This window comes from Diplotaxodon limnothrissa, linkage group LG15, assembly GCF_057381915.1.
Source record: "Diplotaxodon limnothrissa isolate DT_005_m linkage group LG15, D_limnothrissa_male_GT1.1, whole genome shotgun sequence".
NCBI lineage: Eukaryota > Metazoa > Chordata > Actinopteri > Cichliformes > Cichlidae > Diplotaxodon > Diplotaxodon limnothrissa.
Window position 1 is genome coordinate 485,006 of NC_140610.1, and position 72,089 is coordinate 557,094.

Sequence of the window (72,089 nt, forward strand, 5' to 3'; positions counted from 1 at the left end):
TTATAGTTTCTCTGGTGCTCTGCATTAGGCTGACTAACGGTGCGTTCACACCGAACGCGATAGACGCCCCTAGCTGATCTCGTGCACATTTGCACCTCGAAGCGCGTCCAGCATGAACTGGTCGAGCTTTATATGCAATTTTCACGCGTAAGAAGAAGAGATCTGGGAGGAAGTAGTGCCAGACGGTATGTTATTAAAATGGCAGCTGTCAATCTAGCGTTTGAAGAAAGAGTCTCCCTTCTCTATTTGCTGTGGAGAGCAGAGCAGTGCCTAAAGGACGTCCTCACTGTACCTGGGTCCATCAGGTCTTCCACAAGCGTGAGCAGTTTGGTGAGTTTCACCACTTGCTCCAGAAGCTCCGTCTGGATGACGGCCGCTTTCAGCTGTACCACCTTCTGTCCCTTGCCGAGTTTGAGAAGCTGCTGTCCCGCAGATTTTACCAACTCGAGCGGTAGACGTGATAAGCGCGAATGCACAAAATGCACCACACAAACTGCAGTGCGTATTTTACTTCGCGCTTCAAAGGCGTCAGTCATGTGAAGTAGGCAGAAAAGCGTTTTCTCAATGCAAATCTGCTTCCGAAGTTTAGCTGGACCCCCAGTCGCGCTTCATCGTGCTCCTCCATTGACTTTACATGTAAACCTGAAGCTCTGGTCGCGTCTATCGCGTTCGGTGTGTACGCACCGTAACAGTCTTCACATTTCACAGTATGTAGATATTAACACAAATTTGTCAGAGTAATAACTTTGTTTTAATTAATTTCTCTCCCCAGAAATACATCACAAAATAAAGCCACATTCCCATGCTCTGAGATTCTTATGCACCTCCTCAACAATACATGGTAAGTTCATGTTTGCCTTATTATTATTATTATTATGTTATTTATTTTTTTTGGATGATGCAGAAGTTTAATCTCCTTGACGTTTTCTAATGCATATTTCATTTTTTATCAGTGACGTGTATGTGGCAGTGCAAGCATTGTGTTACCAGAGAGAGCAGCAGGTACAAATTACTTCAACATTATAAACTACATCATCATTACGGAATAGGTCAACATTATCTGTGCATATATGTTAATTGTCCGTGCACATTTAAGACTTGGAGTGGACTGAACACTCATGTCTATAAAGCTCATTCATCTCAGTTTACACAGACAGCTTCAAGTTCAGTAACTTTTAAATGTGAGTTATGTGACTGCAGTGATGTCTTCTCTGAGAGAGATTTTTTTGTCCATATTGGAACACATCTGCGAAGTAACGAGACAGGTAGTTGTGTGTTTCTTGGTTGCCCTTTCAAGACAAATATTTACAATACATTTTATACACACAAAAAGAGGAAGCATCATCCACACACACTTAAAGATTTTAAAGCCAGTGTAGTTACACGTGTGGACCCAGTTCAAGTGATAGAGTCCTCTGATAATGTAAGGGCTAGCTGTTCTGAAGATGTATCCTATGGTGAATTTGAAAGTGAGTCAGTGACAGAATGTGATAATAGTGCTGTTGAAAATCAGCCCGAACTAATTGAACGGAAATTAGCAGTAATATTGTTGAAATTGGAACACATATTTCATGTTCCAGCAAAAGGATTAGATGAGTTCTTAGAGGAGTTAGTTTTTCTGTTGAGTTCAGCTAGTGTACCTCTGACAAAACGTACAATTACAGAAATTTTTAAGAGCCATAACCTCCATATTAGTCAGGCTGTTATTGAAGAGCTTGCAAATTCTGTATGTGTTTCTAACCCTGTGGCTAAAATATTGGGAAAGTGTGGCCCTCTTGCCACTCCTTATAAAAGAAAACTATACTACATACAAAATTTTAGGGTTGTAGAGCCTGTTGAGTATTTTTTATCGATAGACCAAAGGAAGTCATTTCAGTACATCCCTTTATTACAGTTATTGCAGGAAATATTGAGTCACAATAAATTGCTGGATAGAGTGATTGAAGAACAAATAGCTCAAGAAAATAGAGAGAATCTGAATGGTGATCAGAGGGTTTACAGATCTTTTCGAGATGGGGAGCATTATAAAAGAAATAGCTTTCTAGATGGTGAGAAGTTGAGAATTTCTATTAACCTTTATATTGATGATTTTGAGGTTTGTAATCCTCTTGGGACCTCACGGAAAAAGCACAAGCTTTGTGGTGTATATTGGGTCTTGGGCAATTTACCACCTGGTTCTCATTCAGCCCTTTCATCCATTTATTTGGCAATCCTTTGCAAGAGTGAAGATTTGAGGACATTTGGGTTTGAAAAAGTCTTTGATCCACTTTTGAGAGATCTGGTAACTTTGGAGCAACATGGTGTGTTCATCAGTCAGTTGAACGAGTGTATTAAAGGAACTGTGAGCTGCGTCATAGCTGACAACCTAGGAGCCCATGGGCTGGCAGGTTTTGTGGAAAGTTTTTCTGCTGAATACATATGCAGATTCTGTACAGCTAAAAAATCTGAAATAAAGTCAGTGACTGCTGGTGATTTTGAGCATAGAACACCCGAACTTCATGAATTCCATTTGAAGCGTGCACAAGAAACAGCAAGTGCTTGTTGTGGAGTTAAGCGAGATTGTATTTTGAGTAAGAATCTGAGCCATTTTCATGTCACTGCAGGCTACCCTCCAGATGTAGCACATGATCTGCTAGAGGGCATAATACCAGTGGAGCTTGCGCATTGTTTTTCTTTTTTAATCTCTAAAAAGTATTTCACCTTAGAAAAACTTAACAACTTGATCCAAAATTTTGAGTATAAATGGGCAGATAAAACCAACCGGCCTCATGCAATTCCCCAGACTTTCTCATTAAAAAAAAATATTGGTGGAAATGCACATGAAAATTGGTCTCTGCTTCGTTTGTTGCCTCTAATTATTGGTCCACTTGTTCCAGAGGATGAACCTGCATGGCATATTGTTTTGGATCTGAAGGACATTGTGGAGCTTGTTGTAGCCCCTGTCCAGTCTGATGAGTCGATTTCCTACCTTGAGTGTAAAATCAGTGAACATCGCCAGAGATACCAAGAACTTTTTCCAAACAACAGTCTTCTCCCTAAACATCATTATTTGGAGCACTACCCTGCTCTGATTCGGCATTTTGGGCCTCTTGTCCACAAATGGACAATGAGATTTGAGGCAAAAAATAGTTTTTTTAAACAAATTGCTCGCCATACAAACTGTTTTAAGAACATACCTGTTACACTTGCCAAAAAACATCAGCTCGTGATTGCCTCTGACTTGCACTCTTCTGACCATAAGACACCTTTAATGGTAAATGTTGGCTCATCAGTACCAATTGATGTTCTGAAAAGTGATATCGCAGTAGCTATAAAGCAAAGATTACCAGATGAAACTGATGTCCATATTACAAAAAGCGTGTCATACAATGGCATGAACTACAGCACAGGAATGATAGTTGTTCATGGGCAAATATTTGGTTTGCCAGAGTTTGCAGAAATTCTGCAGATTTTTATTTTGCATGGCAGAATATACTTTTTTGTAAAAAAGTTCTCTGCTTGGTATCGAGAGCACTTCAGAGCTTTTGAGCTTGACATGTCACATGCGAGAGAGGTGTCTCTGATTGAGCATGGGGAACTACTCGATGACTACCCGTTAGCTGCCTATTCAGTGGGAGGCCTGCGTCTGGTTACTCTGAAGAGACACACTAACTTGCAGGGTAAACAGGAGTGATGTTTGTAAGTATTTTCCCCCTATATCACCTGGCACAGTAAATAATACATCATACTTTGCAGACCAATTGCTACTTAATTTAGTGAGAGTAGATTTCTTTTAAGCATCTTATGCAAGAATTGTCATTAATTAGAAGAATGCAAGACAAATCTGGAAAATGCACTATTCACTTCTCCAGTAAAAAAATTCCTCGAGGCCAAGGTGACATCATCAAATTATCGTTGACATTAGAATTTGTTACACACACTCGCACAATAGTCAATGAGTACATCTTTATTTATTTTTTAAATATTTGATATTTGTCCAGGTCAGCATGATGCCCCAGCCCATAAGACTGAGGATCATTCTCGGAGAAGATGATGCCAGGAAACTAATTTTACCAGCTGGGATATCAGACTCCATTGAGGAATTGTGTCAGGAAATAAAGACAAATTTTGGAGTGCAACAGGATTTTCGTCTTCAATATCAAGATCCTGATTTCGGAAATGATTTTGTAAATCTGACTGCGATCTCTGAAATTAATGATAAAGCAACTTTAAAGGTTGTATACTTGGATAGTGTGCAGTTGCAAAGTTTTACAGAAGATGGAGTGACATGTCAACCAGTGCGAAGTCCAACACATTCCTTTTCAAGCTCTTCAGACACAGACAATACAAGGCCCGTTTCATCGTCAGGTTCATCACCGTCTACAAGACTGTCAGTGTGGCCAAGTGTCTTCACAGTCCCTCGTTTCAGCTATGAGGCTGAACTGCAACTTGAAAAGGCCAATGCTGAGTTCATTGCTGGTGGAACTCATTTGACCCCCTCACCAAAACTGAAATCCCACCTTTTAGAAAGGCTGGCTGAAGAAATAATAAAATTTAAAGTCTATCCAACTGACAATGACCTGAATGAAGTTGCAGAAGCCCTTGTCAAACAGCATCCTTGTCTGAGGGAGCAGGGATCCTTTAATGGCTGTTATGGTTGGAAAATTAGCCTCAAGTATAAAATGGCCAATGTCCGGACCAAACTGAGAGGCCTGGGCTGTGCTGAGGTGTTGGTAAATTCACTAAAGAACAAGGCCCAAGACAAAAGTAAGGCAGCATTGAATGTGAAAAAGCCTAGAAGAGCAGAAGTCAATTACTGTCCGCAGTATCCAAAAGGAGAAACCACTGACAGCCTGGAAAAAGAGAGAATTGCACTGCTTTCAGAGGTTCAGAAGAGAAACAATGACAATATAGTGACAATGAAAATGCAGAAGACTTTTTCGTACAGAAGGCAAGAAGTTATTCAAGGACAGCCCTTTATTGCAGATTTTAAAAGCAGATGGCCAGCTCTGTTCACCGAGAAAGAGGTGCATGTCCTATATGTCTAACTTTTAGAGTGTGTTTATGGTTGACCAGTTATTTCTTGCTTCACTAATATTGACATAACATAGTGATAAAACAGCTAATAATTCCTGGTATGTCCTTCCTCTGGTGCATATTATAAGTGCATTGTTCATGTTTTTCAGATTGACAAGGAATTCCTGCGCATATCGACAGTACCGCTGCTATCTAGATTCTTTTATGAGCTAGACTTGTACACTCCACGCATGATGGAGCTCTTTCGAGGCAAAGGTGGGGTGGCTGGCAGAAAAATGAGACACATCATGGTGGCCATCTCTAAGGTGGGTTAGATCTGTGCTTAAGAACTTTTTATGCCCATAATCTGGCAATTTTATGAGCAAAGATATCTATACATATGGTAGGCAAAAGTCCTAAGAGGTTTTCATATCTTATACAAATTATATAAGCATCAGTCTTATATTAATAAGTAATTGATAAAATCGTATGGTTAATTTTGATCAAAATGGGGGGAAAAAACCCCAAAAAAACATTAGTGTTGCCTCATTTTGTGTCTGATTTGGTTTAGACAGATGTTTTGAGGTGGCTGTAGCTCAGGTGGTAGAGCAGGTCAGCTACTAATCAGAAGCTTGGCGGGTTGGTCCCAAGCTCCTCCAGTGTGCATGCCAAATATCCTTGGGTAAGATACTAACCCCAAGTTGCTCACCGATGCATTCATCGGAGTGTGAATGTGTATGAATGTTAGACAGTAAGCACTAAACCCGGTGGCGCCAGTGTTCGACAGCCTCGACCTCTGTCAGTGCGCCCCAGGGTGGCTGTGGCTACAATGTAGCTTACCATCACCAGTGTGTGAATGTGTGTGTGAATGGGTGGATGACTGGATATGTAAAGCGCTTTGGGGTCCTTAGGGACTAGTAAAGTGCTATATAAATACAGGCCATTTAAACAGTTTAGAAAAAGTGATTGGGTGAATGAATTGTTGTATAAAGGCAGCTTTGAGTGCTCTGAGTAGAAAAACGCTATATAAGAACCAGTCTATTTACCATGTGGCCTTTTGGACTCTTCCAAACTAAGTATTCCTTTTTCAAACTGCTGCCTAAAAGTTAAATATTGTCATTATGGATTCCCTTTTTTCTTAGGATGACACAATACATGCAAGACGAGCATGCATCCTGAAGTCCTTGTGTGTCTACCTGAATGAAGACCATGAGAAACTTGTGAAGGAATATACGGTCAGTTATATTCACAAGTTGTTCTGTGTTATGTAATTTGCTCCAGGAGTTATGGGTAATTTCGATATATGAAATGGTAAAATGTGACACCACGTGTGAATAAAAGATATTGCAATTGGTCCTTGTTTTGTTTCATGTCAAATTTCTGAGGTGTGAAACCAGAGACATAGAATTTAGTAAATATATCAGCATATTCACGCTGATTGCTGAATTCCTTTATTTTTTTCATATGTAGACTCAAACAAATGTATTATTATATTTTACGTCACAGAACACTGAGGCCAACACTGAAGCCATGGAACAAACTGTGATGGGAGTGTATGTCATACATCAGGAGGGTGCGGAGCCTGGAGATGACCCAGAGAACATCGGTGTCCTGATTGAAGGCGTGGAGGTTCTCACTGGTTTGAGGGGCATTGCAATTGCTTGTGCTCTGTTATTTGGACTGATATACTGTCTGAACCTAAGCTACCCACCGGAGCTCAAATGCACTTTTGAAGTCTTGCAAAAGATTATCATGAAGCTGGATGGACAGAGGTTGTCATCCAAGGCACAGTTCCTAAAAAACAAGCTAATGGGGTGAATGAGCTTGAAACGGACTCATGCAAGCCAGATATTTTTTTTTCAAGGTTTCTGCAATGCAAATATGTGTTTACTGTTTTAAAGTTTAAAATTGTAAGTTATAAAATGTTCATATAAACTATGTGGTTTGCTCTGCGGCTATTATACAAAGATTGTTTGTTCATAACTTAAAGTCTTATACAGTTTAAGTGTAAACACTGATTTTTGCCAGATGGCAATTGTTACAAAGGCAAATGCACACTGGTTTTCACAAATTGTTTGAGTGGAGCAGTTATGCTCAAAATTGAATGTTTTCTCCACACGTTAAATAGCATAAAGTCACTATTAATGGATACAGCCTGATTAAATGGAGGACTAATGTATGCAAGCAACATAGTAATGTTGAATGTTATGTCTGAGCTTTAAATTGTGTTAAAATTCATATTGTTGTTTGCAATGCATATTTTACTACATTTTACGAAAGTTGCTTTGGGGATAATATTTTTTGTCTGCAAACTATTCAACAGACTTATTTCATTTTTATTATTAGGGTTAGGGTTATTGTATTGTATTTTTTCTTTCAGTCAGCATGTCTTGATCTGGAAGTTCTGTGGTCTTGGTATGAGATGGTTAAAGGGGAGAAAGCTAGGCTGAACTGGGATCCTGCCAACTGTTTTAAGAATGTTCAAGCAAAATAAAAGATGGTTTTGCAAGTTATCATTTATGTATGTTTCATTAATTTAATTAAAAGTAATGTTTACATAAGCAATACAAACACTAACTGAAACATGATTGGTGTAAGTACTACAGACATAAATTACATTTGTTCATTCAACAAGATTAACATTGGTGTAACAAACAAATATTTTACTAGTTCATGTAACAAGACTGACTTTTGATGTGCCAAAGTGTTTAAACAATATAACATGAATTTAAATTAATTTAATTAGACTAACTTGGTACAAACATGTTAACTGAATAAAAATCAAATTAACTGAATGTTAATGTTTAAATTATGTTACACTTACAAACATATTTAGTGTTGAAACAACACAATCAAGATGGATTGATTTAACATGATTTGTTTAGGTGGAATATAGGTGGCAAGATGAAATTAAGTTCATCCAATGAATTATTTTTTTGAGTGTACAAGGCAAGGTTCGTAGCCAAGGGTTACAGCCAACAGTTGGGGATAGATTATGGAGAGACATTCTCACCAACAGCCAACTTAACCAGCATACGAGTTTTGTTACAGAAAGTAGCGCAGGAGAACCTGTTACTCCATCAAATGGATGTGAAGACAGCGTATTTACACGGTCCCATTGATTATGAAATCTACATTGATCAGCCAGAAGGTTATGAAGAGGGAGAAGGTCTGTAGATTACAAAAATCCTTGTATGGGTTAAAACAATCTGGTCGCAACTGGAATAGGATCTTGCATGAATACCTAACAGCGAACAGTTTCAGGCAAAACCCAGCAGACCACTGTGTTTATACCAAAGAGACTAAACATGGCATGGTGATTATGATCATCTGGGTGGACGACCTGATAATTGCTGCTGGCAATGAAAAGGTAATGAAGGATGTGAAAGAAATGCTTTCAGTCAAATTTAAGATGAAAGACTTGGGCAGACTTAAGCATTTTCTGGGTATTGATTTCACTCAGTCTGATGGATGTGTAACAATGTCACAAGAAACATAGAACTGTAAACCCACGTATAAGCTTAAAAACACTACAAAAGACCAAGGATAAAGGAGGACTAGAACTGCCTAACTTTCAGCACTACTTCTTAGCCAACAGGCTTCAGTTTATCTCAGGATGGCTAAAACATACCCTCTTAGATGAACCTTGGCTAGATGTAGAACAAGCACTTTGCAATAGTCTAGAGATCTCAGACCTACCATTTATCAGCTCAAACATCCAACGACATGAATGCTTTAAAAGCATCAACATCAGCTCTTCTCTGATAGCATGGTGGGAGTTTCTAAAATTGACGGCGTCTTCATTAATCCCATGCAAACGTACACCTATCTGGAATAACCCTGACATATTACAAAACAATAATATGATTAATTTCCCAGAATGGAGTTGTAAAGGAATTAAATACTTAGAACATATATTAGAGGGAACAGAATTTATTCCATTTGACAGACTAGTTGCACAATATGGGATCAACAAGAAAAGATTTTTAGAATATCAACAAATTAAATCCATAGTAAAAAAGAAATTTAAACCGGGTCAAGTTGAACTACAAACACCACCAAGTGTGGTTCAATTTCTTACTCTTAAAACCCCCAAATTACTATCCAAAATATACAGAATGCTTTCTAAAACAGATGAATCAATATCACTTCCTATTGCAAAATGGGAAGCGGATTTATCAGTTAACTTAGACCTAAACTTCTGGTCTCAGATTTGCTTAAAAACCTTTCATCTAATTAGAAATCCCAGTCTTCAATTAATTCAATACAAAATATTACATAGAGTGCACTATACAGGTCATCGGATGTTCAAGATGGGCTTTACGTCTACCAACAACTGCTCACACTGCCAAACCAATTCACCGGACAATTATATCCACGCTCTTTGGTTCTGTCCACCAGTTCAGAAGTTTTGGCGCGAGATATGTGAAGACTTATCGAAGTGTCTGAAATGTAACATTCCAACTTCCCCCTTAGTGTGTTTGTTGGGCAGCTTAGATAATGTCACTTCAGAAAAGAATATCGCCCATATGGTCTTCACTGCCCTATGCATAGCCAAGAAAACAGTCCTCATGAACTGGAAAAATAAAAATTATCTTAATTCTAACCAATATAGAAATTATCTATTAGATTACATTAAATAGATAACTATCATATCTGATATCATATCTCACAGTACAATAATATTGAATGGGTTGCATTGTTGTATTTTGTCATGTTTCTCAGGTCTTTGTCTGAATTTCTACGAACATTATTGCTAAGGATTGTCTTATTGCATTGGAGTCACACTGGGTTAAATATGTACACTTGGGTTTTAAGGGGTATTTATTATTTTCTTCTTTTTTTTTGGGTTGTATGGAAGCCCCAAACGCAATTTCATTGTTCTTGACAATGACAATAAATAAATAAATACTAAATACTAAATACTAATTAGTCTTGATACAGCCTCTGCCACCACATCAGATCAATTGCTCTGGGCTCCTTTGATCAGCTCCATCACCTAGTGCGGGTGGGGGGTCATAGTTTGGTCCCGCCTTCACTGTTGTGATTGGTGTGGGGGTAGGGACAGGCTTAGGGCGTCGGGGGGTTCCCCGGAGGCATCTTCCTTAGGGGGCTCAACCCGGGGTAGCGGTCATGTCCGGTTAGGGGCTCTGTTGGCTCTCAGGTGACTGTTTCCTCGCGGCTGCGTGCAGCGGGGCTAGGGGAGGGTCTGTGCTGACGGACGTGGGTTACTGACCTGGTAGCCTGGCTGCCCCTGGGTGGGTCCGGAATGGGTGTGAGGTTCTGGGGGCGCTCCGTCTCTGGGCTGGGACCCTGACCGGGCCTCGGGGCCTTGGGTCCTGGTTGGTGTGTTGCCAGGGTTGTGGGCGGGTGGGTGCATGGGGGCCCAGCCCTGGAGCAGGGTGCCGCCGGTGCATCGAGCCACCTGGGGGGCTCTTCAACTGGTGGGGGAGATTGTCACATCTTGCAGGAGCTTTCCTCTCCTCAGGAGCTCTCTCTGCAGGAGGGGGAGATACAGGAGAGGTGGAGGAAGATCTCAGCCTGGGTGTTTATTGTCTTATGTAGTCTGGAAGAGCCTACAGAAGAACAGTGGGGAACTGTGAAACATGCGTTGAGATATCTCAAAGGGTCCAAAGATAAGAAGTTGTGTTTCAGGAGAAACACAGATAAAAATTTGGGTCTAGTAGTAGTAGTCTACAGTGATGCTGACTGGGCAGGTGACACCGCCGACAGACGCAGCACTAGTGGTTACTGTGTACATCTATGTAACAACAGTTCTTTAGTTTCATGGAAGACCAAGAAACAGCCCACTGTGGCGCTCTCTACCTGTGAAGCAGAGTATATGGCTCTGGCTTCCACAATGCGAGAGTGTATATATTTAGAACAGCTTTTGAAAGGTATAGATGACTACAAATACACTCAAACAATAGTGTACGAGGACAACCAGGGAACAATTGCCCTGGCTAAAAACCCTGTGAGCCGACAGAGGTGCAAACATGTGGACATTAAATATCATTTTGCAAGGTCCATTGTAAATGAAGGGAAAATGTGTCTGTTATAGTGCACTACTGAAGCAATGGTTGCAGATGTCATGACCAAACCTGTTTCTAAGCAAAGTTTGCAAACGTTATGTTTGGTGCTTAAAAGGAAAAAAGAGAGAAAAAGAAAAAAGGAAGTGTGGTAGAGATTGTACAACTGTTTATTGTACAACTTTTCTTTCGATTCCAGCAACCTGAGTACAAGAGGGGGTGTTAAGATATTCATTGTGTGTACTCATGTTGTACAGTGTGTTTAACAGTATTATGGTTTAACAGAGAGAGAGAGTATTTAAGTTGTCACCACAAGGAGGCACTGTTTCATTGTAAGGGCACGTATGCTGCGTCATCACGAGCCTTGCATTTATCTCATAGTGGACAGAAATTATTTTTTGTAGTGGCACAAAAAATTTGTGTGGCATCAGATTTGATGCAGAACAGCTGATTGTTCTGTAAATATTTTGTAATGTTTGTTTTAAAAAATGACTTGGCAGCATTTTAGGTAAACAGCTGCAAAAAACTTTGTTGTTTGTTACTTGTTACAGTTACTTTTTTGAAGAAGTAACTATATAATTAATTGCCCAGCATTGGTCATTATTTACTGTATTTTGCAGACAGAGTTACAGACTCTCTCCCAGACCACAGACTCATAATACAAGTCAGAGCTTTATTTAAAAAAAAATAAAAATTTGTGTTTTCAAAATTGGAGTTCAAGTTATTTTTCCTTCCAATAGTGTTAATATGCTACACAGGTCATGAACAAGATTTTTTTTTAAAATTTCATTGTAAGTGGGCTAAAGCAGTTAATTTAAAGTAGTCTAACATAAATGTAAATGCTGTAATTTAATTATTTTAATAAACCATGTAACTTGGATGGATTCGATACTGGCGTGACCACAGTGCACACGTCTGATGTTGCTCACAGTGGTCCAAGGGACCGCTCAGGGAGTTTGTGCGTTCACTCAGACACATGAAAAATTAGAGGGAACACTGGTTGTAGAGTCTTTACCTTACAATATAAAGCACTTTAAAGCAACTGTTGTTGTCACATTCATAAGTCACGCTTCTGCCGCCGAGCCAAAACTAGAGCTGCAGAGCAGGCCTGACAATTTTCCATCCGTTTCAAGCAACAAATATTTACATCACATCTCAAAGGAAGAAAAACGATGATACATTAATCTCCAAAGGTTGATTCAAAGGTAACTCTCCAAAGGACAATCAACCTTTGGAGATTTACTTACCTGGATGATTGAGAATGCATCAAGACGATATGATATGATACATTAACACTTCCCATTCAAACACAGCAACTGCAGCAGTAAGACTAAACACCCTAACAAGGTCCTTGCCAGAACTCTGACAATTATATGTATTTTCAGTCTGAATGAAACAATTATTGTGCTGTTAATGATATGAAGCGTAAGATATACACTATTGGATGTTTCATGGATTGCTAGTGTAAACTGAAAGCTAAATAAAGGCTGTGAAACGACACAGGTCAAAGGATGAATGTGGCACAAAATGACTAAGAAAGAGATGATTAAACACAATCCAGTTCTACTCATTCTGCAAAGATTTGGATCTAAGTGTGGATATCTCCTCTAGCCATGTTGCAAGCTGTGTTGGGTGCCAGGGTCAAGACATGCAGCTGATGAGAATAAGTGAAAGCAGATGAGGGTGTGCTACTCATGCAAACATGAGTTCGCCTGACACCCCAGCATATCTCTCATGCCAGGAAATGAGAAAATGTGTGTTCATATTTGTGTTTGTGTGTAGGCTTAGATGCTTAGAATTGATCTCATATTTTAGCAAAAATAGTATTATGTGTTGTAGGTAAGATGTTTCCAGTTAAGTCTTTCAGCACTGATATTTATTCCTCTGTAGCGCAGTCATTTTCTGCTTTGAAAACATCCTCACATATCTTCAGTGTTGGTCAAGTTACTTGAAAAAAGTAATTAGTAACTAATTACTGATTACTTCCCAAAAAAGTAATCCCATTACTTTACTGATTACTTATTTTCAAAAGTAATTAATTACTTAGTTACTTTTAAAAACTTTTTAAAAACATGATTTACAATGGACACTAATGTTTTTGTCACTTTTTATGGAATCAAACTCAAAGTAAGGTCAGTACTTCCACGCTTTAAACGCTGCACGCTCATACTCTCCCGCACTTGATATATTATCCATTGTTGATCTGCACACAGCTGTTGTCACAAACGCCGCACTCACAGACGTCACTGTCATGAGACACTCTCGCAAAAAAAAATCATGGTTTGAGTAACGCAGTAACGCAGCGTGCTTACGGGAAATCAACGGTGATCTAATTACCATTTTTGCAATAGTAATCCCTTACTTTACTCGTTACTTGAAAAAAGTAATCGGATTACAGTAACACATTACAAGTAACTGCATACCTTCCTCCAACAGTTTAACTGAGTGTATTTGGGAGTTATTTCCAAACCAGTCCAAGTCAGAAAAAACACAAATTTTATTGAACCTGCAGATTCCTAATACTACTGCCTGTCACGATCCTGGGTCTTATGACCCAGTGTTTTCAGTTTAGTTTATTTGGATGTTTATATGATTAAGCTCATGAGTTTTTCTAGTTCTTTGTTGTTAGATTCCCCTTGTGTCTTCCAACCCCTGTTAAGTCTCCCTTGCCCTTCATGTGTTTCATGTCTGTTATGTTGTCAAGTTCATGTAGTCATGTCTGCGTTTCATTATGTTTCCTATTTTATTTTCTAAGAGGTTCTGTGTTTTGTTTTACTCTTTCCTTGTGGCGTTGTTATGTCCACGTTGTGTCTACTGTGCCTTTCTGTCCCATGTTTCAGGTCCCTATGTTCTGTCTTCTCAGTTGCTGTTAAGTTTGCATGTCTAGAGTTCAGTCAGTGTGTTTCCTGTTTTACTTTGAAGGTCCGTGTCTCATGTCAGTGATTCTAGTTTTGCTTCCCTTGTCTCGTCCAGCCTGATTACTCCCAGCTGTGCTCTCCTTCTGTGTCTCATTCCCTCGTTATCCCTCTGTGTATTTAAGCCCTGTGTTTCTCTTTGTCAGTGTTGTAGTCTCCCTCATAGCTGTGGGGTTTGCCATGTGTTTTCATGTATGAGTTATTTGTAGTTTTCCCCAGTTTGGTTTTGTTCTTTGTTTCCTTTCTGAGCCTGCAATAAAGCAGTGTTTTGAGTTCACTTTTGTCTCGGTGAGTTTTGCGTTTGGGTCCTTCTCTTGCCTGCACACAGCCAAAACATGACACTGCCAAGAATATATTTTTTTTTCTCTTTTTTTTTGCCTGTCCCGTTTGGTTCTTTTGCCATCAGAATTATTGTCTAAAGGCAAAGAAAGATGCCCAACGGATTTACTTTACCAAATTGACCATCCCAGCCTTGCCGTAATGGTCCATTTGATTCACCTTTTATTGTTTATTTTATTTTCACTTGTTGAATACGGGACAGACTTGACAGGAGGAAAGAAGGGGAGAAAGAAAGAGGGAAAGAGAAACAGCTGAGAAGAGGGACGGGGGAGAAGGGCAAAAAACAAAAACCAACAGAACGGGCAGAAAAAAAAATGCATATATCGATCACCTGGATCACCTGTTGAGAAAGAAAAAAGAAAACAAGCAGAAGAGAACAAGAGTAATAGAATAAACAACATCACAATGATATATGGGAATATGACAGTAAATACTAAATGTTAAACATTATTGTGCAGCACATAAGATCAACAGAACACAGTGTGCTTTGAGGTAGGAGCCAAAGAGGGTGTAGTTTGTGGGTGTGATCACCCGTGTGTACACCTGTGAGCATGGACGCGCTTGTTTTTTGTTTTTAAAGGTTCCTTCATGTAATGATCTGCTAGAGGGTGTGGGGGAGCCACAGCCCCGTCCTCCAGGGCATGAAGCAGGTATGGAGGAGATCAAAACTCCAGACATCCAGAAGCCCCCAGAACACAAGAGACCAAGGAAGACCAACAGAGGGGCAGCTGCGCCACTGTCCCAGAAAGAGCTGAGGAGAGTCCCAGATGAGGGCTCACTCAGCAGCCGCGGAGCAGAAGCCAGGGGGAGTTGCAGTGACGCGCCCGTGAGTTCCGCTGGCAGCCAACTGTGCCTGAGTGACCGAGCCCCAGGCCGAGAGGCCGGGGGCACCCCACCTCTGAAATGGCCCGAGCGAGCCCCAGGCTCCAGGCCCCGATAAGCGGCCGCCAAGGAGTGAGCCGGTGTGTACCTGGACGCCCATCCCCAGACACAAAGAACCACCAACGCACCGATGTCTGAGGGAGTCCGCCACTGGCAGGGGAAGTGGTGGTGGGGGGAGATAGACCTCCAAACCTTGGAGGGCCTGAGATGTCCCCAGAGAGGTGGCGCCTGACACCCAACCTGACATATAGACACAGAAATACAGGCACACACAGACACAAACATCCATTCCCACCCTCATGCTCTCATATGCACTTACTCCACACTCAACCAACGTGGAGACAGACATAAAGAGACGCTGTACACACGATCACACTCCCCAAGCGTACTCTACGAACCGGGTCTAGGTGCCCCCGCCCCTGGAGGGGGGAACTGCACCCAGACCCAGGTGGTGTTACCCTTTTCCCTGCGGTGGGGGGAGGCAGACCGCCCCGACTCCGCAGCAGCAGGGAGGCCCCACACACCAGACCGCAGTCGGACGGCCAACTCCTCCTCCTAGCCCCCCCGCTCCAGCAGGTCGCAGAGAATGGGGGTGAGAGAAGACTCCAAACCTCCCTCCACCCGCTCATTGTAGTGTTGATGCATGTGTGTTCTAAGGTGCATTTAAAACTAGAGATGGACCGATCCGATATTACGTATCGGTATCGGTCCGATACTGACCTAAATTACTGGATCGGATATCGGAGAAAAATAAAAAATGTAATCCGATCCATTAAATATCACGAAAGCACCTCACAAAACTTGCAACACGCGTAACTCACCTCAGAACGTTAGCACGTCGGAGCAGTATGCATCACGTGATAGAGCGGCTGTGGCATGCGGGACCTGTCGGTGGTCTGGATAGCATTTGGAGCTTCGCTAGCAACCCGGCATTTCATCTCCGACAAAGTTATCCCCGAGAGAAGTAAAGCAAGTGTGTAAGTCCATCTCTGAATGTTTGTAAAGCATTCCTGCGTTAAGCTTAACGAGCGACTGCCTCTCGGTCTCCGGCTGCTACTTCAATCATGAAACTGCTTAATGATCAGCTGATCGGCTTTTCTGTCAGGAGTCCGTGTCTCTTGTTTGTTTTTGGCCCACTTTGCACCAGAAAGAGGAAACCAGCGGCTGAACAACAGCAGAACGTTTAAGCTTGATCAGCTGTTGTTAGAATTTATTTAATCTTACTTTCTACTCCAGGATCTTTTTCTACGTAGCTGACGGCTGGTAACTGTGCAGGGGCGGATCTAGCAAAGTTTAGCCAGGGGGGCCGATAGGGCATGAACAGGGAAAAGGGGGCACAAAGACATACTTTTCTTTCTTATTCTCATTTAAAATGTCGAGCTTTTAATAAATAATTATCTGACACCCAAAGTTTTAATTTGATGTAAAATGAATAGAAGTCAATTACTGTATATAGTGACTATTAAGTCTAATATATATACCCTAGTAAGCTATAGTACTCTTTACTTTGGGAAGGTACCATCTGTGCAGTCTGCAATTTTGTTGAAGAAAGATGTTGAATCTATTTAATAAGAATTGATTTCTGTGCATTTTTTTTCGCACTGCATCAAATTAAGGTTGATTACGTCGATTAAGCATCATGAGGTGGAGCGTGAGGGGTGGTTCCCTATTTTTTATTTATTTATTTTTGTTGTTGCTGGGAGTTGGAACCCTATTAGTTAGGTTGCTTAATATTTACACTAAGTACTCTTTAAAATACCAGAATAGGGAGGATGGTGTAGGTTTAAGTTTATTAGATTGATCAGTATTGCTGAACTATGAAATATTTTTTTTGTATACAGGTATAACAGAATAGCTTTAGTGTAGTTGTTGTTTTAAACTTGAGTATGAACTTGCAGACTTGCAAAATGCAGCAAGATATTTTAAAAAACAGTTTTGTTGGTTAAAAAACACTATATCGGATTCATATCGGTATCGGCAGATATCCAAATTTATGATATCGGTATCGGTATCGGACATAAAAAAGTGGTATCGTGCCATCTCTATTTAAAACCCAGGAGGGCATGGAGCTACCTGCCAGAGAGCAGCAGGTAAGCGCATGGTCCCTCCTGCTAGCCCTCAATGTCTACGTGTATTTAAAATTGAGAGGTGGGCAACGACGCCAGGGGTGAGGTGTACACCCTGATGGTCTTTTGGAGTCCGTGTAGCGTGCCCATCCCCAAGATCCTATATGTATGTGTAATGAGAGTGTGAGTAATGTGAATGTCTAAGTTGTGGGATAAAATTGAGGCAGAGGCAGCCAGAAGAGGACAGAGGGGGGGGGTAGCCTCCTCTGCACCCTGGTGACATACCCCTACTCCAAGGCCCTGCATGTGTGGGTGGTTGTGGTGGAGCGGGAAGAGGGAGGCAGCTGGAGATGGGGAGGGAAGGAAGGGAGGGGCAAGTGACCCCTCCCTGGGGCCAGCTCCCCCGATGACCCCAGTAGGCACCCCCATACTCCGCGACCCGCCAGGGAAAGGGGGCCCAGGCCCATCCAGACCGGGGCCGAGTGCAGCAGCGCCCCCCGGCCCCACAGAGCCCGGGACAGTCCACCCAACCCCACCACAGAGAAAACTGCACCCACCCCACCATCCACTCATCTTCCAGACTACATAAGACAATAAACACCCAGGCTGAGATCTTCCTCCACCTCTCCTGTATCTCCCCCTCCTGCAGAGGGAGCTCCTGAGGAGAGGAAAGCTCCTGCAAGATGTGACAATCTCCCCCACCAGTTGAAGAGCCCCCCAGGTGGCTCGATGCACCGGCGGCACCCTGCTCCAGGGCTGGGCCCCCATGCACCCACCCGCCCACACAAAAGATGCCTCCGGGGAACCCCCCGACGCCCTAAGCCTGTCCCTACCCCCACACCAATCACAACAGTGAAGGCGGGACCAAACTATGACCCCCCACCCGCACTAGGTGATGGAGCTGATCAAAGGAGCCCAGAGCAATTGATCTGATGTGGTGGCAGAGGCTGTATCAAGACTAATGTAATCTAATAGATAATTTCTATATTGGTTAGAATTAAGATAATTTTTATTTTTCCAGTTCATGAGGACTGTTTTCTTGGCTATGCATAGGGCAGTGAAGACCATATGGGCGATATTCTTTTCTGAAGTGACATTATCTAAGCTGCCCAACAAACACACTAAGGGGGAAGTTGGAATGTTACATTTCAGACACTTCGATAAGTCTTCACATATCTCGCGCCAAAACTTCTGAACTGGTGGACAGAACCAAAGAGCGTGGATATAATTGTCCGGTGAATTGGTTTGGCAGTGTGAGCAGTTGTTGGTAGACGTAAAGCCCATCTTGAACATCCGATGACCTGTATAGTGCACTCTATGTAATATTTTGTATTGAATTAATTGAAGACTGGGATTTCTAATTAGATGAAAGGTTTTTAAGCAAATCTGAGACCAGAAGTTTAGGTCTAAGTTAACTGATAAATCCGCTTCCCATTTTGCAATAGGAAGTGATACTGATTCATCTGTTGCCAAGAATATTTTTGCAAAACTCACTGCTGCGCTGGCACATGAAGGATCAAGAGTCAAAGGCAAAGCCAAATATCTTCCCTTCAAATTGCGCATAATGTAACCACTCCTAATCTGAATTTTTTTTTTTAACTGAACAACTTTAAGTTCTAGGATTAAAGACTGACACGATGACCAAATTCTTGCTACTGAGAAAAAAAATCTGTGTAATCTGTACAGTGCAATCTGAATGGCTTTGGAAAATAAACTAATAAAAACATTATGTTTTATAAATATGGGACGGTGTGGCCCATGAACTCTTTCTGCAATTTGAAACACTTATGTAGAAACACTGAAATATGCTATTGAAATTGCACCTCTTCATCTTCTATTAACATCTCTCAGGATTAGATGTGCAGTTAAACGTCAGTCACTGCCAGAAAGTGAAGCTTCACTCGTCCGAGGGAAGATTACACTCTCTGTGACTCCTGTCTGCTCCCTTGACAGCAGAACTGAACAACATGGTGTAACAAACAAACTTGTGGGTTTTATTCATCTATTCACAAAGCATGCTCTTGATCCACCCTGCTAAACACGCTTGTTCAAAACTAAGTAAGACTCTAACCAAACTCTGCTAAGCCGCTCAGAATTTTCATGAAACAAATCGAGCCTTCGGAATGTGTGTCAATGAAGGAGTTTAAATGTGCAGCTATCACTCAATTGTTGCATCAGCAGCAAATTAAACATTTGGGTTTTGAAGATTTGTATTTGTTGGCACAGCTCATGAGAAAGGACGCCATGAAATGGAAGCTCGACATCTGGTTTCGGGCTTTTTGGATCACACCAAGTGGATATGGGCTCAGTGTCAAGATAGCTTTTGTTGATTTCCATGGGCTGAAGCAATAAGTGCTACACAGAGAGCTGTAAGGGAGATAGATGTTAAGCTGTAAACCAGTGCGAAAAGTCACCGGAGAGTATGATTGATGGGGGTGAAGGAGAAACTGGGAAGTCTTTGTAAGCAGTGATGGAAGTTCAGAGTACTTCAGTGACGGTGATCAACATTAATGGAAACAAGGGGGAAATGGGGCTGTTTGTTTTTAGTCACAGTTACCATAGTTTCCAGCTTCCATTAACATGTAACTGTGAAGTCTACTTCTTATAACACTGGGCTTTATTGTTGTAGTTTGGGCTGACATTATTATTCGTGTACTCAATACCAACCAAGATTAGTTAGAGAGTCAAACAAATAGAGAAAAAATGTTTATACTCACATTTATATTTACTGAGCAACGATTCTTAGCATTTATTACTATCACTACACATGCACTTAACTAGAAAAGGCAAAGAACGGTACGAGTTGAGTCAGCAAATTGCCTTGAATGACATTCAATAAGCATCTGTCTTAATTATGATGTTTCTCTATGAGGAAGAAAAACAGACTGACCTCGGTTCCGTGACATGAATCATTTGTTGGTGAAGTCTTGTTTTGAAGCTTCAACTTTAAGTTTATGGGTGTTGCCATCTTGGTTTGTTACCAGAAGTGACACTGACTGGTCAATAGACTGTGTGGGTGAGACATAAAAAAGCAAACAGACTTTTAATGTAGCTGCCATCACCAGTGTGTGAATGGGTGGATGACTGGATGTGTGAAGCGCTTTGGGGTCCTTAGGAACTAGTAAAGCGCTATACAAATACAGGCCATTTACCATTTTTAGTTGAATTATGAAGAACACCTTATGGCATATTGCATCATGCCATGCATGTGGAAAATCCACAGTATATCACAGAAAGTCCATCCCTATTTAGTACAGGGGTAGGGAACGTTAGTCCTCGAGAGCCGGTGTCCTGCAGGTTTTAGATCTCACTCTGGGTCACCACACCTGAACCACATGATTAGTTCATTACCAGGCCTCTGGAGAACTTCCCCTGATTTAGTAGAATGTAATGAAATCAGCAATAACCTGAAGTTACAATCTTGTAACCATCTTTTATATGACTATTTCACATTGTTGTTGAGGAATTTTGCCCCACTCCTCTTTGCAGCACTGTCTCACTTCATTGAAGTTTGTGGACACTGGTTCATGCACGGCTCTCTTAAGGTCCGATCTGGACCTTGGCTGGGTCAGTATTGCTGTGAATTTAATAAAGGACCCAAGATGCAGACACTGCTGTGAAGTGAGTGAGCTTTATTGAAACGGTGAAGGTACAAACCGCAGTGGAGATGGCGTGTGCAGAACCTCAGATAACCCATACTGGAAAAACTAACAAAAAAAGACCTGAAACCTTTAAACAGAGACGCAGGGAGATGTGGGAAGACAACACAGCCAAACCAGCAACAAGCAGGAGAAAAGCTGGAGTAATTAGGCAGGACAAGACAAGGGAAGTTAAACTAGAAACACTGACAAGAGACATAGACCTTCAAAGTAAAACAGGAAACACACAGACTGAACTCTAGACACATAAACTTAACACAGACTGGGAAGACAGAACGTAGAGACCTGAAACGTGGGACAGGAGAGCACAAAGAACATTAAACACTGGGAATAATCACAAACAACCCAAAATAAACAAAACCACAGAATATTAATAAACTTAAAACACAAACACGGAGTCCACAGACTCCGGACCATGACAATAGCATATTTTGTCTTTTCTTTTTATACCATTCTGTAGATTTGCTGCTGTTCTTGGGATCATTGTCCTGTGCATGACCACATGTGTGCCAAGCTTTACCCCTCCACCACTGTGCTTGACAATTGGTATTTATTGTTGATATGCTGTATGTTTTTGTTTTTTCCCAAATGTACTGCACTGTTTTATGGCCTAACGACATTCTTCACTCTTATTTCTCCAAAGGACATTGTTCTAAAAGTCTTATATTTTATTAGGTGCACCTTGCAAACCTAAGCCATGCTGCTGTGTTCTTTTAGAGAGAACAGACTTCCTGTAAACCCTTACAAACCAGCCATACTTGTTTGGTCTTTTTCTAAATGTACTGTCTGCTGTATGTATGTTATCTGTACACTAACTGTTGCAGTTCTCTGAGCACTGCAGAGTCTGAGCTAGGGGTGACTTTGCTCAGACATCCACTCTACAGAAGACTGGCTCATAACACTTCCCAGAAGCAACTGTTTTCTCTAAGATCATTGCTGTTGTTTTCCCTCCTTGGAGTTGAGTTAACACTCAACTGGATGCTCCAGACCAGCAAACTGCCAAAACGTCTTCTTCATTAAAAAAAACCAAAACCTGTCTGAATTATGATCTAAATGCACTGTTTTGCCAAACACATTTTGCTTTTCTAAAAAAGCTTTGCCTATTCTTTTATGTTATTTTCTTGATCAGCAGGTATATTTTTCATCTTATCTAAGGAAAAAGTATTATTGATTTATTTGGAAAAGTTAAATGGCCAATGGAACAATTAAGTCATTTGAAATTAAAAGCAGACTGAAGAAGTTAATCCTCTTAGCTTCGTACTTTAAACTCCACTCACAAACGTAGAGATCACTTGGTGACCAGCTGGCAAACAGCTTTCACGAGGCAAAATTGTTTAATCTTCAACCAGCTGGAAACTGGTTGCAGGAGTTTGCTGGCACTCACTAGTGTGAAACTGGTCACAAAGAAGTATACACTGGTGCACCAAGAACCTCCTTTGGATTGCTTTCATCACAGGTGGCAGTGAAACTATAAACCATTTATGTGGGAACAGTTCACCTTCAAAGTAAAACACTGCATCCTATTGGCATTTTGTTGGCAACAACTTTTACTTTGAAGGTGTAAAGTGCAGAGTCTTTGCTGACAAGTTGGTTACTTTCATGCAAACTATGAGCAACCGTGGGAATCTGCTAGAAACCAAAGCACAAGAGGATATTTTTTGACTACTTGGCATAAAGATTGAGCATAGTCCTTAGACCTGTGTGACTGAGGCCTTAACTTGTTTGAGTTTCACTTACAGAATTGGCTAGGCTGTACTAGTCATGTAGTTTGGCAATTTATGATTTATGATTGCTTAAATGTTTTTTTTTTTGTTTTTTTTAATAAGACCAAACCGGAGATAGCTGATAGGTACCGACGGGCCATGGCTGAAGCAAAAACTCGGGTGTGAAGGAAGTTCGGAGAGGCCATGGAAAAAGACTTTCGGACTGCCTCGAAGAGATTCTGGCAAACCGTCAGGCGACTCAGCAGGGAAAAGCAGTGTTCTACCTGCACTGTGTGTGTGCGGGTGGAGTGCTGCTGACTTCGACTGAGAAAACTGTCGGGCGGTGGAAGGAATACTTCGAGGACCTCCTCAATCCCACTGGCGGAATATCCCAATCTTCCGTGGTGGAAGCAGAGTCTGGGGATGAAGGGGATGACCCGCCAATCTCTGGGGGCGAGGTCACTGAGGCAGTTAAACAACTCCTTGGTGGCAGAGCCCTGGGTTGGACGAGGTCCGCCCCGAGTTCCTGAAGGCTCTGGATGTTGTAGGGCTGTCTTGGTTGACACGTCTCTACAATGTTGCGTGGAGATCAGGGGTAGAACCCTGGACTGGCAGACCGGGTGGTCGTCCCCATCTTTAACCTCCTAGGACCTGGCGTCCACATATGTGGACATCACATTTTGGGTTATTTAGACCAAAATACTCAATTTTGCTCTACAAGGGCCTGAGATCCACTTACGAGGACATTATACTGCTACTGTTCTACTGAAATTTTAAATTAATATTCTCATATGTGGCTCTCTTTTTCTTAGAAACAAAAATCAGGTAAAAAAAAAAATCTGGTAATTCTTTGTTTTTACATTCATTGTGCCCTAATATGCCCAAATATCAAAGAGAAATCAAAAATGCATGCCGTGGGAGAGTTCGGATCTTAGGAGGTTAAGAAAGGGGACCGGAGGGTGTGTTCAAACTACAGGGGAGTCAAACTCCTCAGCCTCCCTGGGAAAGTCTATGCCAGGGTGCTAGAGAGGAGAGTCTGCCCATTAGTCGAAGCTTGGATACAGGAGGAACAATGCGGTTTTCGTCCTGGTCGTGGAACACTGGATCAGCTCTTTATCCTCTCAAGGATACTTGAGGGTGCATGGGAGTTTGTTGCAAGAGCTTGGTCCGCATAGCCGGCAATAAGTCGGACTCATTCCTGGTGGGTGATGGGCTCCGCCAGGGCTGCCCTTTGTCACCGATTCTGTTCATAAATTTTATGGACAGAATTTCTGGCGGAAGGCTTTCACTTGGGTGGTCTGAGGGAGAGGGAGGAAGAATATTTGACTATAAAACCAAAATACAATGGTCTAAGCATGCTAGAGAGCTTTGCAGCTAACACATGATGATAACATTATCCAATAAGAACTAAAGAAAAAACACATTTTGTCTGAATCAATATTTATTGTGGTAATCCATGCAACAGTCGTCAAGACATCGCACTAAAAGCCACAAATATGTCATAGTGGTCTAGAGTAAGAGTCCTCAGGGGACCATGATTTCCTGTATAAACATTCATAGCAATCCATCAATTTAGACATTTTCATCCAGACCAACGTGGTGACAAAACCATACAACTGACAAATGTTGCTGGTTAGAAAAATCCAACAGGGTGCAGTGTTGCTCCCTTTACCTTCAATAAATCATTTTCATAGAATGAATAATGGCTTCACGTTCATGTACAAAAATCAATGGTTTAGCCCGGAAGAAAAGTTATTCAAGATCCAAAATATGATGTCAGCACATATACATAATTAAACCCATTTTAATTGCAATTTATCTTCTATAGAAAGACAAGAACATAATCTGATACATCAATTTCTCCAGATAATCATTAAACTGTCACTCTGTACAAGCACACCATTCAACGAGCTGACAAATCATGCCATGTGTCTAAGTGGCTTTTTTCACAGGAAAACATGTTCTTTACCGTGATCCGTAACCCTAAACGCTAGAGGTAGAAGTTCAACAAAACTACAACACAACCTTATTTCCTGCTTCCTGCTTCCACACAAATTAAGAGGGTTAGTAGCAATAAGCAAATGCATTAAGTGATAATCAAGCATGACCAGCTCTATGAAAGCAGAAATTTTGGTCATTTGCGGATATGGAGCATTCAGGTGTGGAGTGGTGGTTCCAGCAAATTCACCCTAAGATCAGACCATGCAATGAGAGAAGATAAGAGAAACTGAAAAGACAAGCAAAGAAACAGCTAAAATTCAGACTCTACAGGCCGCAGCATGTGTTAAAGTTCGTGACAGTACCATTAGAGAAAGACAGAACAGTGCTGCAAGAGGAGAAAGTGTCTTTTTCTCAGAAAGAACATGGCTGCAGTGACACCACAAAACATTTTTGGCTAGATGAAACCAACATGGAAAGACTGCAGAGGTTCTTTTTCATCCATTTGTGTCTTCACACGTTGATAATTTTAATGCTCTTCTTTCTGGGTTACCAAAGAAGAATTTTAGAGATTTACAGATGGTACAAAATGCAGCTGCTTGCATACTAACCAAAACTGGGAAATTTGAGCACATTACCCCAGTACTGAAATGTCTTCACTGGTTGCCTTGACAGGACAGGCTGATTTTGATGTCCTGTTGCTCACCTAAGTCTTTAAATGGTTTGGCACCTTCATATCTCTCTGACCTTTTGCACCTCTATGTTCCATCCCATGCTTGCTGATCTCAGGATACTGGCCTTCTAAAAGTTCCTAATCAGAATCAGAATCGCGTTTATTGGCCATGTATATACACAGACACATACAAGGAATTTGGTTCTGATAGTTGGTGACTCTCAAGCACAGCAATGTATATCTCAACAATGTAAGCAACACAATTCACCCACACACATTGTGTGCCACGCACATTTTTAAAATATATTTCTGAAAACTGCTTTGTCCTCTCGTCCAGGAGACCCATTATGCTTCCAGCATTCTTGGACAGCAGTTTTGTGTGATACTCAGTTCAAACTGAGTGCTTTTTGTTCATAGGATAGTTACCCTCATTATTTGAAACACTGGCCATGCTTAATTGATAAATTTTGAAGTGGTGTTCATGTACAGTACATTTGAATTCAAACTAAAATCTTTTACATTTTTTTTTCTTTTTGTCACCTGAGTCTGTGCAAAACATAAACCACTCTTTTTCTTAAACATGAAAATGAAACCCCAAAACACTGACTGGGAAGCAGGGAAGCTGTATACCACGTACAGTATGTTGATCCTGTCTCTGTACTGTTGAAACAAACAACCTCACTCATGATAGATGTTCAGGGAAAATAGGGAGGTTACTAACTGTGAACTAGACCATGGCTCTCTGTGGGCTGGATGAGCTCTGGAGACTCATTTCTGGTCATGCAGGCCATGCCAAAATGAAGGAATGCTCAGTGTGATTACAGGCCTTGGTCGGGGATTAATTATCGCCCCATGAATAACTCCAGTGAATGCAGTGACCCCAGGCCAGAAATGAAAATTGTTGGCTCCGGGGTTGGATGTGATTTATGTAATTATGCTTTATCAGCAGTCTTATTGAGATATAGATATTCTGAAATAAATAACAAAAAGCAGCCTCCCTCTGACAAGTTTAAGAATCTGCTTAAATGTGTGATCTGTCTTTGCAGCAATGAAAACTAAACAAAGGGAGGTATTTGAAAGCTAAACATCATCACCCTGTCTTTGAACCCTAAGGATGGCCTTAAGAATGCTCCCCCCTGCCCTGAATCATCCAGCATATTCAAAGCCAGTCTTCTTTTTTTTTTTTTTCTTTTTTTTTTTTGCCTGTCCCGTTTGGTTCTTTTGCATCAGAATTCTTGTCTAAAGGCAAAGAAAGATGCCCAACGGATTTACTTTACCAAATTGACCATCCCAGCCTTGCCGTAATGGTCCATTTGATTCACCTTTTATTGTTTATTTTATTTTCACTTACTGAATACGGGACAGACTTGACTGGGGGAAAGAAAGAGGGAAAGAGAAACAGCTGAGAAGAGGGATGGGGGAGAAGGGCAAAAGACAAAAACCAACAGAACGGGCAGAGAAAAAAAATGCATATATCAATCACCTGGATCACCTGCTGAGAAAGAAAAAAGAAAACAAGCAGAAGAGAACAAGAGTAATAGAATAAACAACATCACAATGATATATGGGAATATGACAGTAAATACTAAATATTAAATATTATTGTGCAGCACATAAGATCAACAGAACACAGTGTGCTTTGAGGTAGGAGCCAAAAAGGGTGTAGTTTTTGGGTGTGATCACCCGTGTGTACACCTGTGAGCATGGACGCGCTTGTTTTGTTTTTTTTAAAGGTTCCTTCATGTAATGATCTGCTAGAGGGTGTGGGGGGGCCACAGCCCCGTCCTCCAGGGCATGAAGCAGGTATGGAGGAGATCAAAACTCCAGACATCCAGAGGCCCCCAGAACACAAGAGACCAAGGAAGACCAACAGAGGGGCAGCTGCGCCACTGTCCCAGAAAGAGCTGAGGAGAGTCCCAGATGAGGGCTCACTCAGCAGCCGCGGAGCAGAAGCCAGGGGGAGTTGCAGTGACGCGCCCGTGAGTTCCGCCGGCAGCCAGCTGTGCCTGAGTGACCGAGCCCCAGGCCGAGAGGCCGGGGGCACCCCACCTCCGAAGTGGCCCGAGCGAGCCCCAGGCTCCAGGCCCCGATAAGCGGCCGCCAAGGAGTGAGCCAGTATGTACCTGGACGCCCATCCCCGGACACAAAGAACCACCAACGCACCGATGTCTGAGGGAGTCCGCCACTGGCATGGGAAGTGGTGGTGGGGGATAGGCCTCCAAACCTTGGAGGGCCTAAGATGTCCCCAGAGAGGTGGCGTCTGATACCCAACCTGACATATAGACACAGAAATACAGGCACACACAGACACAAACATCCATTCCCACCCTCATGCTCTCATATGCACTTACTCCACACTCAACCAACGTGGAGACAGACATAAAGAGACGCTGTACACACGATCACACTCCCCAAGCGTACTCTACAAACCGGGTCCAGGTACCCTTGCCCCTGGAGGGGGGAACTGCACCCAGACCCAGGTGGTGTTACCCTTTTCCCTGCAGTGGGGGGAGGCAGACCGCCCCGACTCCGCAGCAGCAGGGAGGCCCCACACTCCAGACCGCAGTCGGACGGCCAACTCCTCCTCCTAGCCCCCCCGCTCCAGCAGGTCGCAGAGAATGGGGGTGAGAGAAGACTCCAAACCTCCCTCCACCCGCTCATTGTAGTGTTGATGCATGTGTGTTCTAAGGTGCAATTAAAACCCAGGAGGACATGGAGCTACCTGCCAGAGAGCAGAAGGTAAGCGCATGGTCCCTCCTGCTAGCCCTCAATGTCTACGTGTATTTGACATTGAGAGGTGGGCAACGACGCCAGGGGTGGGGTGTACACCCTGATGGTACTTTGGACTCCGTGTATCGTGCCCACCCCCAAGATCCTATATGTATGTGTAATGAGAGTGTGAGTAATGTGAATGTCTAAGTTGTGGGATAAAATTGAGGCAGAGGCAGCCAGAAGGGGACAGAGGGGGGGGGGGGGTAGCCTCCTCTGCACCCTGGTGACATACCCCTACTCCAAGGTCCTGCATGTGTGGGTGGTTGTGGTGGAGCGGGAAGAAGGAGGCAGCTGGAGATGGGGAGGGAAGGAAGGGAGGGGCATGTGACCCCTCCCTGGGGCCAGCTCCCCCGCTGACCCCAGTAGGCACCCCCATACTCCGCGACCCGCCAGGGAAAGGGGGCCCAGGCCCATCCAGACCGGGGCCCAGCGCAGCAGCGCCTCCCGGCCCCACAGAGCCTGGGACAGTCCACCCAACCCCACCACAGGGAAAACTGCACCCACCCCACCATCCACTCATCTTCCAGACTACATAAGACAATAAACACCCAGGCTGAGATCTTCCTCCACCTCTCCTGTATCTCCCCCTCCTGCAGAGTGAGCCCCTGAGGAGAGGAAAGTTCCTGCAAGATGTGACAATCCTCCCCACCAGTTGAAGAGCCCCCCAGGTGGCTCGATGCACCGGCGGCACCCTGCTCCAGGGCTGGGCCCCCATGCACCCACCCGCCCACAACCCCGCAAAGCCAGAGTCTTCTAATGTTGTTGTACGAGGCACCCTGCTGCAGGGGCCTCTAAATCAAACAAAACAATCTCTGAATGGTCCTTTGCTTGTTGCATGATCCCGGATTACAGGTCAATGAGGTCTTTTTCACATGCATTGTGTCTGTTTTGCTGTTATAAATCTGCTCCTCTGATTATTTCCACTGGCTAGAATACTACAATCCCATGTTAGACCGCCCATATGTTTTCAATGTGCACAGGTTTAAAACTGAGTAATGTTGAATCACAAAGAATTTTACTTTCCCTCAGTCTGAGCAGTTCGCCGTCTCCCAGGGAAACAGAAAACAAAATATCCTACTGATAATTGGAAAGAATTAAGAGAGAATTAAGATGAAACAACAGGCTGGATTTTTCAGAAGGGTGTTTACTGCAGCATAATGCGTAATTGCTTTTTCCCTCTCTCTTTTTTTTTTAAATCTCTGGACCTCATGTGAGAGCCACAGCTGTTGTTAATGCCACGCTAGCACTGAATGTTCAGTATTTAGAAAAACCAATTAATCATTACAAATGGATCTGGGGGAAAAGAGTACCGGCTGGAAAAAATGAAAGATAATTAGAATTTATCTACTGGAAGTTATTTTTAATGTATTTCCATAAGGGATGCGTTCACATGCACACAGTGACCCGTGCTGGCCTCGGTCCAGTCTTATTTGAGTTAGGTTGTTTACATGAACTTGTGAGGACCTGTTGAGTTGAATCATCCTGAGCGCATGTAAATGTGGCTTTTTTATTTAGTCATGTAGCTATGGTCAGGACAACCTGCTGAAGTTCAAACCGAGCATTATAATGGGGACGAAAGGTGATTTGAACATGGTTGTTGAGCCTAGACGGGCCTGTCTTCGTGTTTCAGAAACTGCTGATCTACTGAGATTTTCCCACACAGCCATCTCTAGGGTTTGCAGAGAATGGCCCAGGGGAGAGAATATCCCGTAAGTAGCATTTCTCTGGGCAAAAATGCCTTGTTGATGCCAGAGGTCAGGAGATAATGGCCAGCTGATAGGATAGCAACAGTAATGTACACTCTAAAAAGTAATTCAGAGGCTTAGTAAATATCACTATAAATATAAGTTAGATGAGCCTGATAAAGTCTATGTATATCCTTTTAATAATTATTTGAGTTTGATAAATGAAATAAATGTCTAAAATGTTAACTTATGTGTTTGTGTTAAATTAAGGTATTTATTTACATTTATCTCAGACAAAACATTCAGTATGTGGTTCACAGAATACCTTCTTTGCATGTACTTGGTATTTTTGTTTAAAATTGAATCAAAATATTCGAGAAACAGGTACCTATACTCATCAGCATCTTGTACTAAAATCATTAATTATCCAAATCAATATTATTTATTGTCAGCAACTACAACTGAAAAGTGTAAGTAAAACACGATAACGTAGAGTAATTGAGTACCATGAGCCTTTTTCATTGTATTGTTCATTTTGTTTTTTAAATACTCTGAGTTTTTGTGTTTGCTCTCCTGGTTTGCCATTTATCCTTCAAGTATGTAAGGCTTTGAGCTAAAAGGGAAAATGCTCTTGTCTTTGTAGTGCCTGTTTATTTCGAGTTATTGTCATGTTTATGAAAATACATTTTTCATTTGGAAAAATGTTAACATGTGGTCATTTTTCATACATGTATTATGAAACACACAACTACATATTAGTTTGTTTGGTTTTTTTAGACTTAGACTACCAGTGAAATACAATAACATTCATGTTTGAATGTTAGGGGGCGATCGTGGCTCAAGAGTTGGCAGTTCGTTTTGTAATCAGAAGGTTGCTGGTTCAAGCCCCGGCTCTGACAGCCTTGATCATTGTGTTCTTGGGCAAGACACTTCACCCGTTGCCTACTGGTGGTGGTCAGAGGGCCCGGTGGCGCCAGTGTCTGGTAGCCTTGCCTCTGTCAGTGCGCCCCAGGGTGGCTGTGGCTACAATGTAGCTGCCGTCACCAGTGTGTGAATGGGTGAATGACTGGATGTGTAAAGCACTTTGAGGTCCTTAGGTACTAAGTAAAGTGCTATACAAATACAGGCCATTTACCATATTTAATACTAAGTAAAATTTTGATTACGTTCAGTTTACAATATTAAGTAAATGGGACAAAATTTTGGATTAACTGACCATCTATATTTCAGTTACATTGACCAAGCATGTCAGTGTTATTTACTCAATTTTTTCATGTTTGTGTAATGACTACAATTATTCATTTCAAATTAATATGTTTAAGCTTTAGTTATTCAATTGATCAAGTATATTGTTACACCCCCAGTCTAGGCGGGTAGGGACGCACATAAGGTTGGAGGAGAGAGAGACAAATCCCCGCCCTGGTTCCCAAGCCAAACATCCAAACCAATTGTGAGTAAAAAGGTGTTTTTATTTAAGGAAAAGAAGCATAGCTCCAGGGTGAGCCCAGGCCAAAATAATAAACAAAACCAACTAAGTCCCACCAGAGAAAACTAACTAAACCCTAGGAAAGAAAAACAGAACAAACAAATGACAGAGCTATCCCTCGCTCCCTACCCGGAAAACAGGAGAAAACGATTCCAAAAGAAAAGGCAGCTCACCCCTTCCGCTTCAACCCAAGAGTGCCTAAGCACGCAGCTAATTCACTAGGAGCGGCTTTCACAATTTCACACTCTCACAAATACACAAGATAAGCACGGGCTGGGAACACCAGGGTCAGGGCCGCGACGGCTGTCCGGCTACTCGCTCGTTCCACTCTCTCTCTCCCCCTCTCGGAGCTGTCAGAGCGGCCTTTTGAAGGTAGTCAACCGCTCCATGGTCCAATCAGTCGCTCACGACTCCTCATTAGGGGAGAGACCTGGAAAAGTCTTAAGCACAGTACAGAAAACACAGACAGAAAACAGGCCACACATGGCCACAGCCGTAACACCCCCCTTCCCAAAATCAAAGACATCTCCTTGATAGATGTTTTGAACAGTTACTTTTAAAGGAAAACACGGGATAAGGCGTCGGCTAGCACATTCTCGGTGCCCTTTTTATGACGGATTTCCAAATTGAAGTCCTGCACCAGGAGAGACCACCTCATTAGCCTTTGGTTCGAGTTCTGCATCCGCATGAGGAATACCAAGGGATTGTGGTCGGTATAAACAATCACAGGCGAGGGACTGCCACCAACATACACCTCGAAATGCTGCAATGCGAACAGCAGAGAGAGGGCCTCTTTCTCAGTCGTGCTGTACCCTCGCTGATGGACATTGAACTTCTTTGAGAAATAGCCGATTGGGTGATCCACACCATGATGGTCTTCCTGCAGCAATACGGCACCTGCCCCGTTTGCACTGGCGTCCACTTCCAACTTAAAAGGGCGTGCAAAATCAGGGGCGGCCAGCACTGGCGCACTGCACAGGAGAGTCTTAACAGCCAGGAACGCACTCTGACACGCAGAGGTCCACACAAAAGATTTCAACACACTAGTGAGGCTAGTGAGGGGTGCGACCACTTCCGCGAAGTTTTTTTTTTTTTTATAATTCAAGTATTTATTAGATTTTGCATTTTATAACAGCAAATACAGAGATGCAACAACCAAAAGCAAGAAGCAAACAAACAAAAACAAACAAACAAAATAAATAAATTAAAAAAAAAAAAAAAAAAAAAAAACACAACGAAACAAAACAAAACAAAACAAGTGAGGTTTTAACATATGTTGTATTAAACTCAAATGTCCAAGTCAGGTAGACATGTAGGTGCAAAAGTTGTCCCACTGTTCCAGCGCAGCTTCTGTCACATGATGTATTTTTCCCAGCATCTTTTCGCATGCAACATTCCCAATCATTCTGTCTTTCCACATTTTAAGCGTTGGAATATGAGAGTCCTTCCAGTGTTCCAAAATGACACGGGCACATGTTACCAATGCAGTACTTAACACTCTAAACTGGTGTTTACTTAATTGCGGCACCTCTCCTTTGTCTCCTAGTAAACATAATTTAGGTGATCTGGGTAGGTTACAAAGTGTCCACCCCTGCAAATAATTCAGTACAGTGTTCCAAACTGGAAAAACCAGCGGGCATTCCCAGAGGGCATGTATCAGAGTACCTTTGGCTTTTTGGCATTTCCAACACAAGTCATCTCTACCAATCCCCATTCTATACAGCCTTGAAGGAGTATAATAGTATCTGTTAAGAATTTTGTATTGAATAAATTTTCCCCTGGCTTCCCTAATGTATAATCCATTGTTCGACAATATAGAATCCCATGTATCTTCATCCATTGTACGCCCTAGATCCCTTTCCCATACTTTTTTCAGGCTCTTATTTATATTGTTTTTAATCCATGGGCAAATATTATACCATTTCGCAGCTGTGCACAGAAATGGGGGTAGTAGCATGAAATTCTCTATCGAGTTACTTTCACATGTTATTGTAACTCCTCCTTTTAAACAGTTTCTTATTTGCAAATACTTCCAGAAATGACTGTTACCCTCTAAACAAAACTTTTTTTTAATATCCTCATACGACATGAAAACACCCCCTTCAAATAGGTCACTAACAGTTCTGATACCTCTTCTCAGCCATTGTGTCCAGTAAACAGTCTGCTTACCAATTTTAATTTTAGGATTATACCACAAGGGGGCATACTTCTGTACATATGGCACAAGTTTGTATTTCTTATGCACCTCCAACCATACCATTTTCGAAAATTTCAAAATAGGGTTTTGCGTCTTACTGTGATTATTCACTTTTTGTGATAAAATATCAATTGGTGTGAATGGAGATGCAAGCTCTTGTTCTATTAAAATCCAGTCTACATTATTTTTCCCTGCCCAATGTTTGCCTAATCTAGCCATTTCAAAAGAGATACTATAATACTCTATATTGGGCAGGGCTAGTCCCCCTTCTTTCTTAGATTGGGACAGTCGATTTATGTTAATACGGGGTTTACCACCCTTCCAAAGAAAATCTTTTATCATATTATTGTAGCTTTGCAACATCCGTCGCGGGATACACATAGGCAGCATTCCTGTATAATAGTTGATGAGCGGTGCCACAACCATTTTAACTGTGTTCACTTTTCCCCACAATGTCAAATTTAGTTTACTCCATTTACCCAAGTTTTTATTGATCTTGTTTAATAATTTTCCCATACTGTTAGCCATAATATCCTCAATATTGGGGTCCAATTCAATTCCAAGATATTTCATTCCCTTGTCCACCCACTTAAAGTTAAAGCCCGATATAAAGTTATGACTGCAAGCCTGGGAAACTGGCATCGCCTCTGATTTATGCCAATTAATTTTGTACCCCGAAAACATTGAGTATGTATTAATCACCTCTAATAGTTTTGTGATAGAATTAGTTGGGTCTTGGTTTAATATCAGCACATCATCTGCATACAGGAATAATTTGTGTTCTCTGCCTCCCCCAAATACACCTTTAATCTCTGCATTTTCTCTGATTTGAATAGCTAATGGCTCTAAAAATATTATAAATAGCAATGGGCTTAAATTGCATCCTTGACGTGTTGATCTGGAAATACTAAAAAAAGGAGAAAGTACCCCATTTGTAAATACAGCTGCTTCTGGACCAGAATACATGGTTCTAATCCATCTGCAAAAATTGTCACCTATTCCAAACTTTTCCAGGGCTGTGAACAGAAAGTTCCACTCCACCCTATCAAAAGCTTTCTGTGCATCTAAAGATATAGCCAATACAGGATTTGTGTTATTTCTATTCAGCCACAGCAGGTGTAGTAATCTCCTCATATTATCAGAAGCAGATCTATTCTTGATAAACCCTACTTGATCTTGATGAATAATTTGTGGTATCACAACCTCCAACCTTGTTGCTAAAACTTTGGATAGAATTTTGCAATCCACATTGATTAAACTTATTGGTCTGTAATTACCTGGATCAGTTAAATCCTTGTCGCCTTTTGGAATTAGTGATATTACTGCCTGATTAAAACTTGCAGGGAGTCGTCCAAATTCAAAGGCTTCATGTAATACTTCAGTTAGAAAAGGACATATCAAATCTATAAATTTATGGTAAAATTCTGCTGGGAATCCATCTATTCCTGGTGACTTCCCAGCTTTCATTGCACAGATAGCTTCTTTTACTTCTACCTCAGTTAGTGGAGTTTCCAATTTGTCCCTACCCTCTTGTGAGATTTTTGGTATTTTCATTTTATCAAAGTATGGACTCAGCAGATCCATACTTACTTTGTTATCGGACGTGTATAAATCTTGATAAAATATTTGAAAAATTGTGTTAATCTCTGAAGAAGATGTAACTAATTTATCATCCTTTTTAACTGCCGTAATAACATTCTGATTGTCCATTTGCTTAAGTTGTCTGGCTAATAGCCTGCCTGTCTTTTCACCATTCTCATAGAAATTAGTTTTAAGACGAAAGAGGGCATACTCTGCTTTTTTGTTATAAATTTTATGAAGATCATATTTAAGCTGGCAAATCTCTTTAAATTTATTATCATCAAATTTTCCTGCTAATTGTTTTTCCAATTTACTTATATTTTCCTCCAAAGTTTTTATCTTTTCCTTATCTTCTCTATTTTTCTTAGAACTATAGCCTATGCACTTTCCACGAATAAATGCCTTCAAAGCATCCCATACAATAGCCAGCCTGTCCGTAGATCCAACATTCACCTCTAAAAAATATCTTATATCCTCTTTTAGGGTTGATACAAATTTTTCGTCCTGCAATATGCTTGAGTTTAGTCTCCACCTACCCGTTCTGTTCTTTTCGACATTTAGATTTATGTGCAATTCTACTGGTGCGTGATCTGTTAAAGCAATCACACCAATGTCACAGTTTACTACTAAATTGACACATGATTTAGAAATCAAAAAATAATCTATTCGGGAATATGTCTTATGCGAATGAGAGTAAAAGGTGTATTCTCTTTCCATAGGGTGAACAAGCCTCCAAATATCTACCACACTGAGATCTTCTTTTAAAGCATCTATCGCTGTCCCAGTTCTAGTACTTGAAGTTGCATTAATGGCACTTCTATCAATATATTCATCCATCACATTATTAAAGTCTCCACCTAACAAGATCTGGCCCTTCATGTTCCCTAGCATCTTGTTAACCTCATCCATAAAATTAGGTTCATCCCTATTTGGGGCGTAAATATTGCACAGAACAACCTGAACTCCATTAATGAGAGCCTGCAGAGCCAACACTCGCCCGTCTTCATCCCGGCTTTCCTTCAATAACACAAAGTTTAGTCTTTTATTAATGAGTATCATGACACCACGACTCTTGCTTGATCTTGAGTTATGAAATACTTTCCCAACCCAATCCCTTTTTAATTTCAATGCTTCATTTTCATTCGCAAAATGCGTCCCCTGGATGTATGCAATATCAGCATTATGAGACTTGAGGTAGCTAAGCACTTTTTTTCTTTTGACTGGTGTGCCACAGCCATTTATATTCCATGACACAATATTAACGTCCACATTCCCCATGACTATGCCATGTTAAGGTATCTATAAGCCTTATATCTTCCAACCCATAACCATTTAACCTGTGCTGATAACCCTGCTTGAACCAGAACATAAGTTTAAACAAGAACAGTACCTCACCTATAGAATCTCTACCAAAAAAATAAAAAACAAAAAACAACGAACATAAAAAAAAGAAATAGCGCCGTCCAAAAAAGGAACATGACAGCGCAAAAGCCCCGTGGGCAAAACTGTCTCTGGTCCGTGATGGTCCCGTGGACAGTGAACTGCTGTCCTCCTTCTGTCCCGTCGACACCCCAGGGAGCCCGCCCCCGTCTTATGAAATTATTAACGATGCGCTCCCATGCACGTAATTTAGCTTATTAACCCCTTACTCCACCACTTCCTGAAAGTTCTCACGCACGAATTTCTCTGCCTCCTCAACGCTGTCAAAGCTCTTCTGCTGGCCTTTCCATGTTAATCGAAGTTTTGCTGGATGTGCCAGAGTGTGCTTTATCTGATGCTGCCATAGCTTCTTCATTACTGGGGAGAAAAGCTTCCTCTGCGCCGCTCGCTCCGCGGTCATATCTTCATAAAATGACAAACGACAGTTCTCCCACAGTATTCCTTTCTTCTGTTTAGCGGTCATGATAACTTTTTGTCGTGCAGTGTAACGGAGAAATCTCACCAGCACGATTCGAGGTGGCTGACCAGGTCCCAGGCGTGGTCTCGTACTTCTGTGGCATCTTTCCAGCTCATATTCCTCCCCTCGTAGACCTAGGCCATCCGCGAGTATCTTCATCACATAATCATTTATGCTGCCACCACTTTCGGTCATCCGTATTTGGATTGCACTTGTAGCGTTTTTAAGTTCCACCATATCTGACTTAATGTGAGATACATCAGCCGCAACACTAGTTAGGATAGTTCCAAGCTTAGTCATTTCGGCAAACAGGCCGCTTATATCCATCTTTGGCCCTTCTTCTTGGCTAGCAGGGCTAACCTTGGCACTGCTAGCATTACTTTCCCCCGCTGCCACCGTGGAGATTCGGGTTTGCACGCTCTTCTTCTTAGTTCCTGTGGCCATGTCTCTCAATAAGTTCGAGGACACTGATCTAGCAAGTCACCGCAGTGAGGAAATATATTATTTGGGAGCGTTTACCTTGTTTTAAAACTAATGTAGGGTCGACGGGGGTCAGAGACTCTCTATGGCGCGGCCATTCCCAAACGCTCCATCACGTGACTCACTTCCGCGAAGTTTTGACAGAAACCTCGGTAGTAGCCCACCATGCCGAGGAAACGGCGAAGCTCACGCCTAGTCTGAGGGGCAGGAAAGTCCAGTATGGCCTGGATTTTGGCCAAGATAGGGCGCACTTGCCCCTGACCCACTTGTTTCCCTAAATACGTCACCATGGCTTTACCAAAGTCACACTTGGCAAGGTTGAGGGTGAGGGATGCCTTTTCCAAGCGATGGAACACATCAGCGAGTATCTCCATGTGTTCTGACCAGGTGTCTGAATAGACGACAATATCGTCTAAGTACACTTCACACTTGCAGACGCCGCCCAGCACGATATTCATGAGCCGTTGGAAAGTGGCGGGAGCATTGCGCAACCCGAAAGGCATGACAGTGTACTGGAGAAAATGGTCAGGAGTAACAAAAGCAGAGATTTCGGCCGCACGTGATGTTAGGGGAACCTGCCAGTAGCCCTTTAACAAATCCAGCTTAGTAACAAACGTCGCAGAACCGACCCTGTCAACACAGTCCTCCATCCTGGGAAGAGGATAGGAGTCAGGTTTGGTGACGCTGTTCACCTTCCGAAAATCTGTACAAAACCGTGGGGTCTTGTCCGCTTTAGGCACTAGGAGACACGGGGAACTCCACGCACTAGAGCTAGGGACAGCAAGAAAATTTTCCAACAGATAAGAGACTTCTGTCTGGAAAAGGGCACGCTTAGTGGGATTCACCCGGTAGGCATGCTGTTTGATTGGAGGATGGTCCCCCACATCGATATCATGCTCCAACACGGTGGTACAGGATGGAGTGTCCAAGAAAAGATTAGGATGATTTTCAATCAACCAACACACGTCATTTCGGACATCATCGTCTACCCCAGTTAGATGTGACCTTAAATCACGTAGGATCTCAGAATTCCTAAGTCGTGCGCAGCCCACAGCACCACCGAAAACCAAATCGTCATCCACAGGGTCATACCGAGTTTCAGAAACTGGCACCACAGTCGCAACTGTCGACACACCGCCAGCAAAGTAGGGCTTCATCATATTAATATGACATACACGACACTTTTTCCTTCGTTCTGGGGTGTCGATGACATAATCCGTGTCACTCAATTTCGCCTGCACCGTATACGGACCACTAAACTTGGCCTGAAGGGAAGATCCAGGGACTGGTAAAAGTGTTAAAACTTTATCACCAACCTCAAATTTTCGCTGCACAGCCTTCACATCAAACTTCCTCTTCATCCTACCTTGTGTTGCAATGAGAGCATCACGTGCAATTGCGCATGCTTTATGCAAACGCTCTCTGAAAGAGCTCACATAGTCCAACACATTTTCCTTAGGAGCAACAGTGTCGGACAGGAAGTTCTCCTTAAGCAATCGCAACGGGCCACGCACTGTGTGACTGAACACCAGCTCAGCAGGGCTAAATCCTAACGACTCCTGCACACTTTCTCTCACTGCTAAAAGAAGCAGCGGCAACCCCTCATCCCACTCCTTTTGAGACTCAAGGCAAAATTTCCGCATCATCGATTTCAATGTCTGATGAAACCGCTCGAGTGCACCTTGCGACTCCGGATGACAGGCACTAGATTTCCGATGTTTAATGCCAAGTGACTGCACAACTTGAGCAAAAATCTTAGACATGAAATTAGAGCCTTGGTCAGTTTGAACAGCTTTTGGTAACCCAAAAATAGAGAAGAAGTTCACCAATGCCTTAACAACTGGTTTCACCTTAAGGGTGCGCAATGGAATTGCCTCGGGAAAACGGGTAGCAACACACATCAGAGTCAAGAGGTACTGGTGACCCGATTTTGTTTTAGGGAGTGGACCAACGCAGTCGATGAGGATGTGTTCAAAAGGTTCCCCTAAAACTGGAATAGGGTGTAAGGGAGCGGGTGGAATGACTTGGTTAGGCTTACCACTAATCTGACAGGTGTGACAAGAACGACAATACTTGGCAACGTCATTCTTCAATCCTGGCCAAAAGAAATGACGCAGAATGCGGTGATAGGTTTTCCTAATACCTAAATGTCCAGAAAAACTGTCATGGGCAAGACTAAGAACTTTGGGTCGGTACTGTTGAGGCACCAGAACCTGTTTAAACACATTCCAACCCAAATCACCAGCTGTAGGCGGAGACCAAGTACGCATCAACACATCATCCTCGACACTATAAACACGAGGGTACTGGTCGCTAGAGTTGGCAGCGGAAAAACAACTCACAAGAGTCGGGTCACTCTGCTGTGCCAAAACCAACTCCTTTTTGTTGATTTCCAAAGACAGTTGAGGTGTCACTGATGGGCTAACAGACAGCATCGCCTCAGAGTCGCCCGTCAGTGGAACACGGGTTTCAGATTCAGACTTCGGCCCACCACCAGCACAGAGAAAAGAATCAGATAAATCCACGTCACCGTACTTGCGCCTATGCGCACGAGTTACCGCGCAAGCAGGAAAAACAGAGGAGGAACGCTCCTCAGCGACAGGGTTAGATAACAAAGTATCAGGCACCGGTATCTCAACCACTCTCGGGATAGAAAACACTTTCCCGTTAGCCAAATCATTCCCCAGAATCATCGCAACTCCGGGCACTGGCAACTGGTCGCGCACGCCAACCGGTACCGAACCCGAAACGAGCGGCGATTGAAGAAACACATTGTGCAGTGGCACACGCAGTACATCCATTTTTACACCCCAGACAAGAGCATCCGAACCACAAAAAGAGTCATCAGAAAAAGGTAGAATACCCTTCAAGATAAGAGTCTGCGCGGCCCCAGTGTCACGCAGAATCATGATCGGCACCCGATCCTCCTCTTTTTCATTCAACGAAACAAACCCCTCCGACACAAAAGGACGGTAGCTCTCATCAAAGCCTTCACTTCCCACTTCATTGCTAGGTGAAGTGGAAGCTGACATAGAACGAACGAAACCCACACTTTTCGGCTTCCTCACCGTGTTGGCCTGCTCCCTGCGCTGTAGTGATGGACAAGCAGCAACGAGGTGCCCAATCTCATGACAATAAAAACATTTGCGATCTGACACAGGAATAGCAGCAGAATGTATCTGGCGTTTAGGGGAAAGCCTATAACTTCTGACAGGACGAGTTGAGGAAGTGTACTCACGGCGCTCTGTCGAAAGCGCAGCACGATGAGTTAACACAAACTCGTCGGCAAGGACCGCGGCTTTAGACAGTAACCCCACCTTCTGCTCATTCAGGTACACCACAATGTTTTCAGGGAGACATGTCTTGAACTCTTCCAGCAGGATCAACTCCTTTAGCTGAGTAAAGTCCTCCGCGTGACTGGCAGCCAATCACTTGTCAAATAAGACAGTTTTCTCACGTGCAAATTCCACAAACGTTTGACTGTCAAACTTGCGACAGGCACGGAACTTCTGTCGATACGCCTCCGGGACTAGTTCATAAGCCCGCAAAATAGTGGATTTGACAACCTCATAATCCAAGCTGTCAGCAATAGAAAGACTCGCACAGACCTCCTGCGCTCTTCCTATTAATTTGCATTGCAGCAACAGACTCCAGACATCCTTTGGCCATTTTAAAGTGGTTGCGATGCGCTCAAAAGCAGTGAAATATGAGTGAACCTCTCCCTCCCTAAAAGGAGGTACCAAAACAATCTGTTTGCTAGCGTTAAACTGGTCTATGGTGGGAGTGTCGGAGAGTGTACTTACAGGAATGGGAGCAGCGTCACTCGCTCGAGAACGATCAAGCTCCATAGCTCGAATGCGGAGATGCATGAGCTCGACTTCCTTAGCCTTGGTCGCCAGCTCCACCTCCTTCAAGCGAAGGGCAAGCCTGAGATCCTCCGTCACCAAACCCGCCCCAACCTGGCCACTCGGGTCAAATACAGGAGATTGAACGGCGACAGGAGCTTCCGCCCCCGACGTCATCCGCCCCGTGGAAGGTTTCAGGACGGCCCCAGCAGCCTCCGCCCCCACTGCCGTCTCCAAACTCCCAGACCCACTCGGCGAGGTTTTCTGCCCCCCAAACACTCCCCTGTCCACCAGTCTCTCCACCAAACATTGTTTAATTTCCGCCTTCTTAGCATGCAACGGAACATCCACCCTGAATAAGTTAGCCACTACCAACAAATCTGCTTTGGTGCACCGCTCCAACTTTTCAATGGAGGGATGTTGCGCAAAATCATCCATGTCAAACGACATCACGAGCAAAGCAAAAAAGGAAAACACAACTCTGCAGACAATCAACCACATCCGCGCAACAGAGCCACAAAACTCACGCCTAACGCACAGACAAACGAAACTCTCCGCCGTCCGACACCCACCACGACGTTTCCCCCCCACCGCAAACTCAAAAAGGAAACGAACCAATCACACGAACGAAAAGGGACGAGCCCCCATTTATGTTACGCCCCCAGTCTAGGCGGGTAGGGACGCACATAAGGTTGGAGGAGAGAGAGACAAATCCCCGCCCTGGTTCCCAAGCCAAACATCCAAACCAGTTGTGAGTAAAAAGGTGTTTTTATTTAAGGAAAAGAAGCATAGCTCCAGGGTGAGCCCAGGCCAAAATAATAAACAAAACCAACTAAGTCCCACCAGAGAAAACTAACTAAACCCTAGGAAAGAAAAACAGAACAAACAAATGACAGAGCTATCCCTCGCTCCCTACCCGGAAAACAGGAGAAAACGATTCCAAAAGAAAAGGCAGCTCACCCCTTCCGCTTCAACCCAAGAGTGCCTAAGCGCGCAGCTAATTCACTAGGAGCAGCTTTCACAATTTCACACTCTCACAAATACACAAGATAAGCACGGGCTGGGAACACCAGGGTCAGGGCCGCGACGGCTGTCCGGCTACTCGCTCGTTTGATTTGACTGGTTTCAAATCTACTCAATATTTTTAAGTGTAAAAGTGTTGCCTCGAAAATTTTAAGTAAATGTCAGTTTTAGTTTTTAGAGTGAACCACTCCTTGTAACTAAGGTATGAAGTGAAACATGCTGAACATCTCTCCACCCTCTGCCAGTGGCCAAAACATTAAACTTTCAGAATGTGGACAAAAGCTGACATTATGGTTGCTACCCCCATCTTTCATATGGGGGTAACATAACCATACCATACCATACCAACTTTATTTCTAAAGCACTTTAACATAAAACCAGAGTTTCACAAAGTGCTGTACATGTTAATAGCATACGTAAAGAAAATTAAAATGAGATACGATAAAATAAATAGATACAATAAATTGAAACATGTTAAAACAAATTGAGTCAACCCCTCTAATCAATGCCAAAGGCTTCAGCGAATAAATATGTTTTAAGAAGACTTTTAAATTCAGAGAGAGAAGAGGCCTGCCTAACATGCAAGGGCAGATCATTCCACAACTTTGGAGCAGCTACAGCAAAAGCACGATCACCTTTAAGTTTATACTTAGTTTTCGGTACCTTAAGGAGTTGCTGATTGGCGGACCTAAGGGAACGGGCAGGTGCATATGGTTGTAGTAGCTCCGAGAGGTAGGGGGGGGCCAGGCCATTAAGAGATTTAAAAGCAAATAAGAGAATTTTAAAAACAATCCTAAAATGTACAGGTAGCCAGTGGAGTGAAATTAAAATAGGGGTAATGTGCTCAAACTTTTTTGTTCCAGTTAAAAGACGTGCTGCAGCATTTTGCACAACCTGCAGGCGCCTAATGGACGCATCACTAACCCCAAAATAAAGTGCGTTACAATAATCCAGCCTAGAAGTAACAAAGGCATGGATTACTGTCTGAAAATGCTGTTTCGATAAGATAGGCTTTATTTTGGCTAATTCCCTCAAATGAAAAAAGCTAGATCTTACAACAGCTCTGACCTGGCTTTCAAGTTTAAGATTTGCCTCTATTTTAACTCCCAGATTAGTGATGACTGGTTTAACATACTGTGCCAGTGAACCAAGATCTATAATAGTGGCCTCAGAAGCACCACCAAAAACCATCACTTCTGTTTTCTGTTCATTAAAATGTAAAAAGTTCAAAGCCATCCAAGTCCTTATTTCATCAAGGCATCTGAGCAGCGGGTCTACTGAGAATCCATTTATCTTTTTAAGTGGGAAATAAATCTGGGAGTCATCGGCGTAGCAGTGGAAAGAAATCCCATGTTTCCTGAAAATAGACCCAAGGGGTAGGAGATATAGAGAGAAAAGAAGCGGGCCTAAAACTGAACCCTGTGGAACCCCACATTGAAGAGAAGCAGTAGAGGATACAAACTCCCCTAATTTCACAGAGAAAGTTCGCTCTGCCAAATAGGATCTGAGCCACTGCAGTGCGGTACTCCGCATACCCACCAACTGCTCTAAACGGGAAATTAAAATATTATGATCCACTGTATCAAAAGCAGCAGTTAAATCTAACAGCACAATAATAACACAGTCACCTGAGTCATTTGCCAAAAACACATCATTAAAAACTCTTAAAAGGGCAGATTCAGTACTATGTAAAGCTTTAAAACCAGATTGGAAAACTTCTAAAATACCGTGTTCTTCTAGGAAGGACATTAATTGCTTGTAAACTACCTTTTCAAGAATCTTTGAGATAAAAGGCAGTTTGGAAATAGGTCTGTAATTCGCAATAATATCAGGATCAAGAGCAGGTTTTTTGAGTAGAGGCTGAATCACTGCATGTTTGAGATTGACAGGTACAACACCAGAGGACAGACTACTATTTACAATGGATTGTACAGCTGATGCTATAGTGAGAAAAACCTCTTTGAAAAATCGAGGAGGGAGAGCATCATAAGGGGAACCTGAGGGCTTCATGTGAGCAACCAACTCCTGCAGGCAGAGCATGGAAACTGGCTCGAACCTGTCAAAGACAGCAGAACTAGGGACAGGGGTAGAAGGGTCGGGAACGGACTGGGAAGTCTGTGCTTTGACAGATAGCACTTTATCAATAAAAAAGTGTAGGAAGTTTTCACAAATTTCCTGAGAAGACTCGACAGAAGACTGTGGAGCATGAAGGACCATGTCAATAGTCTTAAATAAGACATGAGGCTTACGACAATTTGCCTGAATAATAGTAGCGAAATGTTTCCTCTTAGCATCTTTTACAGTTTTCTGGTAAGAATTCCAGTAATCTTGTAACATTTGGTATGACACCTGAAGTTGATCCTTCTTCCATTTACGTTCAGCTCTCCTGCACTTTCTTCTGGCAGCCCGGGTGTCTTCATTCAGCCAGGGTTCAGATTTGGCTTTAACTTGCTTAAGCTTAAAGGGGGCCACTGAATCTAAAGCAGTTTGGCAGACAGAATAAAACCACGTACTCAGCTCTTCTGTATCATTGCATATGAAATCAGGAAGGCCGCCGTTCTGATTAAAAACAATAGAAAACTGTCCAGCAGAGAAAGGGTTAAAAATACGACAGCTCCTAGCAGCAACAGGAGGAAGATTAACTTTAGTACAAGGAAGGAAAACCTCAAACAGGACAGGCCTATGGTCTGACCATACAACATCACAAACCTCTAAGTTAGAGACAGGTAAATTGTGAGTTAAAACAAGATCCAACGTGTGCCCATATTTTTGTGTAGGCACAGACACAGGTTGCACAAGATCAAAAGAGTCAATAAGATTTAAAAAGTCCTTTGCCATTGGCTTGTCAGGGCAGCACACATGAATATTGAAGTCCCCAATAATAAGAACATGATCATATTTTGGCATAATTTCAGCCAACAGATCAGAAAAGTCATTTAAGAAGTTCTTATTGTATTTTGGGGGTCTGTAAACCACAGCACAGAGCACTGTGTGAGACCGACCTAGCTCAAACATGCTCAGTTCAAAGCTACTAGGTGAGGTTAATAATGGCAGTGGTTTACATTTATACTGCTTCTTAAAAACAACCGCTAGTCCTCCTCCTCTGCCTGATATTCGAGGAGAGTTTAAGAAGCAGCAGTCATCAGGTAAGAGATCTGTAAAAGCGCTGGACTCACCGGCCCTCAACCATGTCTCAGTTATACAGAGGAAATCCAGTCCTTGGGTCGTAAATAAATCCCTTAAAATAAAAGTTTTATTACTCAGCGATCTAGTGTTCACCAATCCAAACCTGGTGGAGGTCAGCGTGTTCGTGGCTGACAGCGAGACCCGACGCAGCGGCCGCAGGTTCTGTAGGTTCGCACCGTGCTGACGAGGATGGGAAATCTTTCGTGGCTGGGACATCTGATCCGAGCCAACAACGGGCACCAGCCAGGCATCGATGGGCTCCAGAGAGCACGGAGAAAAGGCATGACAAGGTACCGATCCACGTTCGTTCCAAAGAGCCGGAGAAGAGCGCACCAAGTACGCCTTAAGTTTCACGAGTAGACCGCTACGTTTGCCCCGGCGTCTGAAACGCTTTCGCCGTGAGGCTGGGGCCGGGGTCCGACAGAGGCTAGCTGGTATCCCAGACAGGAATGGAGGTAACGCCTTATGTCCATTATAAGTTGTATTGGTAAGATCACTGGCAACTAGTCGGAGGTCCAAAAGTTTTTGGCGATTGTACATTAAAAGAGAGTTGACTCTAGCAATAAAAAACAACATAAGCAAACACAACAGAGGAAGAGCCAGACGGCGAGCCACACACACTGGCGCCATCTTGAAACGAAACACCCTGGACTGAACCACCACTCACAACCACTAGCACTTTATATAGCCTCTGTAGGAATTATATCTCACTTATCTTTTTTTTTTTTTTTTGAAAATATTTTTATTGAAAAAAGAAAACAACAGTACTTGCAGTTACCGAAATACAATCAACCTTTCTTCATTTTCCTAAGTAAACGAACATATATATATATATATATATATATATATATATATATTTAAATATATATATATATATATATATATGGAAAAAAAAACACAACGCCCCCCCCCCCCCCCCCAGTCCCACACAGATCAACACAACCATCAAACATAGAGGAATATAGCAGTAACAAAAGTAGATTTAAACAGGCAATACCTCTAGACTAGCAAAATAAGAGATAAAGGGTTGCCACTTGTGAAAAAATTTGGCTGTGCAACCTCTCGACGTATATTTAATTTTTTCAAGTTTTAAAAAAAACATGACATCTTTAAGCCACCGGGAAATAGTAGGATACTTAACAGACTTCCATTGCAACAATATTAGACGTCTCGCTAATAGGGATGTGAAGGCTATAATATCCTTTTGTGTGGAATCAAGTGTAAGTGAGCGAACAGGAATCCCAAATACAGCAATCAGAGGACAAGGATGAAGAGTTACCCCAAGAACAGTTGACATAATAGCAAAATACCCTGTCCAGAAACCTTGTAGCTCAGGACACAGAAAAAACATGTGGCTAAGGTGACAAGGAGAACCGTGGCATTTATCACATTTATTTTCCACTTCTGGATACAATTCAGAAAGTCTAGACTTAGAGAAATGCACCCTGTGTATGACCTTAAATTGAATAAGTCCAAGACGAGCACAGGAGGTGGAAGATCGTACTCTCGCTATAGCCTGTTCCCAAGACTCCTCATGTATTCGAATTCCCAGTTCTCCTTCCCATGTACACTTAAGCTTAACATTAGAGTGGTTACTAAAAGACAGAATAGCATCATAGAGTTTCAAAATGGTTCCTCTGTGATGAGGAACAAATGATAACGTAGTTTCCCACTGCTGTTCTGGAGGTAAAGAGGGGAAATTTGGGAAACACTTGGCAACAAAATTTCGAATTTGAAAATAGCGAAACAAATGGGTAACAGGGAGATTGTAACGAGAAGACAAGTTGGGAAAACTATCGAAAACACCATCCACATATAAATGTTTGAACTGTTTTATACCCTTGTCACACCACACTGAGAATGTCGAGTCCAAAAGTGAAGGGGGAAACAAATGGTTGTCGCTTAGAGGACCCGAGGAAGACGGCATTACAAAATTAAAGTGACGTCTAAACTGAAACCAGATTTTGAGTGTGTTAAGAACCACCTGATTATCAGTGTACAGAGAGGATCTTACGGGTAAAGAGGAATAGAGCAAAGCCGGTAAAGAAGAGCCCTTACATGATGATAACTCCAATTTACACCAGGAGGAACCAGAAGATTTTAGCCAGTAGCAAAGTTTATGGATGTGAGCGGCCCAGTAGTAGGCTAAAAAATTAGGTAATGCAAGTCCTCCACTAAATCTGCATCGCTGCAGCAAAGTTTTAGAGACCCTAGGTGGCTTCCCTCCCCAAATGAAAGAACCAATAATCTTGTCCAGTGAAACAAAAAAATGTTTCGGCAAAAATAAGGGAATTGACTGAAATAAAAATAAAAATTTTGGTAAGATGTTCATTTTAACAACGTTAATCTTACCGGTTAAAGAAAGGGGGAGATTACCCCATCTTTGAATATCAGATGTGATCCTTGATATAAGAGGAGACAAATTTGCTGATTTAAGGCCAGCTAGAGAGCAAGTCACGTTAATCCCTAAGTATTTAAAGATGTCGGCGATATCTTTCCTCAGCGAAGCCAGCAACTCGACCTTGAGAGCTTCCATATCAGGATTAGCTTGACATGTGGGGGGCTTTGCAGGAGACGACGGCTCACTCGAGGGTGTGGTCGCGGTTTGCAAACTAGGCTTCAGTTGTGTTTGAATAGTGCTGCGGGTTTTAACATTTTTTGCTGCCATTTTACGCCGGCCCGAGTAAAACTTCTCAACAAGACAATCCACAAACCAAAACAGGACTGGAAATATGGCCAAAATGCGCGAATAAATAACAATTTAATCGAAATCGGCGGGAGCTCCCAGACTCGCGTCCTACTCCATCAAAGCTCAACCGGAAGTCATATCTCACTTATCTTAACTGCACTACTGTATAGCTCTGTGTAAATAATCATTCTGTACATTCGATAATTTTTAATCCTACAACTGTTTACAACTTGCATAGTTCCCATTTCTGTATAGCTGTATATCTCAGATTTCTGTAAAGTTATTTATTTCATATTCTGTATAGTTTTTCATATTTATATCCTGTTCATAGCCTGTACATAGCTTGTACTCACTACAGCCTGTACATATTTATAGTTATAGAATATTCACAACATACTTCATACCGTGTACATTATAACATACCATAATAGACCCATTTCTGTAATATACTCACATATCTATATTATTGCTAATATATATTGTAATATATCTATATCACTAAAGCACTTCTGGATGGATGCAAACTGCATTTCGTTGCCCTGTACCTGTGCATGTGCAATGACAATAAAGTTGAATAAAGTTGAATTCTATTCTATTCTATTCTATTCATATACAGTCTATGGATTGGTGGTCTATTTTTTTTTTCACCTGTTGTGCAAATCGAGTAAATAATGGATTTTTCAAAGATGCTTGGCTTTGGTTTTGTGTCACATACATTTAGAGGTACTAAATAAGCATGATATTTATTCAAAGGTTTTAACTGGGAAGAATTCTATTCTTTTAATTTGTCCATTTATGATTATATATAAATGTATATAACATAAATTTAACACAGGTTGCTGAAAAGAGTTATTCAAATCAAAGGCTTCCATTTGTATTAAAGACTGTGTGATGCTACTAACCTCTGGCTTGAGTTGTACATTTTAAAACTGGCTGCTGACTTGGTTTTGTGTTCATGGATAGCTGCAGACAGAATCAATGCTGATCCACTTTTTCATCCATGCAGGTCCATGCAGAATATTTTCCAAAGCTGTGGTGTTGTGGGAGGTTTCATAATAAGACTCAACATGCCAAATAACCAAAACCTTCTCATCACAGCACACAGCACTTACTGAAGATTATTACACTGATCAGCCTTCTTTGAGCCTTCTTTACTTTGCAGTTATGACTGCAGTTTGCCTTATTGCTGTGTGGAGCGATTATGGCCTCCCTGCAGGACCCTGTTTAAATGAGAGAGGAAAACAGTTTTTTATTCTCATGGCCTGTAGCCTTGAGAAGAATTAAATGACCTTTGTAGTGCAGGACAAGTTCCATACATAGACCAAAATAAAATTGGCACACCAGCAAGCTACCATCGTAACTAAGATTTATGACCTGCATTGTAAGTGATTTTATTATACCATCATTGCTGCTGCTGTGGTGACCTCCATGGTGACACAAACAACAGTGTTGCCAAAGCGGATGAGTGGGCAATGACACATTTTCCTTTCAAATCAGCAGCTAATTAAAGTCCTATCAAAGCATTGTATGTTTGTATGAGCGTGAAAATTGTGTACCTTATCAAACACTGAAAATACTTGTCGCTTTTTATTTAACAAGCACTGACACATGTATTCCGATGAAGGATTAAGGCCACTTAGGAGAGCCAGTGGTTGACAGGCGCTAAAAAATACTCCAGAGGTTGCAATTCTCCACTTAAAGTGCCAAAGAAACACAAATAACAAAGAGTGTGGTGACAATCGTTTTTCCCTCCAACTCCAGGGAACTATCGGCACACCACAGGATGAACATTATATTAGTTATAGTCATTCGTTAAAAGGTTGGCCTCTTGAGGGTAAACTGACTTTAACACATTTTGTTATCTTAACTGAATGACAGTGTGTAATTATGCACAAAACAATGTTCCTGTTAATTTAGGTGTTCGTTATTCATCAGGGAGGGAACAGTTCTGGAAAACTGTGTGGAAGCTTCACTCTGAGATTTCATCACCATCGGTTACAACTGGTTTGGGCAACAGTCGCACTGTGAGCGCTTCCATTGTTTTAGAAATCATTGGACCTGGGAGAAATCCTTTAAGAAACTTGCCCCATTGAGAAATGATAAATAATTATTTGTTTTCATTTTTCAAGAAAAGTGGACCTGTATAGGTTTAATGTTGTGTTTAATTTATTTGTTTGTTTTTAAATTATTTGCCCTCATTTCTTGGGTGGTTTTGGGCTCATTTAAGTTTGACACCCCTGAAAAGAGAGTTTTACTGGACTCGATGAAGTCCTTCATCGAGTCCAGTAACAGTAAAAGTTAGCAACATCCCCCGAAAACCCGAAGAGGAGAGTCCTGGCCCATAGCCCTGCCAGTGTAGCAGAAATGATGATGGATGATGATGCAGCAGCAGCCGTTCTTCTCTGCGTGAGTAGCTTAATTTTGTTCGTGTGTCATTTATGTTGAGTAGGCTAACCACGTTATTACATTAATGCATGTAAGGTGAACTAGCAAACATCACCATAGCTACATGCGGCTGTCTTCTTGTTTGATAGAGTGAAACCATATATGCCCTATAGCTGCAGAAAAGTCTAAAATTGTTATCTTTTTACAAAAAAACAGCTAAACATGAGAGATTTTAGGTGTTTTCCATTCTTTAAGCACCAGTTCGAGCACCGTTTAAGCACCGGCACTGTTATCACCGTATTCAAATACACCTGATTAACTGATCATCAGTAGGTGTGAGGAACCCCTGTGTAACATCAAGGTAATCTTCAGAGAACGTTCCATAGCAGGTAGTAAATAATACATTTAATAATAACATGTTTAAAAAAAACAAGGCTTCTCTTCTTAGTAGCTACAGACCAATTTCAAAACCACCATTCATTGCTAAAATTTTAGAAAAGGTTGTTGCTAAGCAGCTTATAGCTGTTCTAGATGAATACAGCATTCTGGATCATTTTCAATCTGGCTTTTGTAGAGTTCACCCTTCTGAAACTGCACTTATTAGATTCTGATGAATGTCACTGGATGTGATGCAGGAGAATGCTCTGTCTGCTGATGTTGGACCTGACCTCTGTCTCTTTGATACTGTTACTGGTAAATGGGGAGGTTTGACACAACCTTGGGAGAGTGCAGACCTGTAATTTTCACTTCATGGTTTTCCTCCTTTTATCCTTTTTTAATGAAATTTTTATATTTTGTCTTTTATTACCTTGTATTGTGCCATTTGGTGGTGACTATGACTATAAATATGAGTGATTTGTTACGACTGTTGTCGTAATTTTAACATGTAAATTTGAGTGTGCAGGTGCTCCTCCATGATTGGTGCACCCAGGGTGGATGGATCGTACCGATTGGCTAACGACCGGGAGGCAGCGCATAAGAAGACACCGCCAGGGACTGCCAGGTCATTCATCCTCGGCCCAACCCAACCGGCAGACCGTGTGTTTCACTATGTTGGTTTAATGTAGGGGTGGACCGCCTTTTTGTTTGATTAGTTTTCTCCTGTTTTTGTTAGATAGGGAGGAAAGTAATTGTCGTTTGGTTTAGTTCTTTTGACTAGGTAAGTTGTATTTATTCCTGAGGCTACTTTTTGTTTGTTGTTTTGGCCTTGGGTTCACCCCGAAGTTATAATTCGCTCCCTTCCTTTGTTTAAATTCACTCATTGTAAATAAATCACTGTCACAAAGTATTCATTGTGTGACGTGCTGCTTGGGGTTGGAAGGGGATGGATCACCCTTTATGTTGTGGTCTGGCCGCGCCTAGATGGGCCATAACATATAGTTTGACATACTTGGGCTCGTTTCTTTTTTTTTCTTTTTTTTTCTTTGTTTATCAAGAGATTCTAGAAACTTATATACATTGTATTGAATGCATCGTACATGACATATTTTCTCAAACATTTCTTTCCCAATCATTTTAACTTTTTCTTGTTAAACAAAAGAGAAATTAAAATACAAAAAACATCGTGCCAACAGAAGAACAGAAAATTGAGGAAACAACATTAAAAATAAAATAAAATAAAAGAATAAAGGGGGAGGGGGTGCTTAAATTCTATGCCTACCTTAAAAAGCAAAAAACAAACAAAAAGAAAAAAGTAAATTTCAAATTATTTTCAATCTAGTCATAGGGTGGGTAAATTGCATTGTACTAAGGAAAAGATTTGAGATATTCCACAAAGGGTGTCCACTTGTGGATAAATTTGGCAGAACTACCTTTCACTGTGAGTGAGATCTTCTCCACCCTCAAGAATGTCCAGACAGTATTAAGCCATTGCAATACAGATGGAGGCGTGGGAGATTTCCAAAGAAGTAAAATACAGCGTCTAGCAAGAAGGGAGCAAAAGGCCAAGATCTCATTTTGCTGGGGAGTTATATTAAGAGGAGTCTTTGGAACTCCAAAAATGGCAATTAGAGGCTCTTTTTGGATCTGAATTCCAAAACCCCCCGAAAGTACAGAAAAGAAATCACTCCAAAATTTGTTCAAACTCGGACAAGGAAAGGCTTTCACCAAGGATAGCTTGAAACTCAGTTTTAAGTGTAGCAGCAAAGTCCTCGCGGAGAGCCGAAAGCAGCTCCGCTTTGAGCGTGCCGACATCGCTACTGGTGGCGGCCTGGGCCGCAGTCCCCGACTCAGGATGGGTGGGCTCATCAGGAGAAGCCTTCCTGCTGCTGCGGAGTCGGGGCGGTCTGCCTCCCCCCACCGCAGGGAAAAGGGAAACACCACCTGGGTCTGGGTGCAGTTCCCCACTCCAGGGGCGGGGGCACCTAGACCCGGTTAGTAGAGTACGCTTGGGGAGTGTGATCGTGTGTACAACGTCTCTTTATGTCTGTCTCCACGTTGGTTGAGTGTGGAGTAAGTGCATATGAGAGCATGAGGGTGGGAATGGATGTTTGTGTCTGTGTGTGCCTGTATGTCTGTGTCTATATGTCAGGTTGGGTGTCAGGCACCACCTCTCTGGGGACATCTCAGGCCCTCCAAGGTTTGGAGGCCTATCTCCCCCTACCACCACTTCCCCTGCCAGTGGCGGACCCCCTCAGACATCGGTGCGTTGGTGGTTCTTTGTGTCCGGGGATGGGCGTCCAGGTACACACCGGCTCACTCCTTGGCGGCCGCTTATCGGGGCCTGGAGCCTGGGGCTCGCTCGGGCCACTTCGGAGGTGGGGTGCCCCCGGCCTCTCGGCCTGGGGCTCGGTCACTCAGGCGCAGCTGGCTGCCGGCGGAGCTCACGGGCGCGTCACTGCAACTCCCTCTGGCTTCTGCTCCGCGGCTGCTGAGTGAGCCCTCATCTGGGACTCTCCTCAGCTCTTTCTGGGACAGTGGCGCAGCTGCCCCTCTGTTGGTCTTCCTTGGTCTCTTGTGTTCTGGGGGCCTCTGGATGTCTGGAGTTTTGATCTCCTCCACACCTGCTTCAAGCCCTGGAGGACGGGGCTGTGGCCCCCCCACACCCTCTAGCAGATTATTACATGAAGGAACCTTTTAAAAAAACAAAAAACAAGCGCGTCCATGCTCACAGGTGTACACACGGGTGATCACACCCACAAACTACACCCTTTTTGGCTCCTACCTCAAAGCACACTGTGTTCTGTTGATCTTATGTGCTGCACAATAATGTTTAACATTTAGTATTTACTGTCATATTCCCATATATCATTGTGATGTTGTTTATTCTATTACTCTTGTTCTCTTCTGCTTGCTTTCTTTTTTCTTTCTCAGCAGGTGATCCAGGTGATTGATATATGCATTTTTTTTCTCTGCCCGTTCTGTTGGTTTTTGTCTTTTGCCCTTCTCCCCCGTCCCTCTTCTCAGCTGTTTCTCTTTCCCTCTTTCTTTCTCCCCTTCTTTCCCCCAGTCAAGTCTGTCCCGTATTCAGTAAGTGAAAATAAAATAAACAATAAAAGGTGAATCAAATGGACCATTACGGCAAGGCTGGGATGGTCAGTTTGGTAAAGTAAATCCGTTGGGCATCTTTCTTTGCCTTTAGACAACAATTCTGAGGGCAAAAGAGCCAAACGGGACAGGCCAAAAAAAAAAAAAGGAGAAGCAGTCCGGAAGTGAGGCCAAATCGAGCTTCCTCCTTTAGTCGGCTTTGGTGGCATTTTAGTGACCAAAATGAAAAAGTGTACTATTTCAAAACGAGTTAGATATTGTTTGGGGCCGAGTCAGAAAAAAAGTGCCCAGTAATTTATAAAAAAAAGGTCAACCGTGCAGGAGCTCACCAAAACACTACTCACTCCAAGCCGCCATTAGCCGGAAGTCCACTTGGACTCATTTCTGTTCATTTTTCCAACGTACATTTATTGTGTTTATTGAGTTTGACACTATATTGAACTGCATCATGTTGTTTGCCAGTAGACTAGTTTCCCAGGAAATCTTCCAAGGACGGGACGCCACATGCCTTGGCTAAACTTTCTGGTAAGCAGAATCCTCTGAGACAAAATGTGCTTTTTTTCTATATATTTTGAGAACAAAATTAATCATTAACTGTCAAAGTAAGACACTGGACTTGAGATTATGTCCTTTTATGAGGAAGTTTCTTTCTGTGAGTAAAAAAGAAATGTGTCCCTAAAACTGATGATGCTTATTGTGACGTCAAAGCATACGACTGAGACACTTACTAATGAATTTCTAGTCTTTTCACTCGCAGACACACAGTCAGCCTGTAGATTAAACCAGCGTTCAGTGACGCACACTGAGCTTCTGGTCAGACCAAAACAGCGAATCACAGATGACGCAGCGTATCTACCCACTACACTTTCTGCGCTCTGCGTTTCTACTAGTGTTATGAAAAGGGGACTGATGTGGTTGCCAACTCAAACACCGATGACTTTCCAGGACTTCACGAGCAGAACACAACACACATGGAACTTTTTAGGCCATACAAGTAAAAACGTGGCAGTGCCAACTGATTACAAACTGCATCACTGTGAAACTGTGGAAAGTACTTTGAGACTGATCAAAACTGTCCTTACTTTTCAAAGACAATATCTGGTTAGCCTCAGGATATTATACATAAACCTTTAGGGCCGCAAGTTATCCACATACTAACGATCTTAATGCCTGCATGCTTTCAAAACCTGTGAAGTACTTGATCAAATCAAATTAAAATTTATTTCTATAGCACATAATAATACAACTAAGTTGACCAAAGTGCATCTCAGTCACTCGACAGAATAAATAAGAAACAGCTAAAAGGAGGGCAGTAAACAATATGAACAATATGGGTAAAAAAGAACATAACTAGCCACGAAATAACATGCTAGTTTTAATCAAAAGCCAGACTAAAATAATAAGTTTTAAGACACAATTTAAAAGACTGGATAGACTCGACTATATTGACTACATGACTATATTTGGGGATTACTGTAACAGAACAGTCACAATCCATGGCGTCTTGTATTTACACTGACGCAAAGTGACGGAGATTCCACAACATTATCATACCAAATACTGACATAATAATCATGAGCAGTTTGAAGATGATGACGATAAGACATATTTAACTGCCATGAAACCCCAAACACCACCGTAATGTTTGTTCTGATGTAAGATCGTATAACTCCAATGTTGCAGGAGAGAGTAAATAAGAGGTTTGTTTAGTGTGCTTCTTTTTTAGGAAAGCACAAATGTGAAAATAGAAATACAGCTGATTAGTCTGAAACAGGTGAGCTCAGTCATCGAGCAGGAAGCCACACTAGAAGAAAACCAGCTCATCCTTTACCTGTACTCAAGTAAATGAGCGCAGATCATAACACAAACCAAAATTTATCCTTTATGTCATGTATTTACACGCTGTAGACATCATCGTGAATGTGTCTTTGTGAGTTTCACACCACACCTATTAACAACTGCTGTTTTATTTTGCAGTCATAGCCAGAGACCAATGTTTTCTCACTGGATATGCTTCTTTGAATGAAAGCTGGGTCAGGTTGGGAGAGAGATTGATGTTTGCACTCTCCAAGAATCTAAAAACAGCGGAAGAACAGGAAGAGCTCAACAAGGAGATAACACAGAGCTTGAACCCTGAAGAATAGGAACAATGGCATACGTGTCATCCAGTTTCCGTTTATAGAATTTAAAATAAAAATGTCATTTTCATACTTTTAGCATAAATATCTGGCTCTGTGAATATGGAGACAGACATTTTGCTCAAGTGAGCAGAATGTCACTAACATATTTGGATCGCCAGTCCAAGCCTGGAGAAATCACAATTTTGCAAGTCCGATACTGATATTTTATTTGCAGCCTCTAATGAAATTTTATTTTCCATTTGTGTTATTGTAAGGTTATTGTAGTGTCTACCTTACAATATGAAGCACTATGAGTTGACTGTTGTAGTGAATTGACGCTGTATAAATAAAGCTCAATTAAAGTTAAGTAGGCAGCACAGAGGTTTGCACTGTTGCCTCACAGCAAGAAAATCCTGATTTCAACTCCACCGTCAGGCTGGCTTCTTTCGATGTGGAGTTTGCGTGGCTTCTCTCTGGGTACTCTGGCTTCCTTCCACAGTCCAAAGACATGCTATGCTCCTAAACCCAACCTCCCATGTTAGTTGAGATAGGCGTTAAATGGACACACCCCATGGGTGTGAATGTGAGTGTGAATCGCTGTCTGTGTCTCTGTGTTAGCCCTACAACTGGCGACTTGTCCAGGGCGCACTCTCGTCCTAAGACAGCTGGGATAGGCTTCAGCCCAGTAGTTTTGGTGCAAAAACAAAATGACTGAAAAGGGAAAAATAATATTTTAACTTCAGTTATTTATTTAATAAGTCAGTAACTATTAATCACACATTTTTGGTTTCATACTAAACACAAACTACAATCTCCGGGCTAAACATCCTCTGTCAACCACCTGAGCTTATGTTGAAACTCTTGATATCATATTCATTATATCATTAAATCAATCTTTATATTGTCACTCTTTAGATTCTCCAACTGTAACAAGTCCACGGAGCTTGGAAAGAAAAGCATCTGGACGTCTTTAAGTCCTGAACTCTTCCACAGCAGCATTTTTGATTTCTCTTTGATATTTGGGCTGATTGGGACCTGATCAATGTAAAAACAAAGAATTACCAGATTTTTTTTAACCTAATTTTTGTTTCTAAGAAAAATATGAGCCACATATGAGGATATTTGTTTAAAATTTCGATAGAACAGTAGCAGTATAATGTCCTCATAAGTGGATATCAGACCCTTGTAGAGCAAAATTGAGTATTTTGGTCTAAATAACCCAAAATGTGATGTCCACATATGTGGACGCCAGGTCCTAGGAGGTTTCTTGAAGCAGTTTCATCCGAGAAGCTTCTTCAGTTATAAGAGCAACTGGTGGAGAGTCCCAGATTTAAGCTCTATTGGACCCCCTACTGATCCTAATGTTTAATCACACGAGCCAAGCTGTGAAAACAGGTGTGGGTCACAATCAGCCAAGGTTTCGGGGGAACCCACTGTGACACCTTGCCAAACTTTATTTGCTTTTATTTTTAAGGTAACTTAGCATAAACTATTTATTCATCACCTTTCGGTAACTTTTGCTAAATGTGAATATTATATAAATATTTTAAGTATTTTTTCATAACTACATTGTGACCAATAAAAAGCAGAAGGCAGAGAGGTTTTCTCTGGTAATATTGAGTGTATTTGTCATATTTTAACTGACGTTAACTATAATTAAATTTACAGTCAAAACTGAATTCCTGTTTGATGTCACTACTTTCACTAGCATGCAACAGTAAGGTGGAGTATCCACCCTTATGACTCCCTGCAGCTGACTGATTCGTCTGAGTGGTGACTGCGTACATCTGCTTTGTTCTAGTCATCTGTTGGTCATGTCACCCAGTATTTGCAGTTTTATTACAAGTTTCCTAGTTTTTGTGTCTTAACTACAGAGGTCTGTTAGTAGAGTTACTAATTATCATCACATCGTGAGCAAAGACAAACAAGATGTTTCAAGCATGACCTCCAGCTCAGAGGGAATGCACAAACCGATCCAACTAATATCCCCCAGCAATACTCATCCAACCTTTGACGCTGGCTCAAGCTAAACAACAACTTCCAGCAGAGGAGACCAGGTTGTTAACTTTTGGTTTCCAGTAACTAAGCAGAAATGTGCAGCTCCTTCACGACCTGAAATCACTCTTTGTTTTGCTGTGAGAGAATGAAACTTGAACTTGTTGATAGATTTTATTGCACTGATGACATATTTGATTTCAATGCTTTCAGATTCTTTAAGGCTTTTTTACTTGTCAATGTTAGATTTACCACAGCTGACTTTCTTCTATTGCTATCTGCAAATCATTACAGGGATCTTGCTTCATACCAAATATATAAATATTTATATATAGTGGTGATAGCTCACCGTTAAACACGAAGTTTAATAAGTGGATGGATGATTTTTCGGTGTTGTAATGAAAATGCTGATCTATTTTGTTTCGTTCAAATCCTTTTTTACACTGTGCTATTTTCAAATGTAGACAGTAAGTCTCAAAAGTAATTTTTCAGGAACTAAAAGCATTCACATCTACAACCTTGAAAGTGTCAGTGTTTCAGCACTTCAAGTCAAAATGATGACACAGGCATAAGGATGAACCATTATTTAAATAAGGTCATTTCAGTTTTACCAGTGCGTGTTGTTTGAATAGTGAAGTTTTCTGGCTGGACAGCTTGTACATGTATATATTTGTTTAAAAAAAAAACAACTTTACTTGGGAGTCTTGTCCTTAAAAGATTGGGTGCATCACAAAAGATGAATAGCTGAAAAATAAAAACAAAAACGATCTGTAACTGCCATACTGATAGCTCTTATGCCAAATCCTATTTGCACTTTCATATTTCCTCTTTCTGACTCTTCCCAGTTTTGGTCAATATTTTGACTACATATTAATCCCTTCCTTATGCCAATGAATACAGGTTATAATATTATGCTGTTAATTATCTCACTAAGCATGCTTCTTTAACACTTCCTCAATCCCAGTATAAGCACACAGCTACTTAGAAACTCACACGATCTGAGTCTCCGGTAACCCACTGGCAGACTTCAATAGGAGGAAGTACAATCAGGAACCAGACTGCTTATCAGATCATACATTCATATTCATGTTAAGCTAAAGTTAAGGTTTAGCTTATGCAGAAGTGTAATTGTTGAGAGGCCGTGAGCTGGCAGCTTGTCTTATGACTTCTTATTGTGTGATTTTAGAGTCTATTCAATTCAATTCAATCCAATTTTATTTATATATATTTACAAATCACAACAACAGTTGCCTTAAGGCGCTTTATATTGTACAGTAGATCGTACAATAATAGATACAGAGAAAAACCCTGTCTACAGACATTTATAACCCAATGTGTGTTTTTGTCATGGTCCCCGCACCTCGCCAGCTGACATCAGTCTGGCGCTATGTTTTGTTTTGTTTATTCTCCTCTCTCTCTCTCTGCTCTCTCTCTCTCTCTTTCTCCTGCCGGGACGGAGCTCAGTATGGGCTCCCGCCCCTGGCCCACGCACCTGGGGATGATCAGCACACCTGCCACTGATCACGAGAATTAGAGCCCTAATTAAGATGGTGGACCTGCTCTACTCTTTGCTGGATTGTTGAGCCATCAGCGTCAGTCGCCCTGCTAACCTGTAATTTGAACTCGTGAGTACTTCTGAACCTGGAACCTGACTGTCTCTCTATATGTGTGTAGATCTCCCCTGGACCCATTCCCTGAGCAACTGTGACTGAGCGTGTGCAAGAAGAGTTGTGGTGAAGAGAGGAGCTGTTGTCTGTGTATGGAAAGCCCCCACCCTGGACTCCTTCCCCTGTCACTCCTGGACCCCGGAACCCCGACCCTTTTCCCGAACACCTTTTGTATATATTGCACTTGTGGGAATCACTGTAAATAAATCCACTCTTGTTTGAAGGAACTAGTGGTCTGCGCCTGAGTCTGCTTCACTAGCCTTGACAGAACGATCCAGCCACAACATGGACTCAGCAGACCAGAGCACCGTCGGACAGGCACTGACTGCCCAAGAAGCGGCACTCGCCCGCCATGAGCAAATGTTACACCAGCTGCGAGGTGAGATTCCCGCACTAACCCAAGCCGTTTCCCGTTTGACCACACCAGGGGGCGTACAGCCGGGGAATCTCCAGCCAGCTCACCCTGCCCAACAGGAAACACTCGCGGCGGCCACGGCAAGCCCCGATCCGTACCGGAAACCCGATCGGTACCCCGCATGTGCAAATCTTACGTCACTTCCTCTCTTTGCCAACATTGCGACATTCAATATATTTGAATGATACAGTTAGCGCCCAGTTAGCTCCTAGCATTTCTCAACAGCTCTGCCTCCTTTTCGACTGCCCGGGACATTTAAACAATGGATAATCCGTATACAAAGAAATTCATGCTTTTCTCCTCAACAGAGAGCGTCCCCCGATTGAGCAACAGCGCCGTAAAATAAGAAGAATGGCGCCTAATTACAGAGTTAATAATGCAGACTTTGTAATATCTCACGTGTAGATTCATCAGCCAGATGAAGTGTTTACTGACAACTGACAGTGATAGCGCACATCATCATCACTATTCCAACAATCCTCTCCTCACAGACAAGCATAAACACACTCGACTATCGCTAAATCAAATTTAACACACGTTTGTAATGACGCTAATTCAGTTTATAATAGGGTTTATTCGGTCGGTCAACAGGTGGCGGTATCCTCGTACACTGGGGAGTAAACTGCCATTAAACGAACAGAAGAAGAAGAAAACATCTACACATGCGCGGTACGGATCGGGTAGACCCGATTTGTACGGTCAGACTTTACACATGCGCAGTAAGGATCGGAGAGTCCTGATCCGTAACTATCTTTTTATTTTTCGTTTTTGTCTACATTGTACTGAAATCCTTCATTATTGCAAACATTTTAAGATATACTTGTTATTCTTAACATCTTAACAGATACTCTGACCTGTAACTATCGTAAAACGCTACAACCGGAAGTAGAAACCTTTCGCGCATGCGGGGTACCGATCGGGTTTCCGGTACGGATCGGGTAGTGACACCCCCCATTGGCAGCCACTCATCCTCTGACGGACCCCTGCCTTCGCCTGAACCCTTTACGGTAGGGTTGCCAACCGTCCCTTAAAAATCGGAATCATCCCGTATTTAGAAACAAAAGTAAACGTCCCGTATTGAGCTAATAAGGGACGCACTTTGTCCCGTAATACAGTGAGAATCAAAAGTAGTCTATAAATGTTTATGGAATTAACACTTTGTTTGAAAACATAATTCCCAGCCCCTCTCCTGCTTTGTGACCAATGAGCTGACAGCACACTTATGACAATTCGAGTATGACAATTCAGATTACTGCTCATCTCATTGGTCGAGGAAAGGTTGCTTACGGAGAAAATACCGGAAGACAACAGATGACCACAACAACAAGCATGGCCAGCAGGGAAACAAACGCCGACACTGCGGTGCAAGTCTCGGATGACAGTACACCTAAAGCTGGGCAGACACTGTGCGTTTTTTTTTTTTTTTCAGTCACGTTATTCAGCTCCTGCTCAAACTGCACGATTGACAGGTTAGAAGTTGGTAGGTCACGATGCAGGGTCTCACACTATACCGCCCGATGCTCTGATGCGACCTGAGTGCTCACACTGTGCCTCCATAACATGAAGGTTATAACAGAAATTCTGTCGCTCGCTCTCTCTGTCTTTCACTCACACAGACACACCACCACCACCATCAACTTTGCTAAATTGCTAATGAAAAACATTGATCAGGCAGCTGTGATTGAGCAGCATGTAAATCCAACTATTTTCACGGTTGTTGTGGTCGTGATAATTTCTGAGGCCACATCGAAAAGGCTCGGATGAGCTTTCCAAAGTTCTACAAGTTGTGCCTCCATCGCTTGTGTCCAGATCACACGCTGCACAGCCGTGCTGCTCCATCTTTTTCACCGACGTTTACGTGTTTGTGCGTGAGCAGTGTGAGCGGCTGCGGTGACACCCTCACGAGCGATTGATGATCGGGAGCTGGTCGTGAGGTGTTAATCGCTTCTCGTTACCCCACGTATACTACACGACGCACGATGAAGGCCAAAATCGGGCCGATCACCAAATCGGTCGCACGACTCAAAAATCGTCTCAAAATGGGCCAAAACTCGCACAGTGTAAGCCCAGCATTAGAGCAGCAATGTTTGTTCGCTCAGAGAAAGGAAAAACAAGGCTGCGAAAGTACAGGGAGGAATGGGAAAAGGAAAACACCTAGCTTGGAAAATGCACGATAAGACCTTTAAAGCGCACTGCACTGTGTGCCGGCGCACTTTTTCCATAGGCATGCTTCTAGTGGTGGGCACATGAAGAACATGAGGGGCGTGACAGCTCGGGAACCCTTAACCAATTTTTTGTCCACCAGGCCACGGCAGAAGCAGATGTGGTATGTAAACATTGGTTTGTTTGTTTTTAAACCCTCTGGTTAAGGTTAATATGGGCATGTGCAGTGAATATCAGCGCTATGTGGCCAGAAGTGTGATAATATCATTTATTTTGTGTAATAAACAACTGCATGGATGGATGATTACAACAAATAGATCACTAATACATAAAAGTAATACATAGATGAATAATGATGATGAGTTGAGATGCGTAATCATGGGAACAAGCAGGTTTACAAACAGGAGCAGCTGTTTAAAGAGGAGAGAATAAAGTTGTATCAGTCGAAGCTCTCTGCGTCACGAGTGGTAATTCCAAGTGGGCAGCTACAGTACGTGCTTTGGGGTTTGTACGTGCTTTGGGGTAGGGGCCACTGTAAATATACTTTTATTTATTCACGCCAGATAAAATGTAATAAATAAATCGTATAACACAAACCATCTATTTACATTTCAACTTTTAACTATTTAAATTTTCAGCTCTTTTCCTTTTAAACAAATTTAAAGTGAAACGACACAAAACACTGCAAACCACAACACAATTAAATATAAATTAAAATATGAAAACAAAAAGAACATGCATATTCTCTGTCATATGGACCTGCATGAATAAACTTTCTGAACCCTTTATCATTCGCATCTGAAAATAGTTGTGGATGATTACTATACCTTTCTAATGTGACGTTGTTGTCCCTGCTCTCTCTCTCTCCCTCCCGCTCTGTTCCTGTGCTACTGAGTGTAACTACCGCCCCTCCCCCCTCTGCCCAGCACAAAGCACTTGGCTCACGTCAAAGAGTCGGCTCTAAGAGCTGTTTCGTTCGCGACCAACACATCACTACATTGAACCACTGTAAAAACTGTACATAATGGTGTAATCTTAAATAATGTTGCATAGTCTAAAAGATGTATGATTACTTACAAATGGACTTCCCCTCAACCACCTCCCAGTGGTGTGGTCCACACCCACCATTCTATAACGAGAAGCAAAGTACGTCAGACACTGTTATTTGCTTTTGAAACTAATTTAAATTTAAACAGATTTACCTTTGTAAACCATATTTCATTAACTCTATTACATCGCCATGAGCTTTATACCAAATCTGTTTTGTTTTTTGTTTTTTTTGTTTTTTCATCTTGTTTTGTTTTTTTTTCTTTAAACGTCAAACAATGCCCCTCTTGGCCTTTCGTCATCCGAATGTTTCACCATGCCTCTCCCAACATATCAGTCTAGTGGGAAATTTAGGTACAGCTTTGATTCTGCTTCATTTCATTCTGCTCCACCAAACCCAGAGCTCTTGCACAAGATTTCCATTCCATTATCCAGAGTCAATGTTTCTCCTCCCACCCTCGATCCTGGCAGAATGTTTATTTAACAGTCCACCCCTGTTATCAGCCATTAGCACAAATTCAACCATAATACGAATGCCATTCAGTGTCTTAGTCATGCTGTTCTTCTTTCTTATTCCTGTTATCTTTTGTCCTCACAGTAGATGTCAAACTGTTTATGCTAGAGTATGTGTGTCATAAAAAACACTTTGAGCAAGTATCAGCAAGCAGTTTTGAAACGCATCATGTATATTCATATATTATGCACTGCATAAATATATGTGAACCCAATAGCAATTTCAGCCCAACTTTTTTCAAGTAACAAGTAAAGTAAGGGATTACTATTGCAAAAACCGTAATTAGATTACCGTTACTTTCCCGTAGTAACGCTGCGTTACTGCCTTACTAAAACCGTGATTTTTTATTTTTTTTTGCGAGAGATCAACAATGGATCATATATCGAGTGCAGAGAGAGTGTGAGCGTGCAGCGTTTAAAGCGTGGAAGTACTGACCTTACTTTGAGTTTGATTCCATAAAAAGTGACAAAAACATTAGTGTCCGTTGTGCGTGGGAAGAAAACTTCTTTTTACAGCAAAAAAAACCCCCTTAAACTTCCGAGCAAGCACCGAGTAGCTATGACGTAATGGGAAACTCACAGAGAAACTCGCGGATTCTTCCACTGACCGCGGCACACCTGCACCAGGGTAAACCTCCGCCTACCCCACTCCTGCTTTACAGGTGAAAATAGAGCAACAGGACTGCTGAGTCTTTGACTTTATTTATTTTCTGCTGTGTTTTACTTGCATCTATTTGAAAGACTGAGTGTAAACACAAAAAATATTTTATTTTATGTGCTGGAATGTGCAGAAAATAGGTTTAAATGTTAAACTAATTTATTCAAGTCAGAGAATGTTGCATATAATTAAATTTTTGCTTGATGCATAAAGTTAAAAGATTAAAACTAATAAAACAAGTTTTAAAAAGAGACTTTTCCATTTGATTACATTTTGTATGATGGATTATGCAGAAAAAGTAGAATTGGGCTGAAAGATCTATCGCTTTATCACCTATTCAGGTTGTAAATTGTGTTTTTAAAAAGTAACTAAGTAACTAAGTAATTAATTACTTTTGAAAATAAGTAATCAGTAAAGTAACGGGATTACTTTTTGGGGGAAGTAATCAGCAATTAGTTACTGATTACTAGAAAAGATATATTGTTGAAATTGCACTTGTATAGTGGGGTAAAAAAGTATTTAGTCAGCCACCAATTGTGAAAGTTCTACCACTTAAAAAGACGAGAGGCCTGTAATTTTCATTAGGGCTGGGTATCGTCACTGATTTCTAGAATCGATTCAATTCCGATTCACCACGTCCCGAATCGCTTTGATCCATGATTCGATTTAATTCAATTCGATTTTAATCTGGGAAATTTTGACAGTCAGAAATATTATAATTCAGATCAGCACATTTACATATTTTTGTATCTATAAAAAGGAAGCTGACACACGCAAGACTTTATCATAGGTGTAGGCGTCACAGCAGATGCCTTTGTGTCAAAGTAGCTGAAGATAAAACACAGAAAAACATGAAGGTTTTCCTGTTCTGGGATTTTATAAAAATATTCTGCAGTACATCAAAAACGAAAGAAAACCATAAATCAACACATGAACGTTACCTCTGAAGTTACCGCGGTTTTATTAGAGACACAGCGTTTTGCATTTTGCATAATTTTAAAAACTTTAAATTTGTTCAGTATTGAACGGCAGAAATTAGGTTTTCTTTTCGGAAGTATATAAAACGAAGAAAAAAAACGTCGTCCGACAGCCTGTAAACAGCAGTAGACCTGTGCGTAACAAGCAAGCGAATAATGAAGAAAACAGATTTTTAGACGGGAAACTGTGAGAGAGAGAGAGAAAGGGAGGGAGGGAGAGAGAGGGGGGGAGAGAGAGGGGGGGGAGAGAGAGAGAGAGAGAGGAGCTGTGCATCGTGGTGGAAGCAAAACAGTAAAAGTCGGAGTGAATTCATGACGATGTTTATGTGAAGCGTAGTTCGGATCTTCTTTTGCTGCTGGTTCGGTCAATATTGTTTGGAGAGACATCAAACTAACAGCTTTAGAATCAGCGCATAAAGGGCGTGAACACAAAGCTCGGACCCACCGAAACATCAGAATCACCAAGCTGTCGGCTTTCAGCCCCGACTGTGAGAAAGGCGACATCTCACTGATTCTGATCCGCGGGTCACGCTGTGTGTTTAAGTCTTTGTGCAGAATCCGTGTAACTGCTCTCATTTACTGTCTTAGCTGTTTGGTGGTTGTTGAAAGTTTGTGAGATTTCACCAGAGATTCTGGCATTTCGGGCAAAATAAATTTATATTAAAAAATCGATTCAGGATTTTAATGAATCGCTTTTACATTATCCAAGCCAGAATCGATTTTAATCGATAAATCGATTATAAAAACCCAGCCCTAATTTTCATCATTTGGAGGCGATTGCGGCTCAAGAGTTGGCAGGTCATCTTGTAATCGGATGAGGATGTACACATCCTGGACAGGGAGGAACGCTGGTTTGAGCAGGGAGTCAATGAGGCCATTTACACAAAAAGGGAAAGTCACGAAACGAAGTGGCGAAACGTTTCTCCCACTGAAAACTGAAACTTTTGGGGATTCATGCTTTTATAATCTGTGACTTCATCTGCGAATCACTGATGAATTTCTCGTGGTATCCCCTTCCACAGCTACTGACAACAGTGGCGACAGACAACTGGGTGATCGTGGCTCAAGAGTTGGGAGTTCGCCTTGTAATTGGAAGGTGGCCGGTTCGAGCCCTGGTTCCGACAGTCTCGGTCGTTGTGTCCTTGGGCAAGGCACTTCACCCGGTGCCTACTGGTGGTGGTCACAGTGAGAAAAAAAAAATCAGAAAATCACATTGTCTGATTTATAAAGAATTTATTTGCAAATTATGGTGGAAAATAAGTATTTGGTCACCTACCTACAAACAAGCAAGATTTCTATTCAATTCAATTCAATTTTATTTATATAGCGCCAAATCACAACATAAGTCGTCTCAAGGCGCTTCATAGATACAGAGAAAAACCCAACAATCATATGACCCCCTATGAGCAAGCACTTTGGCAACAGTGGGAAGGAAAAACTCCCTTTTAACAGGAAGAAACCTCCGGCAGAACCAGGCTCAGGGAGGGGCGGCCATCTGCTGCGACCGGTTGGGGTGAGAGAAGGAAGACAGGATAAAAGACATGCTGTGAAAGAGAGACAGAGATTAATGACAGATATGATTCAATGCAGAGAGGTCTGTTAATACATAGTGAGCGAGAAAGGTGACTGGAAAGGAAAAACTCAATGCATCATGGGAATCCCCCGGCAGCCTATGTCTATTGCAGCATAACTAAGGGAGGATTCAGGGTCACCTGGTCCAGCCCTAACTATATGCTTTAGCAAAAAGGAAAGTTTTAAGCCTAATCTTGAAAGAAGAGATAGTGTCTGTCTCCTGAATCCAAACTGGAAGCTGGTTCCACAGAAGAGGGGCCTGAAAACTGAAGGCTCTGCCTCCCATTCTACTTTTAAATACTCTAGGAACAACAAGTAGGCCTGCAGAGCGAGAGCGAAGTGCTCTAATAGGGTGATATGGTACTACAAGGTCATTAAGATAAGATGGGGCCTGATTATTTAAGACCTTGTATGTGAGGAGCAGGATTTTGAATTCAATTCTGGATTTAACAGGAAGCCAATGAAGGGAAGCCAAAACAGGAGAAATATGCTCTCTCTTTCTAGTCCCTATCAGCACTCTTGCTGCAGCATTTTGGGTTAGCTGAAGGCTTTTCAGTGAGTTTTTTGGACATCCTGATAATAATGAATTACAGTAGTCCAGCCTGGAAGTAATAAATGCATGAACTAGTTTTTCAGCGTCACTCTGAGACAGGATATTTCTAATTTTAGAGATGTTGCGCAAATGGAAGAACGCAGTCTTACATATTTGTTTAATATGTGCATTGAAGGACATGTCCTGGTCAAAAATGACTCCAAGGTTCCTCACAGCGTTACTGGAGGCCAAGGTAATGCCATCCAGGGTAACAATCTGGTTAGATACCATATTTCTAGGCTTTTCAGGGCCGAGTACAATAACCTCAGTTTTATCTGAATTAAGAAGCAGAAAGTTAGCGGCCATCCAGGTCTTTATGTCTTTAAGACATTCCTGCAGTTTAACTCATTGGTGTGTGTTATCTGGCTTCATGGACAGATAGAGCTGGGTGTCATCAGCATAGCAGTGTAAATGTATGCTATGTCTTCTAATGATGCTGCCTAAGGGAAGCATGTATAGTGTAAACAGAATTGGTCCTAGCACTGAACCCTGTGGAACTCCATAATTAACCTCAGTGTGTGAAGAGGACTCTCCATTTACATGCACAAACTGGAGTCTATTAGATAGATATGATACAAACCACTGCAGTGCAGTACCTGTAATACCTACAGCATGTTCTAATCGCTCTAATAGGATATTATGGTCGACAGTATCAAACGCTGCACTGAGGTCTAGCAGGACAACCACAGAGATGAGTCCACTGTCAGAGGCCATAAGATCATTTGTAACCTTCACTAAAGCTGTTTCTGTGCTGTGATGAGCTCTGAAACCTGACTGAAACTCTTCAAATAAACCATTCCTCTGCAGATGATCTGTTAGCTGTTTGACAACTACTCTTTCAAGGATTTTTGATATGAAAGGAAGGTTGGAGATTGGCCTATAATTAGCTGAGACTGCTGCGTCTAGAGATGGCTTTTTGAGTAAAGGTTTAACTACAGCTAGCTTGAAGGCCTGTGGTACATAGCCGATCATTAGAGATAGGTTGATCATATTTAAGATCGAAGAATTACCGTAAATGTCGGGCTATAAGCCGCTACTTTTTGCACAAGCTTTGAACCCTGCGGCTTTTAGTCAGGTGCGGCTTTTCTATGGATTGTCCGTGATTTTTGTCATATCGTAAGACGATTTGTTTTGTGTGTTCCACTGTTGTACGGCACTACGTTGCCTGGCGGAAGGATCGGGGTTCAAGAGTGGTATGTTAGTCACATGTCCGTCCGCCAGGCAACGTAGTGCCGTACGAAGTAGCGCGAAAAACAAACTTCAAAGTAGCGCTACGCATTCAGCGGGAGGCGTGGATGATGAGCGGCGATAAACTTGCAAGTTATGCCCAAAAAGCAAGTTATGCCCAACTCCACCGGTGGATTCTGACAGCGTGGAAAAGTGTGAAAACATCCACGATCACCAACGGATTTTGAAGGGCTGGACTGCTGCATGATGGAGAGGAGGACACCGCCACGGCCCTTCTGAGGGTGTTCGACTCTGACACTGACAATGAGGATTTCTTTGGTTTTGAAAGTGACAACGAAGGAGAGAAGAAGAGTGGATGACGAAGCCATCCTGAGCCTGTTTGTATCCGACACTGGAGAAGAGGACTTTGGTGGTTTTAGTGCGCAGGAAGAAGAGAAAGATGGTGGTGAATGACTGACTTTTCTTCTTGTTAAAGCTGTGTCACTGCACCTGAGCCTAAAAGGTAGGCCGAATCTATTTTTCTGGTGTGCTGTAGGCTACTGTTATGTACTACATGTGCAAATATGTACCCATAACTTGTTTTTCAAAATATTAATAAAAGTGATGTCTCCAAACAGCCATCTCTTTCCTGACAATTCCCTTTGTGCATATTCTCTTACATATGATAAGTCAACATTGAAACACCTGCGGCTTTTGGTCAGGTGCGGCTAATGTATGTACAAAACAGGATTTTCCCCTGATTTTAGCTTGTGCGGCTAATATTTAGGTGCGCTTTGTAGTCCGGGAAATACGGTAATTAATGGCAGGACTTCTTTGAGCAGTTTTGTAGGAATGGGGTCTAAAAGACACGTTGATGGTTTGGAGGAAGTAATTATTGAAGTTAACTCAGAAAGATCAATTGGAGAAAAAGAGTCTAACTTAACATCAATGGTACTAAGAGTAGCTGTAGATAATATTACATCTGTGGGATGATTACTGGTAATTTTTTCTCTAATGATAAAAATTTTATTTGTGAAGAAGTTCATGAAGTCATTACTAGTTAACGTTAAAGGGATTGTTGGCTCAAAAGAGCTCTGACTTTTTGTCAGCCTGGCTACAGTGCTGAAGAGAAACCTGGGGTTGTTCTTATTTTCTTCAATCAGTGATGAATAGTAAGATGTTCTGGCTTTGCGGAGGGCTTTCTTATAAAGAAGCAAACTATTTCTCCAGGCTAAATGATGATCCTCTAAATTTGTGACACGCCATTTCCTCTCCAGATTACGAGTCATCTGCTTTAGGGTACGTGTTTGAGAATTATACCACGGAGTCAGGTACTTCTGATTTGAGACCTTAGTTTTCACAGGAGCTACAGTATCCAGAGTCATACGTAGTGAGGAGGTGAAATTATTAACAAGATAATCGACCTCTGTTGGGGTAGCGTTCAGATAGCTGCTCTGCTCTATGTTGGTACAGGGCATTGAAGATGATAACAGTGGGTGGATTATATTCTTAAACTTAGTTACAGCGCTTTCAGAAAGACATCTACTTTGATAAAGTCTACTCTCCACCGCTGTGTAATCAATTATTGTAAATGTAAATGTTATCAGGAAATGATCAGACAGGAGAGGGTTTCTGGCTCTCACAGACCAGTAACAACTTCTGTAAGAGGCTCCTCTGTCCTCCACTTGTTACCTGTATTAATGGCACCTGTTTGAATTCATTATCAGTATAAAAGAGACCTGTCCACAACCATAAACAGTCACACTCCAAACTCCACTGTGGCCAAGAAGACCAAAGAGCTGTCAAAGGACACCAGAAACAAAATTGCAGACCTGCACCATGCTGGGAAGTGTAACCCAGTGAGTTTACACGACTCAGTAATGCACTACAACATGTTATTGTTAATTGGGATTTATCATTACTCTGTTAATCACTGAGTTGGTCAAAAATAAATCAATAATAAAAGATAAATACTATAAATATAAGAATAAAACCCAAAGAGTATATTTAACACCCCTACTGGTTAGGAAGGAACAAGCCCCGCCTTCCCCTGCTCTGTACCGTCACGTGCTCAGACACAGAGAGAGACGGAGGTGCACGAGACCATCGCTGATTTTCACCGCCAAGCTTTTCGCTGGAAGATAACTATTAACTTGATAAATTGAGCAAATATCCATACCGGAGATCTGCATGGACCTTGGAGAAACGGACCTGATTTATTGTGAACATTTCGGACCTTGAAACCATCGCGGTGAGTCAGAAGCTGTTAAGCTAACCTTGAAGCTAAAAAGCTAACAAGAAGTTAACAGGGAATATAATGGCCCAATTTCAATGTTGTAGATCTGCGCGGGAGCGGATGAAGTGGACAAGATCCTCTCTGAGAGTTGAACAAGATCCTCTCTGAGAGTTGAACATTAGAAGTGTGCTGGTGAGTTAAACTGGGACTGGGCGAATCAGGCTAATTGAAAGCTAACTAGCCTAATTCTCATAGCTGCAGCTGTAGCTGACCACGTTTTCACTGTGGGAGAACAAATGGGGTTTCTCACGGAGTTCAGCCATTTTGAGCACTCAGCTTGTGTGCTGATGATGTTCTAGTATTACTTGTTGAATATTAAATGCACTAAAATTAGATGATGGAATAAGTTAATGTTGATCTTAAAGGTCATGAATCTACTTTATTTTGTTACATTTGATGCTCGAGCGGCACTGGATAGATGTCCGTGTGTATTCTTACTGTGCTGATACGTTACCACATACTGTAAAACTACAGCCTGTGGGTTTTTGTATATTCTTTTCATAATTTTATTCTGTACATTGAGTGTAAATAATATATTGCTTCATTGCTATGCAGTGTAAAGAAATGCTCCTGTAATTCAGTTAAAGGGCAATACTGTAAAAAAAAAACAATCTACCATAGTTTATGGTTTATTTCTGATTTCTGATAGAAATGTGCACCTTGATGATAGAATAAGCTGATTGTGATTTAAAGATTGCATTCATGATTAAGATGCACTGTATATCCTGCTGTGACAAAACAAACTTCCCACGTGTGGGACTAATAAAGGTTATCTTATCTTATCTTATCTTATCTTATAGACTATAGTTAGAAATTAGAATTAATGTTTGTGCTTGTTTTGTTATAGCACTTACATTATTTACATATGGCCATGTATATCTTTAGAGTGTGAACTGAATTAGTAATAGTCCTGTTGTTTACAGGCTAGGTTTTTTTTATGGGATCGTGAGACCTGGATCTCTTCCTGACGAGGAAGATGGCGAGCCTTTCCCTTTG

At 42.0% G+C, this 72,089-nt stretch overlaps 1 protein-coding gene across 1 annotated transcript; it reads left to right on the plus strand.

Annotated features, from left to right (window-relative positions):
- The first annotated feature begins 549 nt into the window (after nt 1–549).
- LOC146616745 (uncharacterized) lies at nt 550–6,839 on the plus strand. The gene is made up of 6 exons (XM_085372775.1): nt 550–841; nt 954–1,002; nt 3,981–5,006; nt 5,166–5,321; nt 6,138–6,230; nt 6,502–6,839. The coding sequence occupies exons 1-6, from the start codon at nt 819–821 to the stop codon at nt 6,811–6,813; spliced, it is 1,659 nt and encodes a 552-aa protein (XP_085228901.1). The 5' UTR covers nt 550–818; the 3' UTR covers nt 6,814–6,839.
- The last annotated feature ends 65,250 nt before the right edge of the window (nt 6,840–72,089 follow it).

Excerpts from the sequence above, each read along its gene's own strand:
- LOC146616745 (XM_085372775.1), top strand. The coding sequence starts at position 819 with ATGCACCTCCTCAACAATACATG. Across the intron at positions 5,322-6,137 it reads TCATGGTGGCCATCTCTAAG|GATGACACAATACATGCAAG; the intron begins GTGGGTTAGATC and ends CTTTTTTCTTAG. Across the intron at positions 6,231-6,501 it reads AACTTGTGAAGGAATATACG|AACACTGAGGCCAACACTGA; the intron begins GTCAGTTATATT and ends TTTACGTCACAG.